This window comes from Coptis chinensis, chromosome 6, assembly GCF_015680905.1.
Source record: "Coptis chinensis isolate HL-2020 chromosome 6, ASM1568090v1, whole genome shotgun sequence".
Classification (NCBI taxonomy): Eukaryota; Viridiplantae; Streptophyta; class Magnoliopsida; order Ranunculales; family Ranunculaceae; genus Coptis; species Coptis chinensis.
In genome coordinates, this window is record NC_141461.1 from 5,327,556 (window position 1) to 5,394,735 (window position 67,180).

General features: G+C 38.5%; 6 protein-coding genes, 1 long non-coding RNA gene and 2 pseudogenes across 9 annotated transcripts; 4 read left to right on the top strand and 5 right to left on the bottom strand.

Annotated features, from left to right (window-relative positions):
- Window positions 1-11,695: 11,695 nt before the first annotated feature.
- On the top strand, window positions 11,696-12,148 carry LOC147490993 (uncharacterized). The gene is made up of 2 exons (XM_086567158.1): window positions 11,696-11,704; window positions 11,789-12,148. Exons 1-2 carry the CDS (start codon window positions 11,696-11,698, stop codon window positions 12,146-12,148), a joined length of 369 nt encoding a protein of 122 aa, XP_086423284.1.
- Window positions 12,149-22,737: 10,589 nt separating this feature from the next.
- LOC147490994 (rRNA-processing protein utp23-like) lies at window positions 22,738-27,476 on the top strand. The gene is made up of 7 exons (XM_086565069.1): window positions 22,738-22,989; window positions 24,349-24,539; window positions 24,624-24,704; window positions 24,838-24,958; window positions 25,575-25,871; window positions 26,292-26,357; window positions 27,092-27,476. Exons 2-7 carry the CDS (start codon window positions 24,349-24,351, stop codon window positions 27,182-27,184), a joined length of 849 nt encoding a protein of 282 aa, XP_086421195.1. The 5' UTR covers window positions 22,738-22,989; the 3' UTR covers window positions 27,185-27,476.
- Window positions 27,477-27,937: 461 nt separating this feature from the next.
- Window positions 27,938-31,478, bottom strand: LOC147490995 (pentatricopeptide repeat-containing protein At5g25630-like; annotated as a pseudogene). The gene is made up of 5 exons (XR_015199747.1): window positions 31,347-31,478; window positions 31,164-31,216; window positions 30,089-30,167; window positions 29,047-29,118; window positions 27,938-28,920 (listed from the first exon to the last, which is right to left on the bottom strand). The product of XR_015199747.1 is annotated as a pentatricopeptide repeat-containing protein At5g25630-like (transcript).
- A 5,054-nt stretch (window positions 31,479-36,532) lies between these two features.
- Window positions 36,533-39,305, top strand: LOC147490996 (Exostosin family protein). The gene is made up of 3 exons (XM_086565068.1): window positions 36,533-37,214; window positions 37,896-38,149; window positions 38,622-39,305. Exons 1-3 carry the CDS (start codon window positions 36,572-36,574, stop codon window positions 39,171-39,173), a joined length of 1,449 nt encoding a protein of 482 aa, XP_086421194.1. The 5' UTR covers window positions 36,533-36,571; the 3' UTR covers window positions 39,174-39,305.
- On the bottom strand, window positions 39,264-40,401 carry LOC147490997 (protein DMP3 pseudogene; annotated as a pseudogene). The gene has a single exon (XR_015198089.1). The product of XR_015198089.1 is annotated as a protein DMP3 pseudogene (transcript).
- Window positions 40,402-40,830: 429 nt separating this feature from the next.
- LOC147490998 (protein DMP3-like) lies at window positions 40,831-41,705 on the bottom strand. The gene has a single exon (XM_086565070.1). The coding sequence runs from the start codon at window positions 41,558-41,560 to the stop codon at window positions 40,895-40,897; it is 666 nt and encodes a 221-aa protein (XP_086421196.1). The 5' UTR covers window positions 41,561-41,705; the 3' UTR covers window positions 40,831-40,894.
- A 7,859-nt stretch (window positions 41,706-49,564) lies between these two features.
- On the bottom strand, window positions 49,565-50,494 carry LOC147490999 (protein DMP2-like). Its single transcript, XM_086568809.1, has one exon. It carries the CDS (start codon window positions 50,334-50,336, stop codon window positions 49,704-49,706), a length of 633 nt encoding a protein of 210 aa, XP_086424935.1. The 5' UTR covers window positions 50,337-50,494; the 3' UTR covers window positions 49,565-49,703.
- A 157-nt stretch (window positions 50,495-50,651) lies between these two features.
- On the bottom strand, window positions 50,652-52,309 carry LOC147491000 (uncharacterized). Its single transcript, XR_015199815.1, has 2 exons — window positions 52,186-52,309; window positions 50,652-51,533 (listed from the first exon to the last, which is right to left on the bottom strand). It is a non-coding gene; the product is annotated as an uncharacterized LOC147491000 (long non-coding RNA).
- Window positions 51,078-53,849, top strand: LOC147491001 (pentatricopeptide repeat-containing protein At2g33680-like). The gene is made up of 2 exons (XM_086568808.1): window positions 51,078-51,216; window positions 51,298-53,849. Exons 1-2 carry the CDS (start codon window positions 51,121-51,123, stop codon window positions 53,815-53,817), a joined length of 2,616 nt encoding a protein of 871 aa, XP_086424934.1. The 5' UTR covers window positions 51,078-51,120; the 3' UTR covers window positions 53,818-53,849.
- Window positions 53,850-67,180: the final 13,331 nt, after the last annotated feature.

Consider the following 67,180-nt stretch of genomic DNA (forward strand, 5'->3'; position numbering starts at 1 on the left):
GATGGAAGGTGAATGATTCTCATTTAAAAGCTCGAGTCCATATCATCGAAATCTTGATATATGCAAGACATTCCTCAATAGGTGGGTCAAAAGGATCAACTTTGGGATAAAGATTGAAAAATTCATCTTCCGTCATAGCATCAAGGGATGAATGGTTGTTGGCAAGGGGACTTCGCGAAGTGGTAAAGAAGTGGTGCAAAAGAGTTGCGGGAATTCTTCTTCGATTTAAATCTACTACCGAGTCATTGTTAAAGTCGAATTTCCGAAGGAAAGGAATTTGTTAAAATTGTTTCTCGGAAACATGTTTTTGAAGTAATCTTGAGCTAAGCTCTCGATCATGCTAACCTCTCCATGTGTAGATGAATCGGGATCTTTGTGTCCTAGTTTTAAAACATTTACCTCAACGAAAAAGATGGCCAAAGGACAAGGACATCGAACCATCGCGGCGGTTTATGAGCGTTGGAAGTAGCCAAAAAGGCGCCCTAAAATGATAGGTGCAGTCGTTAGTGACTTACGTATCGAGGATAACGAAGTCGGTTTTGGGTAGTAAAAATTTTGGACTTTAACCAAAGCGTTCTCCACCACACCCTTAGGATACTTAATAGACCGTCGACTAATTGCAACGTCATTTTAGTAGGTTGCATCTCCTCTAGACCTATTTGTTTATACAAATAAAATGGGAGTAAGTTAACACTAGCCCCCGTCTAATAAGCGTTACCGCGTCGTGTGAGAATCTCTAAGGTGCATTGTATGCGATGGGGCGACCGGGGTCCTTGTACTTAACAATTCCATTATTTTCGGATAAGCGTTGGGAATTGTTACGTTAAAAAGCGTCTTTTGGTATATTGGTCTTCGCCTAGTAGTACCACAACTCCTTAAGAAACTTAGCATGGTGTGGTAGCTTTTAATAGCCGAAAAGGGAAGGTTTATAGTTAGATTTTTGAAAACGTTCCTAATCTCCTCATAATTTGTATCCCTAGTTAACATGGCTAATTTTTTTGGGGAAGCGGTGTTTTCTCTCTAATTAGCATATGAATCAACGGGGATGTTTAACCTTGGCTTTTGTTTCTTAGGTTGTGGTTTAAGCTGGTACCTCTACGGTTGTAGGTTCTTGGGTTTCTATTTCGGTATCTAGTTCGATATCCGTTGTAGAAGTCTTGATGGGGTAACTATAGGCATAGTTACTTTGTTATCAACCACTCTTCGAGCGGAGTGGTGATGGCATTTAGCTTCACCTCGTTTGTAGTTTCCGTTACTAGTATTACCGTTTACCTCAAAGGCTGTGTTTGTTTGTTCTAGGGTTGGGTATCGCGGCACGGAAACACGCCTTTTGGTTGGAAACTTTCTCTTGGGCTAGCTGTTGGTTTAAATTATTAACAGTTGTAGAATGTGTTGGTTAGATTGAGCCATGGTTTGGAAAAGTTGTTGGCTCACTTGTATGAAGGTGTCAAGGCGATCCGGTTGTGTGGGTGTAATAGTCACGGGTGGTGTGGTGGAACTATGTCGCGTTGATTATTTATAGGCCGGTTGTGATAGTTATTATTTACGGAGCGATACCTTTATTAGCATTATAATTATTATAACTATATTGACCTTGTGCTTGACCTTGTCGAGGGTTGTGCTTGGTTGTTATAATTATTATAATTACCACGACCACAATCCTTGTCTGGAGGAGCTTGGTTATAAGCGTGTGTTGGCCTAACATATTGATTATTGTACCACGGAGGTGTGACTTGTTGGTTATTTCTCCAACCGAAGTTGGGATTTTGTCTCCAAGGCGTTAGGTTCACTATTAATAGAACAAGAATGTTCATAGGCTATAGGGCCGATTAAGTCGGGATGCTTTCGGGGACTCAACCGAAACTACATGGATTTGAATTTACATTCATGGCGGGGATAGGCTTTTGTTGTACGAGAAATGGCCTCAACCTTTTTAGTTAGAGATTCGATTAAATTTTTAAGTTCTAGATCGGGTTTAACCTCAAACATACTTGGTAGCCTTAAGCGTGGAAGAAGAACTAGCGGAGCCGGGAGTAATCGTCACTACCCCGGTTGTTATTTAAACTTAGTTTGATCCTCTAAAATTTGTAAGCCTCATTGGCTCCTTTACTTAGAAACTACCCCCATTCATAATGTCAAGGACTTCTTTATGGTGATGTTGAAGTCCTTTGAAAAACCCGCGAACTAACGTGTCTTTTGCTAGGTTATGGTGTGGACACTCTATAAGCGGTCGGTGAAAGCGATTCCAAGCCTCGAAAAATGATTCATGAGGATTTTGTCGAAAAAAATGAATCTTGGAAAGCATCTCATCCGTCTTTAGGGGTGGGTAAAATGTTCCATAAACAAATGAACAAGTTTAGCCCAGTCCACAGAATTAGGTAACTTGGGCGGTTAACCAAGGCGCCGCCTTATCATTAAGGTGAAGGGAAATACCACCGGTTTAATGCATTCCGTACCAGCGGTAGGATGATGGAATGTTGTAAGGACTTGTTCAATCCCTACGTGTGTTGGTAAGGTTTTCATGGTCTAGACCATGGAAAAGCGGATAACAATTAAATATGTTTGGGGAATTGAAAATCCCCGTTAGATTACTAGCTAAACGATGCAAGATTTAGGGCTATCGCTCAAAGCTTTATAAAAGTCGAGAGAGGAGTCTCTCTTTCTTCACCATAATATCGGGGTGTAGTGTGTGAAATTCTAGATAGGCGTGTTGTATTTATTTCTCTCGAAAAACAAGCGATTATACTAGAATTAAAACTCCTCTGACGGGGCGAGGAGGGAAGAAAGGAATACTGAATGCCTCCTTGCTCACAGCGTTTGAATAAGCGTCTTGTTTACTGGCGTGTTCGGTGTAAATAAGAAGATTAGAACACTGAAAAACTTGACAACTTCGAAGTTGAATCAAACACGGGAAATCCGGAAATTTCAGCTTAGCGGGCTGGCTATCTTATCTTAAGCGGCGCTTCGGTAAATTCGAGTTCGAGTAACTTAAGCGGCGGTCGGCTCTCATTGAAGCGTGGACGCTTCGATTATAAAGAAAAAAATTCCAGTAACTTAAGCGGGTCGCTCTCTTTGAAGCGTGGCGGCTCGGTGTATTGTTGAAATTCGGTAACATAAGCGAATTAAATTCTCTCTCCTTGAAGCGCTGGCGTCGCCAGGTATTTTTTTCGAATTTTTCGGCCGAAAACGAATAACCAACCAGTATGAATCAAACAAGGGTGGGTGGGTTTAATGGGACTTAAAAATGACTACTTCTACAAAGAAAACAATGCTAAAGTGCAACTAAGACGGCAGCGGCGCCATTTGATAATCTGAAATGAATAGTTTACCTACGAAATGAACTACGAATCCACAACGTAAGTAAACTAAACTTGAACTTTTACGAGTCTATTATCAAAGCTTCTACTCTCGATGCGAATTGCACTAAATGGAGTACGAAGTTCGTTCCACTCCTAGTTCTCTAGCACGGATTGTTTTCTAAGTCTAAGAAATCAGTCTTAAGTCAATGAGAGCTTTACGAAGGGTGTTATACTACGATGAAACTAAAATGAGTCTACGTTGAATTTAACTACGAATACTATGGAAATATGCTTGTTTTTGAATCTAGATAAAGGATTAGAGGGGAATTGAATCCACCTCGAATCCAACTTAATAACCTAGTATAGATTCTTGTATCTCGATTCTCACGTTCTTACGGCAAGAAATTCGAGTTCTAATCCCTAGTGTTCATGGCATTTCTACCGAGTACTAACTAGCATGTGAAGTCGTCCACCCATTCTCATGGCGAAACACGACTTTCTAGAGTGGAATAGATTCTACAACCAATTCTATACTAACCACTAAGTTTTCATCAAGGCTTCATCAACCCCTCTAATGGAGGATTTAGCCTTGGTTCATCAAACTAACAATTCCCATTAAATCTAAACTAAACATAATGAAAAGATTCTAACTTTATGCGATTTCACTAAACAATAATCGAAATCTAATTAATAACTATGAAATGATAACAAACAATAATGGAAATTAGATCTAGAAATCGAAATTGACAAAAGAACAACTATTTTATTATCTAATCAATCAAGAACAATAATTTGAGAGTTTAATCTAAAACAAGAATTGAAATGAAATTAAACTTAATTAATCTAATGAAAACTAGATCTAGAACTAAGGTTTAATGGAGGCTAACTAATCTAATTTATTTTCTAACCTAACTATCTACCATTAACAAAGACTTAAGCTTTTGTTCTTATACATTCAGATCCAAAATTCGTGCATGGGCTTGGAGCCATGGGTTGGGCCAGAGAATCAGGCCCAAAACCCAATTCTTTCAGTCCAAAAAGGCCTCTTCAGCTGCAGTTGACTTCCACAGACTTTTCGTCCACTTCTGCTCCTCTGATTGGGTCAAAGCTTGGACCATTACAAAGCTCTTTCCGAGCCGGTCGTTTTGACATAAGGTATGCCCAATTCAGTCCGAGTCCAAAGATACGGCTTTGGGAAGTTCTGGCGACTTTTGCTCCTCGTATCTCGCTAAAGTGGTACATTTACGCACATAATGGACTTTGAAGCCCGAAATGCATAAAAACGCCGAATCGGTGTTAACTCTTACTTATTATTCACATAATTGGTCTAACAGTATGATTATTAAGGGGTTAAAACTACAGTTTTGGGCTCTTATCATGTGCCGGTCGGCATCATCCACTTGCTGGGGCGACTTGAACACAACGCCCCCAGTCGAACGACCTGATCTTCTAGGTGGCTTGTTCCCTTTGGCCTCTACAGCAATAGCATTCCTTTTACCCCGATCACCATGCACGTGGGGATGGAATTCCATTTCCTCCATTATCAGAGGAGAGGTCTCCCTCAAACTTCCTTCTCCCCTTGTGTATATATGGCACTTGGCCATAGTGTAATCTACGAGCAGGAATGACAATACGCGAGTTAACAGCCAAAACACCAGTTTTTGTTCAAACGTGGTAGCCACATAAAGAAGACAGACATACCTTAACAAGCAACGAAAAAGATGAAGCAGCACAGGTTGGAGACGAAGAAATGCAGTAATAGGAAAAGCAAATGGGAACAAATGCCTTTGCTCTTATATGAATGGTGTTACTTATTGTGTAATAACGTATCTTCCCTAGGTACATTATAATTACATCGAGACACCAAAGCCACCTAGCAGCCATCATTGCACATAGCTAACCGTTCACTTGCCTACACATGCAGAACTGTTTCACTTCTCCAGAACGGAGATATCGACCTACGTCTTACTATCTCCGCAGTGCCTAACGAATCACCAACTCGCATTACATGTGACCTACAACACTAAAAGACCTAGTAAGGACAGGGCGCTCATTTACTGATCACAGGTTACTTAAAGTTAACTATGGTCACACGGAAGCGTCTACACAGCCACACAGATATAACGAGACCTCCATTCATACATTTAACCATACAAGAGTCTTACAAAGCAAAGAACCAAGTGATAAGCATAGCATATAAGCAACAAGTGATCTGCCAGGGCAAGCCCAAACACAGTTCACAGGTCAGCCGAGCTTCTGAGTCTACTTAGGAAATTCAGCTCGGCTAACCAACATTTATCATCATACGGTCGTCCAGTATTAACAAACATAAATAAGAAAAGCAAACTACCCAGGTTACCCCGGAAAACCAGTTCTATTGTATCACAACTAACAACCATTCAAATCACCAACTTTACATCATAACTCGCTAGTTCCAGGCATGACAACCAAACCTCCGGCCACCAACGAAGTTTTCAACTTCAGCTTCTTTCCCCTCAACTACTATTGACACACCGTCCAGATTTAAACTCATAAGAACATCAGACACAGCAGTTTCAGTGCGAGGCACAACAATCTCCGGAAGCAACGATGGAATAAGTAAGAGCACCACTGGTATCTCCCTATACCGGTACCACTGGAGGACAAAGAGTATATCGTTCATGCTCCTCTTTCAAAGCTTTATAATTAGCTTCTAGATCAACAAAGTCAGTGTCCAGCTCGTCATAAGCTTTAGTAGCGTCTTGAGCAACTCCTTTGCAGTGCAAGGCGTATTCATTTAGCCTACCAATTTCCACAGTTGCTGCATTAACGTTCTCTTCAACACCCTATAGTTTCAGCTTCAGATCTTTCGTCTCAATATCCTTCAGCATCTTTGACAAACTAAGAGCTTGGTGCATTTTCTTCAGGTATTCAAGCTCCTCACGTTCCATCTAAGCAGCGTCCTGAACATTCTTTAACTCCTCGGTCAGCTTTACCACAGTTTTCCTATCTGTCTCAGCGAACTGGGCAATCTCCTTCAACTTCTGAAATCTACTCACAAGCTACAGACGCACACATATACTAATAATCAGTTCGCAACGAGTTTAATAAGCAAGCAAATAAGTTAAAGCAGGACAGCCCCACATACCAGACATTGAGCGACTTCCATCCGCTTTAGGTTATCCTCCAACCCCTCTTATCCAGCTCTTTACGGTTGCCATCCAAAGCTATATGATCAAGCAGACATGTCGCTACCTTACTCGACCTGAAGTTGCAATTAGTATCGCTTCACAGTACGCTGCACCCCATTGTCATCCAAATACACAAGTTGGGTCTCCAAGTCCTCAGCAGTCATAGTTGACTTCCCACTTGCCCTACGGGAACCCTTCGCCTTCGCTGGCGGACTAGGCTCTCGCACCACCGGCGACAAGCTCGGCCTAGCTCCAAAAGTAGCCAGATCCAGAGCCTGTTTCGGTCTCACCCGAGTCTTACGAGTGGCAATACCACCAATTCGACCACCACCAGAACCACCCCCAGTGCTGGAACTCTCCCCCAAAGCATGCCTCGCAGCTTTAGCAACCCTTACAGTGTTTTGCTCAGGCGTCAGCTTTCCTCTTCAATGACCTGCTCCTTACACGAGGGTTGAAGACCACCGTCTCCAACTCTACAAGAGCATCAATCGACCCACCCTCAGGTCGCCAGCTTGACCCACCCGCACCTGAGGCACCAACACCTCCTGAAGGTCGTCTAGAACTAACACGACCCCGGTTTCTATCCTCCCTGGTTACCAAGTCACTTGTGCACTTCTCCATCACTTCCCTCCTAGCTTAACCTCGAGCTCGATCCTTCTAAACCCTTATTTTCTCCCGGATCGCTGGACCCCCCTTTTCGACAAAGAAATGAGCTACTTCAGGCAGCACTTGTTTCTGCGCTCGAGTCAACCACACGAACCTCTCTATCTCCCCACGATCAGTTCGTGTTTTGACAGAAAAATCTACAAATAGAGCAAAAACACAAGTCAGTTAGAATAACAACAACTCACCCATTAAAACGACATGTACAAGATACTCCCACCCACCGGAGATATTGCAAATCCTAGTTTGCAACCTACATCCGCTATCACAGTAGTTGCCAATTAGCAACAACGGCCTCTTTGTCCAAGCCTCGTTGTTTACACCGTCAATCACACCAGAACGCGTTGTCATAGTTTGCAAGCTAAAGTTGAAATTAACAGATTGCCTCACAATGAAGTGCTCAGTAATGTCAGACACCCCTATGTGGTACTCGCCACTCGCATTCAGCAGGTCGAACACCTTGAACAGCCGCCAAATGTTACTAATAAAATGACAAGGGAATTTCCAACAATGAGCTAAAAAGTCACAAACCAGCTTCAAGAATGGTATTTGCATATGCGCTCTCAGCTGGCCCTCACAGATTATTACCCTACCCTTCGGCGGGTTGTATTCTTCACTCCGCACATTCACTCAACCGTGGTTTGTATATCTCCAGGTCCGGTACGTTTATCCCATAAGCTGCCCTCAGTTTGGGGAACGCACTCGCTGCACGACGATCCACCATCCTAGGGGGCAACCCACTTGAAGATGACCCCTCACTACGACCTGACGTGCTAGTCACAGCACCAACAAAGCCAGATCGTACACTACCCTCATCTCCCCTAACTTTCTCACCACGCTCAGATTGATTGTCAAGACTCACTAACTCTTCTTTATCATCCTCATACTCACCACAACTTAAAGAAACCTCTCGAACCTCTCCAGAGCGAGTATCGTCGGAGTCGGACATTTTTTACGTTTTCTCCTTACCAAATACCCCAGCTTAAACAATACCACCTAACACCGACCTATCTACTAAATACACAATGCTTGACTAAGATGAAAGAAAATGGAAAGAGGAAAGAAAGCAGCAGCAGAAACACTCACCTGAGAAACCCTAGCTTGCGGTTTTGCTGAAGACGAAAACAAAAAATAACTTTTCAGTTGCCCCAAATTTGATTTTGTGCAACCGCCCGTTCAGTTACCAAGGAGTTATGATTACAACCTACGGCCTAGCCCACACACGTGGCTCAAGGACCTGTCTTTTCATGATTCTGGAAAACGCGGCAACATTGTTATGATTCCTCTCTACCAACAACTTTTAATTAAGGGCTATAATTTACCCCACAATTAGCTATTTTCAAAAATATTAGCCATACCCCCAATTGCAAGATCCAATTTTTTTTTTTTTCGATGAAGAAATTTCTTACAAATGGGGGTATCATCGAAAATCTATCTAACCCTTTTGTTTTCCAATTCGAATACTTTTAATTCGAACTTTTACAATAAGGCGATTATTCATGCTCAACACGTATTGTTGTTCTCTCTCAGCAGATCGCTTCAATGTACATCACAATCTACTGAGAGGGGGCTGTGTAGGGGAGTAATATTCTCATTAAAGAATATTAAGCATAATAAGTAAAGATCGCAGCGCAACTAGGACATTGTCCTTCCAAGATCGACTTGCAAGCAACTCACTTTATGTAGGTGGTACATTTCCAGCTCGCTCAAGAGCATTCCAAGAAGACTGAACGACCTAGAGCATAACGCTTCGGATAAAGCCGCTTTCCCTAATCCAAGGGTAATCATTACCAAAGCCATACCTGTACTTCCGATTACCGGGAATTATGAACTACTGCACCCACTCCCAATAATCACCGCCACCATACATATGTATATGAGAGTACACGTGTCTCAAAGATCAATACTCTCTTATACCTATAAATACCACCTACATGAACTGCGTGAGACCTGATTCTTCTCTTCCCCCATAATCAAGAGAAGATACGTAGGCAGCTCGCTCCTCAGCGAACTAGGTCTTTCCCAAATCCAAACCCCTTTTTCTTCTTCCCCTGTAAATATAAAGGAAAAACGCTCCTTTACAAAAAGGTAGGTTTTGTTTTAACTTACCCTTTAAAAACTTATCTATCTCGTCTTGGATGTTGGGTTGTAAAGTTTGGTTTGTTGGGTTTTGTTTCAATGTAGTGTTGAGGTTCTATCATTATTTTCAAGTAAATATTATAGCTTTCAATGGTTCTCGGGTTTCCATGTTGATTCTTTCATTGTTGTTATGGTTTTTTTAGAATATTAATGTCATAAAAGTGTAACAATATTAAATGCAATAAATTTTATATTGTATTCAATGTGAGAACTCTTATAGGTGCTTTCCTTCGATGTTCTTATTCATTATGATGGTGAGATGAAAGCAGACAAACATGGGGTGATGAAATATGTCGAAAGTGAGGTGAAATTGAGAGTTTGTGATATCGACATTTCTTATGAAAGATTCATTAGTCTTGTGGAAGCTATAAGTTCGAGTAGGTGGCCGAGTTTCTCTTTGCAGTACCTAATGAACAAGTGCCCATGTCGAATTGACGAACAAACTGACTATGCCAATATGATTACAAGACAGAAGAAGAACCCGACTAAAGTTATGCTAGTTTGGGTTATTAAGGAAGCGTGTGTTATAACACCATCTTCTCAAGGAGCACGAAGAGCTACAACATCTACTCCTGGTGCACCGAGTATGAAAAAGAAAAAAGTAATTATTCAATTGTTTAAAGAACATATCCCTACAAGTGTTTCCTAGAGAGAAGCCATGAATGAAAATATTTCATATGAATGGAAAGAGATTCCTACAGGGCCTTCTCCACAAAAACAAATTTTTTTTTAAAGAAAAGATGTTAGCTCATACGAAAACCTGTGCCAAACCATTATAGCTTGTGGACGAAGCAATGGGTTCATAATTTTATTTGTTTATATTGTATTTAGTGATAGTAAAGGACATGCTTGTTGATTGGTATGAACTGAATGTTCTTTTGACCATGTTATGCTCACTAGATAATCCCCTTGAGCAACAGACAAGTGGTGTTCATCAAAGTGGAACATGATGAGATTCATGAAGTTGCTAAACCTCACAGCTTGTCGACATTCAAAAGATCATGGCAGGTGAGAGTTGGAGCACATGTGTTTAAGGAACATATTGCTGATAATGGTATGTGTACTTACTGCGTGTTGGTTTAAACATAAATTTTTGGCCTGAGGAATCACCAGAAACCTTTCAGATAGAATAAAATCAATTATACTTCCTGATTTGTTTAAAGGTACGTGGTTTCTATGTTGGGTCCCTTCTATGTTTCAAGTATCATATAGTCTTGTTGCTGATATATAGTCTTCACTAATATATCGCAACAAAATCTAATGCGGACTTTGGTGAAACTGGTGTTGAAGATCTTGATCAACTTGATTATGATGACTTTGATAGCCAAAATTCATATGGAGATGCAGTGGTCATTCTTGACGAATATAGAATTGCCACCAATGTAACTATTGATGAAATTGTGGATGATGGAGATGAAGTTGAAATACTACATGATGTTGAAATAGAATAAGAAGATGTGGTAGTATTAGATGGACCTGTTGATGATGAAGGTGTTATAGGGCAAGAAGGAGTCATAGATGATGATGATGATAGTGAAGTCCAGGTATTAGATGGAGATGATGGTGATCGATGGTCTACTCCGAACCATGGTGAAGGGGGGCAAGAAGGAGTCTTGGATAATGATGATGATAGTGAAGTCCAGGTATTGGATGGAGATGATGGTGATCGATGGTCTACTCGGAACAGTGGTGAAGGGGGACAAGGAGTCTTGGATGATGATGATGATGATAGTGAAGTCCAGGTATTTGATGGAGATGGTGGTGATCGATGGTCTACTCCGAACCGTGGTGAATAATTTTTTGGGGGACACCTATGACAATTACTAAGAATGGTGAAGGACGACAAGTCAATTTGATTTTGATTTGGAGGGAATGGTTGATGATGTGGTAGTTTCACCTATTGACCTGAAATCCGAAGACTTACATTAAGGATGTCATAATCTCAACTCTTCCCATAGTCCGAAAACCCCTGAAGGTACTGGTTTAGATGTTACTCCTGCTCATTTGCAGGTGAAGTTTATCCCTCCTAAAGTTGGACAACACTACCCTACTCAAGATGATCTCATCAAAGACATGAAGCCATATGCAATAGCAAACATGTTTGATTTGCGTCGTGCAAGTACTGCTCCTGAAAGGGTGGTGATGAAGTGTAAGGCTGTTGGATGTACATTTCATATGTATGCAAAACCGACCACTGGTTCTGATATATGGGTTATTATAATCTTGACAAAGGCACACACTTGTCCACAGGATGAAGTTGTTGCAACTAATCGACAAGCAAATGCTAAGTGGGTCTCAGAAGTTATTAAGTCGAAACTGAAGGACAACATGGAATTGTGTCCAAGACAGTTGTAGCTGGAGGTGAAGAACTCACACCATACCAAAGTATCTTATAAAATTGCATGGAAAGCCAAATAAATTGCAATGCAGAAGGTATCAGACTTCAAACAATCAGCAAGTACTGAGTGGATATGTAGCAACATATAACTTACATTGGTTTGCCTTGTTTTTGTGTAGATAAAGGGAAACTTCTCTCAGTCGTACCAAATGTTGCCAAATTATTGCAAAGAACTTAAAATGGTTGATCCAAATTGTTACACCGAGCTATTGACGTCGTCATCTCTTGAGCACAGGTTTGAACGCATTTTCTTGTGTTATGGGATAACTGTCCATGTTTACAAAAGATGTCTTCGTAAGTTGATTATGATTGATGGGACATTCATGAAAGGTAGATACAAGTCAGTTATCCTCACCGCTCTAGCTACTGATGGTGACAACCACATTTTCCCAACTGCAGTTGTCATAGTCCCAAAAGAAAATAATGAACACGAGGGATTGGTTTCTCGAGAAGTTGAGAGACCATGTCATTGGGACTGAGGATAAATTTGTGCTTATGTCTGATAGGCATTAAAGCATTCTTCAAGCCGTGCCTAAAATCCTTCCTAATGCTACACATTGCTTCTGTGCACAACATATCTCAAACAATGTCAATGAGGAAGACACAAAAGGGAGGGTGAAGAGAGCGGCTGAAACTTATGATAAAGCTAATTTTGTTAGAATCCCGAGTCACATATCCTGTAGTGATCCGAAGGGGTACGCAAAACTTGTTAAGATTCCGAAAAAGTCATGGTCCTGTGTATTTGCTCCAATGAGAAGGTATGGTATTTGCTATACAAATCACATTGAGAGCTATAACAAGATGATACTGCTGAGCAAGCAATGCCTGTTACATCTCTTCTGAACGGAATTCAGTCGAACATAATCAAACACTTCTATGACTATAGGTTGATGGTTTCAAAGTTTAAGAGCAAATTGACCAAATATGCGGAGGATGTGATTGTCAGTTCAAGATAAGTTAGTTGTCCGTTCATAGCTTCGAGGGCAACTGAGTATGTTTACTCTATTGTAAGTATAGATCATACTGACATTGTAGACCTATTCAACAAGACATGTACTTGTGGTTTCTTCCAACAAGTTGGTCTTCCTTGTAGCCATGCTATAAAGGCAATCAATGACGGTAAATTCTTTGTATATGACTATTGCTTGCATTGGTACACAAAAGAAACTCTGATGGACACTTATCGAGAATAGTGGAAACCAATAAGAGGTAAAGAACAATGGGTTTGGGTTTTTGATGGAATCATGGTCAAACCACCCGTAGATGAGGTCATGCCTGGTATGCCAATGAAGAAAAGAAAGCAATCTAAAGGAGAGGGGGTTCCAATGCAAAAAAGAAGGTGTTCTCGTTGTGGTGGTCTTGGACACGACATGATAACATGCACAAGGGCCACTGATGATGCAGAATGGATTGATTTTTCAGCTGGAGTTCCACTAGATTTTGAATATGAAGAGTTTATATGATTATGGGTTGTAATAGGTAAGTAGAATGCAAGATAATGTCAGCTATTTTGGTTACTTGAAAATTACCAGGTCCAGTTACATACATCTTTTTGTGGGACATGTTATTGTAATATTAATATCAAGAACAAGTATATATATATGAACTTAATCTCTAATAGATAATATATATGAACTTAATCTCACATTTTGAACATTGCCTTTGATATTCATTTTAACTGGACCATCAATGGTGACCGTCAAGTGGTCGTCCTCAACAGGTCCTTTTCCAAGTGCACTTCCAATAGGTTGTTTATCCTTGGTCTCTTTACCTGCTAGATCAATCCATCTAAAACATTTGCACCATTCACCATTCACCATTTGCTTGCATGAGAGATACCGTCTCCCTAGATTGCATTCCTTTTTACTGACTGCAAACCACATATTTGTGGTGAAGCATCTTGGACACTTATTAATATTTGCCCATAGACAATTGATTTTCCAATGGCCAATTGATCCGCACCCAAAACAATTGTCTGTTGATCTTACTGAATCCATATATGCCTTATTACTGCTAGAACCTTCACCTTCTCTTTCTCCCCCACCCATTTTGTTTGACACAAAAAATAGAAATAGAAATGAAATACAAGTTTGAGTGACTACTAATATAGCAACATTTTCCCGCCCAAAAGGTTTCCCACCAATATGGCCATATTGTGCGTTAAATATTTGTTGCAACGGTCATACTACATTAAAGTTACCATCAGCAATTACCTACCAAGGTAAACAAAACAAAATAATATAATAGGTGACATAAGATTCCACACAAAACATAGCCATATATGAAGAAAGATCAATATAGCAAAGTAAGATCCTACATAAACATTAAATTTATCTTCACAGCTAAACACATATAATGTCAAACCATGTGACACATGAACAACCAAACTCCCATGGAGATACTATCAGCAACTTACGGGAGTTACAAAATTGAAGCAAAATAACAAAGTTTGACTGTAAGAGTTTAACAAAAATTCAACATGTTGATAATTTATGGCCTGTGTCACTTGTTTCCATATGCCTAAATTGCCTCAACGCCATGGTGGGTAGCTGCTTCTCTGGCATCCATCAAATGCTTCTCCAATTCCTATTGTCGGCTTTTACAAACACTGTCTAGATTCAATCCATAGTTAATGATATCCATTCCAATCCTCTTGTGCATTCGATGGGTTTGCATATCAATTTTGTTAACTTGGTCAGGCACTCCCCTAATAAGACAATCCAAAAAGCTAGGACAAAATAGCCCACAACTGTTCCCATCAGGTTGTTTGGTCACATGCACAAACTCACGAGTCCAAGAGGTGTTCATATCATGATCTGAAGATGGATCAGCACACTTGATCACATAAGTAAGACATGACTCCAATGCTAGTTGCTCAATACAAACAATCTTACCACTAAGAGAATCATATATGTAGATTTTTCCCTCAGAATAATTGTATACCTCAAGAATCCAGTGACTATGTTGCACTTGAAGTGGAATGATAATACATTTGCCCTTAGTTGGCTTTGCTTGATTTCTAATTCTTCCTTCAAAAGTGTCTAGGTGCTCTATAACAACTTTAGAAGGACGATAAAATAAACTTTCTAGTCTCTGCTCAGGTGATGCTGCTCTAAAACTTGGCTCTTTAAGCTTCTTCTTGAAGGTTTCATATTCTCTTATCATGAATTTCTACATCAACAAAGTCATCAGTCATGAATTAATGAATGCACATTGTCTAGAAATTGTTCAACGAAACATCAACAAATGAGAGATAACTTATAACAAAGTAGACATCATAAATGACATTATATGAATCTTTTTCTAGAATGTCATTATCTTTATAATGTTTGGTGTACCACCTGGACAACAGCTTGTACATATATGCTCATAACCTACAAATCACATAAACCAATTAATTAGGGAATCTAATGTACATGTGATTTGCATACTTACCTCATAGTTAGTGTATGAAGCCATGGTGGTTGTGTACTTACCTCACCATCCACCCATTGTCTTCCATGTAGTGAATGAAAACTATGCACTGAGATAGACTAGTTATATCCAAACACTCTCACATCCAGAGAGCTATGTGCATCTTATTTCCTTTTATATAGCTGCCAATAATATTGGAGTATGTTCAACTCAGTTTTGGTTGTGGTTTTCATGATAAAGGTTGAAAACAAAGCCTCCTTAATCAACTTATCACATTCCTTTCTAATTGTTTCTTGCCATGACCAACCCTTCTTCCCTTCTCTTCGTTTCTTAGTTATTTTGCTTGTCTCTTCAGGTTTTTTTCCATGTGAGCCTCCATTTGAGTCTCAATCTTGACCACATCAAGAACCACCATATCATCCTCCACAACATCATCATCATCCACATCATTCTCATGTTTGGACTACTCAACAACAATTTCATCATCATCATCCACATCATTCTCATGTTTGGACTGCTCAGCAGTAGTTTCATCATCATCCACATCATTCTCATATTTGGACTGCTCAGCAACAGTTTCATGTTGATAGTCCACAATATCTTCATCAGTTGTTCCTCTGGTAGGTGACAAAGTTGGCAACACGGTTATGTTACCAGTGGCACAAAGCAAAGCAGAGAAATGGACCTTATCCATTTCATTGTTAAGGAGTGCCTCAACATTATCTTCATGAAAATCTATGGTTGTAGCCTCAGGAGTAACGACATCTGAGATAGCATTGGGCATTGTTTGTTGCAAAGGAGTAACAACTATGATCAACTGTCCAAAAGGCAATGGAGTAACATCCTCTGCAACAGTCAGTTGATCATCTACAATAGTCTGTTGATTATTCTCCTTGGAAGGCAATGGTGTAAAATCATAATCATCTTGATCATCATTGAAAGGCTCATTGGAAGGCTCCTAAACCACGTCCTCATGTAGATCTTGCTGACTATCAACTTCAAAATCCCTTCCAGTCTTGGGCATCTCTTCACTAATCTCTCTCAAAACATTGGCTGCAAATCTCTCACCTGTTGTTTCTTCTACATCATTTTCATCTTCTGACTCATGTGCACGAATAAGATTGTTTATTCTTTTTGGTTTCTTTGTTTCCTTCTTTAATCTCCAATCCTTTTTTTTTCTCAGTTATTTCACATATGTTGCGAATTTTTTGGGTTTTGGTAGCCTGTACCACTACTTTTTTACTTGATCTTGATGGTTGGACTCTCACTTGCTCCATGGTCAATGATTTCCCCCTCTTCTTTACCATTCTAAACTCCAAACGGATTTTGCCATCTTGGACGACTTCAATGAGAGTTCCATCTTCCAATGGTCTTTTTCTTTTCCCTGTAGTCTCAGCAGAAAGATCAAATGAAACTTTCTTAGAAGATGATGACTTCTTCACAGCTGTTGAATCCATAATATCTTTCTCAACTGATTTAACCTTCTTCTGAGCAGACTTTGTACTAGGTTCTTGGACAACAACATCAGCAATGGGAGACCATGAACTCCTTCCCTTTGTTCTCTTTGATCTTGAATCCATAACTTCTTTCTCAACTGATTTCACCTTCTTCTTAGCATACTTTGTACTAGGTTCTTGGACAATAGCATCAGCAATGGGAGACCTTGAATTCGTTCCCTTTGTTCTCTTTGATCTCTGTCCGTTCATAATCCCCTCAGGATGAACCTTCACCTACACTACCTACTTTCCTCGCAGTCTGAAAAAACTCTTGCATTATTGTCTCCATATCTGCCCTTATTTCACTCCTGATCTCCTTCCTAACCACCATAACCTCCTCACTTACCTACATTGCAAAGGTAATATCCACATTTAAACATTTAAAGATATATATAAATAAATTGTAATTGCTGATATATAAAGTTATACAACATATCATATTAGTACAAAATATGTAATTCAGTAGAGTTTTACACTTATAAAGTCTTTGAGCAATTCAGCATGTCTCTCAAGCATTTCATTACTAGTGTAGGGCTCTTAAATTGATGCAACACTTTAGGTGCCCTGTTGCTGCAAAGCCTCCTTGATTACATCTTCTTTACTTTCATCTTCACCAATATCTAAAGTGTTAAAAGCTACAACCTTACCCTTCAAAGGCTGGAGTTTTTTCTTCCAAGTTTGGAGATGTAAGTTTTTGGAAGGCAACTTTTCCTAGTCAAGTATTCTTGGGAATCTACCTTCCACTGCCATACGAGCCCCAAGAGACGAGATGTGAAGATATACCCAAACATCAAAGCATATCACACAACCATAAATTGCATATGAATCCCTTTGTGCTATAACATTTTCATAAATATCATCTAGACCGTACTCTAACTTCTCAAACAAAGGAGTGCCCCATGGAAACTTATCAAAAGCAACTAAATCCTCTACAAGATCAATAAACCTTCCATCTATAGTCCTAGCAGATCCAGGAATAACAACTTGAAGCAACACATACAACCTATTGAGCCTAAAGATATCAGTTTTATCATCCTTACTACTAGATTTTGCCATTTGTAGAGCTGCTAATATTTCTTTCTCACCAGCTGTAGTTCCTTTAAAAAACCGCGAATGAAAATCAGATGATATCTTTTTCACGTCTGTTGTGTAGAATGAGTTTACTACAAGTTTCACACTGAGACCCATAATCAAAGCAACACCGCTCTTTTTAAACACCAAATCTTTCTTACCAATCTGGTAACAAAGTCTACCAGCTTTGTGCACATAAATGGCACAAATAAGTGTAGTTGTTGCGTGCATATTTCTTTGGACTTGTATAAAACTCCCAAAGCAAGATTTATGAAAATCATTTTTTTCTTCCTCACTAAAAGCATCGAACAATTTGTGCATTTTATTTAGTGACATTCGACAAGTCAAATTTAGCTTCCTCATTTTTCTAACAAGTAAAAGTACACTCAAACTTTCGAATTTGGACAATTTTAATGAAAGGCAATAATAATTAGGCTTTCGAATTTTACTGTTTTTTTCTTAATTTCGTATTTCATCGGAAATAGAGAAATAGCAACTTTCCCCCCTCAATTCATATAATTAATTGGGTTTTGATATATATTGAGATGATTGACATGTGGCACCCAACAACTTTAATAAATTTTCGATAACTTTTGGGGAAACATGTCCTAATTTCTTTCCCGCCAAAATACACTTATCAATGTAACCACTATAAACTTGTGATAGACATACTTTATTTCTTATTATATTAGCAATTAACAGCAATTAAATTTCATTCATTATTCCGGTATTTTTATGTTATTTTATGTGTCAAACTTAATTCACTCACAAAATTAATTGCATTTAGACTATATCACTTCCAATATACATTAGATTTATAGATAAGTATGAACCATTAAATTTTCTACCGACCCATTGATTTTCCATTTTTTTTATTATTTAACACTGTGGAGACTACATTCACCGCATCCAACATACTCTTCTCTATAAAAGGTAACCAAATACCTTCAACAAATACCTTCAACATAACAACATGTCTCTAAATAATTTGTTCCTGTTAATTTTAGTAGTTTTAATGCCACCTCCAGCCATCCCAACCATCCCAAATTATGTCACCCCTCCTACAACCGACTATTCCAACGAAGAGAACTCGGACAAGTGGGATACCTACTCTACTGACGATTACACAGGCGAAGAAGAATAAGAAGACGATTGGCTTTAGGATCCCTACTATGTTGGAGATATTCCTATGAAGAAGAAGAAGGACAATGATGAGGAGTACGATGACGAAGAGGAGGACAATGATGGGGGTGTTGATGACGAGCAGGACGAGGACGATGATGATGAAAAAATTGATTTTGTCTGGTCTTATTTTGTTATTTAGGTTTTATTTTCGTTAGTTTTGTTATCTATTCTTATGTTGTTTTGTTTTACCCTTGTTTTCTTCTGCACTTGTTGATACATTCTGCACTATAATATGTCTATTATCTTTCTCATCATTTGAACTATCAAACTTCACTTTCTAATCTCAACAATCAAACTTCACTTTCAACAATACATTAAAAAATGGCGAAAACAATTTTGCCCTTTGTTGTATCTGGATGAAACTGTAAATTTGATCCAAATTGGCGAAATCCGATCTTGGCCTTTCATTTTCAAGTTTTCATCTCAACATAAGCGTGTGGTTGTTAATTACAACAAATCACATCATGTTGGGAACCGACGGAACTGACGAAACCAAATTTGCTGGTCCACGTGGTTCTTGTCTAGAATTATGCGCAAGAGCAAAACAATCAAAAATACCTTTGAAAAGTCAAAATGTGTTGGCGTGGTCTAATTGAGAAGGAATTGACATTATCATGGTCTATTTGAGAAATTACCCTTAAATTTGATTTGGAATTAGAAGACTAATTTTTTAGGCATATGTAATTAATTTGGATATAGGTACGGTTGTTTGACAACATAATCAGTAATTAGATGAAATGGATTATGGTGTGAATTTCTTTAGTATATTGGTTGTGTAGCGAAGTGGGACAATGCATGGCTACTTCTTTTTGTGGTTTTGATTGATCGAAAAATTACTAGCTTTTGGTTAGTAGAATACTTTATTCCAATAAATATGTTCATATACATGTAAGAATTGATTTCATTTGAGTTTTGAATATTCAAAATACAACTCTTAAAACAAATATTTTTGAGTTTGCAGGTGTCATACAAGTGTTTATACCCTTAAAACAGGATAGTTTTTGTCATTTTTTTTGGGTTCAATATGCTATATTTATTTTAATTTACAAGTGTCATGTATATATCCGTAAAACGAAAAAGGTCATGCCATTTGTTTTTTTAATTTTTTTCCCAAAAGCAATGAGTTTTGGAGAAAAATGATAAGTAATATGGATGAATTATTCATGTTCCTAGTTTTCTTTTTATTTCCACAACTTTTGCATAACAAACATGATTATTTATTTCCTCAGTTTTACTTTCCTTACCACAATTTACCAAATAGACACTATTTTTAAACTATTTCCATTCCATTCCATTCCATAGTGGATCACTTTTTTTATTTTATTTCATTTCCATTAGTAAAATTTTAACAAACACATAAGATATTCAAATTAAGATATATAGATATCTCCACTCCATGGTTAAATAGGCATCCCTTTGTTATCCTCTTTAACTTTGGACCGGATATTATTGTGGCATATGCCTTCACACAGCCCAATTCAACTTAATCCAGTGAACGGTTAGTTTCGCCCAAAAAGGTAGGGTTCCAAAATGTGATTTGTCTTTTATTGTCCGATTTTCTCTCTCACATCTCTTCGTTCAAACACTCACTTCTCTCTCTTCTATCTCTCTTACCAGGTAATTAATCTCATATAAAGTTAACTTTTATTGTAAATATGTATTATTTTTATTTGTTTTACCTTTTTTAAGCTGCCCCTCTACAAGGTAGAGGTTCATATTAGTTTCATTAGTATTAGTCGGGTTAGTAGTTGTTAAACTTGCATTCTCGATATATATATATATATATATATATATATATATATATATATATTTATATATATATATGGACTCACAATTTATGTTGAATAAGTGTTGACATGACAAGTTTGAAGTGGGTTTGGCAATTGTGTCAGAAAAATATGGTTTCAAATTACAAGAAATTGGTCCATAAGACCAATTTTGAGCCAAAATCACGGTAGAGGACAACCAATTTTAGAAACCACTCACAAAACCAAATTTTATGTTTTAATTACTTACGGACCCAGTCTTTTAATTAAAATAACCCTCAAGGACAAAATAAGTTGGCCCGGTTTTTAATTTTTTTATTTTATTTTCCCTTTTACCTTTATGTGAATAAAACAAAACTACGAGAGAGAAAACCCAAAAGGCCAAAACTCCTTCTTCTCCAACCAACCAGACCCTTTTTAGACGACAATAACACCTTCTTGCGAAGAATAACCCTTTTTATACGATAATATCAATGACTAATTATCAAACAAAGCTAGAGATGGTGGCACCAGACTAATTATCAAACAAATTAGTGTTTATAGCTCCAATAGGTATGAACACTCATTGTTCATAGCTAATGTTCATATTTGGGGTATGAACAATCAATGTTCATAGTTAATATAAATAACTTATTCAAATTTGGGTAAAAGTGATATCCAAAGGTGATGGTGGTTCAATTCCACCAAGATCCTCTAAAATTTTAATGTTAATCAAACAATGATTGTTCATTGTTTACTGTTAAGTACGTATTGTTCATACCTATTTTAAGTATGAACACGTATTGTTCATATCTGTTTTGGAAATAAACATTTATTATTTATATCTACTTTGGGTTCATGTTTTTTTGTTGGTATGAACACATATTTTTCATATCTGTTTTGAGTATGAACAATCAATGTTCATATATGTTTTGGATATGAACATTTATTGTTCATATATGTTTTGGGTATGAACAATCAATATTCATATCTGTTTTGGGTTTATGTTTTTTTTAAGTAGGTATGAACAATCAATGTTCATATATGTTTTGGGTACGAACATTTATTGTTCATTTATGTTTTGGGTATGAACAATCAATGTTCATGTCTGTTTAGGTATGAACATTTATTGTTCATATATATGTTTTGGGTATGAACAATCAATGTTCATATTTGTTTTGGGTTAATGTTTTTTTTTTTATGAACACGGATTGTTCATACCTAAAAAGGTAAAGGGTATGAACAATCAATGTTCATATCTGTTTTGAGTGTGAACATTTATTGTTCATATCCTTTTGTTCATACCTATTGTTCATAGCTAATGTTCATAATTTGGGGTATGAGCGGTTATTGTTCATATATGTTTTGGGTTCATGTTTTCATAGCCACAATCAATGTTCATAATCAATGTTCATAGGCGATGTTCAATGTTCATACATGGATAGGTATGACAATGCAATCAATAAGTTCACACTCATTATTCATAGCTAATGTTCATACCTATTGTGGGTATGAATAATCAATGTTCATAGCTATTGTTCATACATGAATAGGTATGAACAATCAATGTTCATAACCGGGTTGTTTCAGTTGGGTCGGGCCGTTTATTTTTTTTCTTCAAGGGTATACTTGATTTTTCATCTACCAAAGCCGTTCTTATTTCGCATCAAGGCCGGTAAACTTGAACTTTCATCCACCCGGTCCTTGTGAGTGATTACAAAAATAACGTGTCCTCTAGAGTTTCTCTTTCGGCCGATTTGTCCTCTAGAGTCGCTCCCTGTTCAAATTAAACTACTTGGATAGAAAAGATAAAGAAAAGGGGCAAAAAAAAGAGTTTTTTTTTTTTTTGGTTACTGCATGTATAGTACTTCTAAATCAACTTGTAAATATTGTCTAGGCTCATTTTAATATTGTGCAGTATAGTAACTATTTTTTAATTTTAATTTTTTTTCAAATTCAACCATGTTTTAATTTTCGTTACACATTATGGAACATATGCAACCAAGTGAAAAAGAAGATGTTTTTATTGAAAAAGATAAAAAGAACTCAATTGAAAAAACACTGCTATGCTCGCGCCCACTGCTATGCAATTATTCCAGTATTCCGGACAAATTATTCTAGCATACAAAGGAAGCTCCGGGCCTCCAGTTGGAAGACAAAGTAATTCGAGCCTATTAGGGCAAGGCACTCCACTCCAAAACTCTTTTTCATCTGTTGTCATAAAATTAGTTCAGCCCATTACGGACGAAAAATCGCTGAGAAAACGGCCAATATTTGAAATAATAAGTACTCGGGCCCGGGTGATTTAGTAGCGGGTTTATTTTGGCCCGCGAAACAGTTAACAAAAAAATTTAGGGCTCGCGAAACAGTTGGTACGCTCTTCTTCAGCCTTCAGTTCGTCTTCTCCAGGTACGCTTCCTCTTCTTCTTCTCTCACTTCTCCTCACTTCTTCAGTTCTTGTCTCCTCCTCCTTCTGTTCTCTCACGAAAGCACGAGTAGGACTAGCAGAGGGCAGCTAAGAACGTTTATTTCGAAGCTTAAACCTTAATTATTTTAGATTTTTTATAACATGGGTGCTCTTTATTTTTAGATTTAGGAATATGGGTTCATTTTAGGTTCTGTACCAATGTAGCATGGAATTTGTAATGTGGGTGTTTGAGATTTTGTGGAGAGGGTTTTGTTTACTTTTTGTACATTGTTATGCTGAAATTTGTATGCATTTCATATGTTTTCTAATATCACTACTCACTGACTTGTTCTTATTGTAAAAGTTGCGTAGTTTTAGCTTTGGGGTGTGTGTAATAGTTATTCTTAGTTTTAAAACCCTGGTTTGGGGGGTGGAATGTGTAAACATTGTTTTCAATTGCAACTAATTTTACAGCATTGAGCTCGATTCCTGCTTGGTCAAAACCCCCAAGCCGAGCTAATGCTTCAACTGAGTTTTGAGTGGCTATTTGAACAACTAGTTGCCATCAACCTTTGAATAAGGAATGTGATTGGGCTTAGGTCCATACCAACATTTATTTTCTAGTTAACTGAGTTTTGAAGTTCCAATGTTGCCCAACCTTGAATAAGGTATAGCAAGACCAGCATTGTTTAAACACCAAGGATGTTTAGTTGAATCAGTACGTTGCCGTTCTGCCTGGTAAACCTTTTGGTGTAGGAGATCCTTAAATGATGTAATAATTCCTGCATAACCAGCTATTGCGATCTCTAGTAATTGCACTTTTGGTACTTCTAGTCTCATTCACATGGCCGCGCACAGAGGATTCGTAAACTAAGTAAATAAAGTATGGAACAACTCTGCTGGAAATCGAACCCAGAATCTCTGGTTTTATAGACCAGTGTCCTATCCATTAGGCCACAGAGTCGTTTATTGGCTTTATTATGTTGGTATATAAATGTTTTTACTTGTTAATTATATTTAAGTAATTTAACAGGTATATGTATGGAAATATAGTGTTCAGAAAAAATCTCCCGAGTAATCACGATTAATCCCCGACCAAGTAGACCTACTCGCTACTCGCTCTTCGACCGAGTAGCCTCCGATTTCCGATTTAACTGCACAGCCGCCCCTTCGAGCCTATTAGGACTAAGACTAAGCCAAGGCACTCCACTCCAAAACCCCAACTCCCAAACTCTTTTTCATCACATTAGGGTACATTTTTTCGATGATTTCATATCTTCTGTTTTCAATTATTTGTAACGTATAGTCAGTGTGGAACTGATAATATGTTTTATATCTTCTAATAATTTTATCATTTGTAGATGAAAGTTAAGAAGCAAAAGCGTCACAGAAAGGCGGTTAGATTTTACACAGCATGTTTTGGCTTCCGTGAGCCGTATAAGATTCTATGTGATGGTACTTTCATCCATCACCTCCTCTCCAATCAAATACCCTTGGATGGTCATGCTCTTTCAAATACACTTGGTGGTTCCACTAAGCTTTTCACTACAAGGTCTTGTATCTACTTGTTTCATTTTTCATAGTTAGTTCATTATCATATAGTTTGATATGCTTTTACTTTTGTTTATCCCTGTAGATGTGTTATGGCAGAGTTGAAAAGCCTTGGAGCTTCTTATTCGGATTCTTTTCGTGCAGCTGGTAGTCTCATCACTGCGAGGTATTTCTTTAATTGTGGATTGAGTTGACAATTCATTAGAGTGGTACCATTTTACATGCTGAAATCTTGTAGAGCACGGTAAATTGACATTTGTATCCTTGGGTTTCAATTGCGATTGAATTTTTGTGTATAGATGTGATCACGAGAAGAGGAAAAGTGCAAAAGAATGTATCGAGGAGGTTATTGGGGAAGATAATTCAGAGCACTTTTTTGTTGCTTCTCAAGATATAGATCTTCGGAAGAAGTTTCAAGAGGTTAGTTGTTCTGTTTTTTTTTTTTTTAATTTAATTTTCTTTTGCAGTTATGTTTAATAGTTTCTCTTACAGGAATATACTTTTGTTGTTTAAAGTTCAAAATCTCAAATTTCTGAGAGAGAAATTCTAATATAAAACTAAATTCAATTATAGCCAAAAATAAGTTGCATATTACATTGAAATATGTTCTTACGAAAATCCAAAAGTTTGATCACATTAGCAATTTAGAAATGGATACTGATAATTTAAGAACTTGTTTCTAGGATGAAAGTATAATCTACAAGCTAAAGATTGAATGTTACGGTTATTCACCTTGGCTCATATCATTGAATGTTCCTCTCTTTATCGCCTTCATAATTAGTGTTGAATTCCTATAGACAAAATAATAGCGAAAATGCTCTGGTGGATAACCCTTATCAGATGTATGGAGCTTCAAAAACTAAACAATATGTCAACAGTATATCGAAGAACTGGTTCAACTGAATACTTATCTATAATAGGGTACTTGACTATTGTGCTAATGTTTGTTCATTTGAGAGAATGATGCTTTAGTCTGTTTGAAAGCCAATTCATCTTACTAAACCCCGAGTATAATTCATGTCAAAATCCATCGCAGGTAGCAGGTGTGCCTGTTATGTACGGTCTGAGAAATGCCTTGTTTCTTGATCCACCATCACAATCTCAGCGAAAACTGGCTAATGAAATGGAAGAGAAACGTTTGCATGTGACTCAATCGGAATACGAGGTTTTAGTAAAGAGCGGAAGAAGTAATCTCGCAACAGAAACAGTAGGAGATGCCCCTGATACACATGAAGATCAAGTTGGGATGGAAGAGTCTCTAAGCAGGAAATATCCTGGAAGAAGGGTATCAAATGTGATGGACAAAGCAAGGTTTAAGAGAAAAAGAGCAAAGGTTTGGATCCTTTATCTTTGTTTTCATTTCCTATTGTGTGTTTGTGTGTCTAATAATAAATTGTGTACATCACAATAATCCCCACCCCCACCCCCCGCGTGGATATGCATTTGAGCCAATAACATTATTTTTTTAACTGATGAAGTTGTTAATTTCCTTGCTGGCTTTCAATCCTATGGCCAGCATATGTATCTAGTGGTATTTCTATATTCAAATGTCTACTAACCCAAGACCTATAAGCTATCCAAGTAAAACAACATTCCTTGAAAAGGAACCATATCTGGGGTAATGACAGGCATATGGATTATTTAAATGGATGACATTCTCTGTCATATATTTTCGAGATGTGCAATGTTACTTATTTTATAATTCCACTGTAATATCAGGTATAATAACATATATTGCCTTTGGGTTTTCCAGGGCCCCAACCCACTCTCCTGCAAGAAGAAACAGAATCGTGGTAATCCCTCGTCGGCTTCAAGTCAGGTAAGTCGCATTTGTACCTTTCGAGAATGCACTTTTGTTTGGCATTTATCTTTTCATTTGGAAGCGAGTAGAATGAGAATTTAAATGTTCTTAATGGCTTCATAACCTTTGGATTGGGGAGAGGAGACTCATCTCAAGTGTTTGCTCTGCCTCAACTCCCAACCAATTTGCATTCTGGAATCATACCCGGAGTTACTAATGTATGTTATAAAAGTGTTGTGTTGTTAACTGTTCATTTTATAACAATTGGGAATTGCATTGTAACTTCAAGTAGGACAAAAGACTACAAATGTATTGCCAGAGTATTTTAATACGTAGAATGTAACAAGTGACACTAATGTATGAGATTCAAATACTAAGCTACTGTATAAATATTATTTAAAATCTATTGGATACAGATTGCTGTACTGATTAAAATACAGATCCTGCGACTAAAGATATAGAATCTAAAGTATCAAACTAAAACATCTGATAGATTGTACAAGAAGCTGCAAATAGTGGAGTTATCTTGGGAAGTGTTGGCAAAACAGGGATCACTTCAAAGACGTTCCCTAGATGTGCTGTAGACAAATTGAAAACTGAATCACGACCAATTATACTTGAAGATGGAATGTATATTGGGCATCCCACTCCCGGTGCCCGCAGCAAGCACTATGTAGTACAAAAACTTAATATCATTCTTATGATCTCATTAATGCATAATGACATTTTTTATGTGCCAATTGTAAATGCAGGAAGGCAAAGATGGTGAGAGTGCAACTAGGAAGAGAATTAGGAAGAGGAAGAGGTCAGGCAACGGCATCAAGCCTGGAGAAACTGATAGTTAGCAGTAGATCAGTACTCCAGCATATCATGAGAGCTCTAAGGGTGTGTTGGGCAGAGCGTTATCAATTTGCTCGCTTGCAAACAAAAGATGACTCCAAGTTGAGGAGGCAATAGAAGCTGTGATATTCAATATACATAGAATACACCGGAGTCTGGAGGATTGCAGTTTTCATCTCTACTCTCTCCCAAATGCAATCCCAACAGAGCAAATTTTGAAACTTGATATACTGTTAGTTGTTATTTATTCTGGATGCTTCATAGTTACATTTTGCAAATGTGATAGTCGTATAGTCATGGTGTTCTTCTGCTGGATGTAGGGGTGTGCATGGGTACCCAATTATCCGAACCAAAACCGGAACCGAACTATTTATAGCGGGTCTGGGTCTTAAAATGTTAGATCCATTTAAAGTGGGTCTTTAAGAACCGACCGATAAAAAACCAAAACCGCTAAAACCGAATAGTAAAAAACTGATGGGTACCCGAACCGATTAGTTTGATTTTGATATATAGAATTTAGTATTATATTACACTAAATAAAAACAAACCCAAACATTATTATTATACTAGCAAAATACACTGCACATGAACAATACACAAAATTTATTGAAGAGAATGTGAACATAGTTATCAAAAGGAAACAGAAATGAATCTAACAGCAACATCTACTGAATTGAACCAGCTTTGTTAAGTAGTTGTAGCCTTTTTTATAACAAATTATATATTTATCTGACAGAATATTTGGTATAGCTGTTGGCCTTTTATCTACCTGGTACATTTCAAATTCATTATAATACATACAAAAAGTATGCCTTTGGCACTCAGGTTGTCAGGTTGATACATAATCTATGCTAATTCCTGAGGGTAGTCAGTAGTGGAAGTGAAAATTGCGCTTATGCCTCTGCAGAAACTTCCTGAGAAGATTCATGCAAGTTATTCACTTGTATGTAGCTACTCATGTTGTATTGTGAGACTTCAGATCCATCAATTTGTGCCTCTTAACCAACCTTGCAAGTGAAAGCAAGATGCATATACTAGAAATCAAGCTACCCCAGTTTCTCTTGAGTCGCTTTTCCCCTTGTTGATCATATCCTCAAGTTCCTTAGCTCGGCTGGTGATACCATTGCTAGCATAAGCTTTGATCACGGTGCTATAGGTAATTCTGTCGGCTTTACAACCTCTCTCTATCATCATTTTCGATGCCTCTTTCATCTCTGCAAGGCAACCCATTAAGCCCATATGCATCAAGCGGATAATTGAAAAATGTAGTATCTAACGTTACATCTGAGTTCTCAATGAACCTTAATACGCTTCCAATCTTCAATTCTCTGCAGATCCTGCTCCCATATGCCTTTACAAGCGAGCTCAACGTGGTGCAGTTGGGTTTGATTTTCTCACTTTGCATCAACTCAACAGTACTCCATCCGCCCGGATCCCCCCTCGAATGCATCTATAACCACATTGTAGGGCACAATTGTCCATGAGAAGTGGTACTTCGCATGTACTCCATCACAAAGACTCATTTTCTCATAGCTCCCCTTCTTCCCATAGGAATACAAAAGTATATTGAATGTCTTAATGTCGATCGGATATCGGAGTTCGAACTTCTCGTAACAACTCTCCATTGTTTCGATCGCCCTAATCGCCACCAAAGGCTCTTAGTGTTGTGTTCATGGTCCATACATCGGACTCACATTCTCGCTCACGCGGAGCATCTCCATGAGTGTTGATTCCATCTCCCCATATATTTTAACAAAATAAACAACAAAATCAATACACCGAATCACTTGAACTTTAAGAAAGCAAAAAGCTCGAGACTACACAGACTAATACAAAAGATAAAAAAAAAAACAAAGAATCCTGCCAGGATACTTGCCTGCTCGTCCATAGGCATCAATGAGAGTGTTATATGTCACATTGCTAGGCTTAATTCCTTGATCTGCCATATCAGACAACAGAGTTTTCCCTCGATATTATGATAACCACATATCACTTTTACAACTTTCATTTGTATTCCAACCAATGGAAAAAAAATATATAAATAAAATATAACTTTGGCGAGTATTAGATTCAAAGAAATTAATTATACGAATAATAAACACAATAGTAAACATACTAAATTCATGAAAAAGCGAAAAGGGTTTATTTTTTTTTGCATACTGGAACTACATTTTTCTCATACTCGTATACTCATTAAGTAAAAACAAAAACAAAAACAAAAATCATAATTTGGAAATGAATAGTGGAGTGGAGGTGTGTCTTGTGAAATTTAAAGAGATTTCATGAGCAGTTGGTTCTTAACTACTTCCACTTTTGACCCAGATTTAACACAAAACCTATTGGTATTACAATGTTCACCATATTTTTTTGACTAACAAATTCATCTCACGATTTACATATCTGGGAAAGTGGAATTCATAACACAATCAATTTCGAACAATTAAGACTAATTCCAATTCACTAAGACCAAGGTTAAGAGCTAATAAAATTAATTATACATTCAAATCCTATAGCTTAGCCGCTTCCCACAACTGCGTTTCACGCCTCTCAAATATATAGCCAGATTTTATAACTTAAAAGCTTGCTTAATCGACGACTTCCTCAGTTATAAAAGTAATTTCGACTAGTGTATTCCCATCCTCATCTAAAACATCACCTCCTTTGATACTAAAAATAATATAAGGTCCGTTAAGGATATGCATATAAGCAAGCACACATAGGCTAATCTAGATTCCTCCGCGACAGGCCATACGTGCTAGGGCAATTCTAGTGAACTGTACTTCTCCACCTTATACTTGACATGATACCAAAGTTGCAACTTAATTACAACAATCCTTTACCTTTTTTGCATACAAACAACATAAGTAAAATCTTAATTGTAAAAGCGCATATAACCGATAGATACTGACCGTTCACGCCTTTGAAATTAATTGGAATGATAATACAATGGTTCATTCTGTCTTAGAAAGGATTTGCAATCGAAGACGCCTGAAACAAAAAAAAAAAAAAAAAAAAAAAAAGTTTATCAAGTATATATGCTACAAAAAACTTTGGATCATAAACTGAAATAAGTATAGTAGCATATGTTCAAGTAAGTACCCCGTTGGTACATGAATCCATGTAAAAGAATGTTGAAATCCAAACTAATCCCCTAGTAAAAAATAGAGAAATGCAAGCTAATCTTGAAATGCAAGCCAATTCACCCATACTAATTAACAACTCTTAGTATGACATGACTGATTGACTACCCATTCCAATTGATTAACTAAAAACACTCTTATTGTGTTAGTAGGTCACATGCATGTTAGTATGGGAATGGAGAAAAAATGACCTTGCATGACTATTGCGGATCCAATCATGTGCAGAAAAGAATTCAACAACCGGTGTACATGAAAAGCGACACCATTTGGTTCTGCTAGTATGCATACCACAAGTTGTTTTACAGGTGATGCTACAGACAATATTGTGTTCATTTGAAATGACATATAAGGAAGTCAGGATGACTGATAATGCTATTTACTCCTTCCATGTAGTGTGACACATGAAACCTTATTAAAATTTTGATAACGGTGTATAAAAATAGATAGAAAGACATATGAGTGCCAAATTCATAGGACAGTACATTATAATACAAAATCCATGGTACTATCCTCAAAATGTAAACCTAATACAACGATTATAGAACAAAAAATATTAAAGTAGAACAAACATAAACATCAAATAAGCATTTAATCAAACAGTTTGTGATTACCAACATAAATTCCAAAAAAACTATATACAAAAGGCTACGCAACAATTTGGTGTGTGGAAATTTATTTTTGCCTAAAGTGAACAGTAAAAGTTAAACTAGTGATTACAAAAAAAAAAAAAAAAAAAAAGCTAACGCATTTAACTAACTGAAATGGTCAGTAGTATCTCAACAACATATGTTGAAAGGCCAAAAATTCAATAAAAAATAGAAATAATTTAGGCAGAAGACCGTACCTTTGCATTTGAAATGAGAAGTTGCAAATTGCACTTGATGAGACAGTAGTAACCTGAAATTGGAACAATCCTTGAAGTGAATATTCGAAGTGTAAACCGTAAAAAATGAAAAATGAAAACATAAATTATATGATTATTTATAACACAATTAAAATTAACCAGAAAAGAGAATAACTTGCGTACCTTATGGATTTATCATACGGTAAGTAGGGTGATCTCGGTCTTTCATTGTGTAGTGATCCCTACTCTTTCTTATCTTTATCTTTATTAAGTTTTAGTGATTGACTGACTATAAACTGTAATAGTACCTCATCAAGTGCATGATTTATTTCAAGATTGAACCTTATTTTGTGTCTAGCGTTTGGCTCTCCCAAAAATCTGAAATCAACTCACCAAGGTGAATAATCAGTTGCATTCACGAAATAAAAACTAAATAATCATATGGAATATTGAAAAGAGGAGAGCAACCCTTCGTTGGTGAGAGCGAAGTTTAAGGTTTTTTCTTTTTTTTACGGCTAATAAATTAAATTGCCTAATTAAATGCCTAATTAAATGCATTTATGGTGGCGTACAATTGAAATAATGGCGTGGTTTTGATTTTTTTTATTCACCAGCACATGAAATGACCAATTACTCCTAATTAAAGTACTAACCAATAGTTTCATTTAAGGACAATATGGGTACCATATATTAACAAAAGCAGAAAAAGACCAAGGCATACCACACATATTCTTAAAGAGAAAGAAGAAAGTATTTGCAATTTGACAGAAACCATAAACACACACCAATCAATGGTATGCAAAGTACTGGGCACAAATAAAAACACCATTCGATTCATTTGTTGAGCACCTAGCTTCTACTAAAGCCCTTTTCCACCTTATACCATTTTGTTTCTAATTTGACTTAAACAAATAAAGTAGCGATTAAGCAAAAATATATTGAACTATCATTTACCATCAGTAACAACTATGCTATGGAAAAGGGAGTAGTAGATACTCTAAACCAAGCCCCAAAGAAAATGAAGACAATGATAGACTATAAGTTTCTCAAAAACCAACTTCATGTTAGGATCATTTTAAGTATATCGCAGTTACAAGATTATTGTAAAGGAAAGTTCGTTCATAAATCAATACAAAAAATATAACTATATCTGGAAATTAACATTATTGCAACACACCATAAAATAGATTTATTGATTTGTAATTGAATAACCCTAGTCTTTTCTAATTGATGCATCATTGAGCTGTGACCGTAGATGCCAAAAGCATAAACAAATTTCACATTACACATTACACATTGATATAACCAAGAGCATAGACAAATTTCACATTGATATGATCAATAACATAGTAAAGGCCAAGTGTTATATATCCTATGTGGTAGGCCAAGAAATGGCTTTGAAAGGGCTTTTAGGTGAATCACTCCAAGTGAATTTATAACCTTCCTTGAACTCAAACCACCATCGTCAATCAAATTTTTTTATTACCAAGCATCAATACTCTATTATCTTAAATACCATGTTGCCATTGACACTCTCAATTATAATGAATGATAACTATATCGATGAAAATCGATAGAAAAAAAATAGAAATAGGCAACTACTGAAATACAACCCAAAGGTGGACCAATAAGACTACTGTGAACACCAACCGTGGAATTACATATTTACTCTTATCTGAAATTCAATTTACTGATTGTATTCCGTTTTGGGTATTGTAATATCAATAAAATGGTGAGGAAAAAATTGGGAAAAAAATGTCAATGTAGTGTAAAAAACACAGTTGGTGGAGGAATTATTTAAATATAAGTAAGATTATAATAAGTTATAATATGTCTTTACAATCAAGATAAAAAGCCCCTTAATATAGTACTTGCAATTTCTTTCGAAATAAATAAAAATTTATGTAATGAGTGATAAAGAAATTTATTGTAATAACGAAAAAAAAATGCATATATAGAAAGACTTCGTTAACCACAATATGATTATATGACATCCTTTATCAATTGCCATTTCAGTCAATAGTCATACCAAGAAAAAAAAAAATAAAAAAATGCCATGTTTTTAACCCATGTAATGAATAAACCTAGAACATGCACATCAGTTTTATCATTGAGTTTCTTAACCGCATTGGGCCCGAAGAACCAAGAAATAAGAAACCCGATTAATAAGTTATAAAACAACAACTTACCACAAGCGGAATAGGAGAACCAACATGACCAGATAACGATCGCCTCGGCCCATTGAGCTATAACACAGCTAGTTTCAGTCATTCCATATCCTTCAAGAATGCTACAACCAAAGCATCTGGGAAGTGATTCATAAAGTTAATTATGAAACAACAAATACTCCAAGTGACCAAAGGTGGAAAAAAATATATTAGATGTATGTATTCTGAGCAAATTTGCATTAACTTACACCCTCAAAAAGTCCATGACGTCAGGAGACAAAGGCGCAGAGCCCGAAATCATACATCGGAGTATCAGACCCTTCCACCTAACTTTGCCCTTATCTTATTGAATACCAATCTGTCCCACATAGGAGATGGTTTCTTACCTGAAATAAAATGTGTAATAACAACTTAATTAGTTTCAATTTCCAAAGACGAGATACCGCACCTGAGAATACATGTCTAAAGCAATAATATCTTAACAATAAAAAATGTGGGGATGAGTTATCGACAGAAAAGTTCATAACCAAATAATTATAACATGTATAAGAGCACGGATGTCAAATTGACTGCATGTTTGAAATTTTATGCTGAATTAGTTTATTTTGCAAGAGAAGGAACAAAAAAGAAAATGATACGTCAACATGACCTTTTTAAGTTTAAATCACAAACAGAGAAACAAATTAAACCATACACAAAGCAGCTGACCTCATTAAACCGCAAGACCTCATTTTATGAAGTGATTAGTCAAACAAATCAAAATTTATATAGGCTAATTGATGAGAATGAGAAGTATATCTCCACATTCACAGAATTGGCATTCAATTATAAACACATACACAAATTTGATGCGACTGAAATCTACAACTTAAAAAATGAATATTTGGTATTATCGATAAATGTACTATCTTTGATTGCGGAAGAAATCCAATCGAGAGAACGAGTCTCAAGGATATCCGGATTTAGATTTACGTAAGGTAATTTTAAAAGTTTTAGCAAGTAACTTACACACAGCTTGAGTGACTCTTCTTTTTATCCGGTGAGACAAATTGACCGGTTTAACAAGCTTTGTTTTTTCACATGTGTATCGGGCCCGGAACCTTCAAATGAAATTCTTTGGTGCCCTAACAGCCTTGTTTGTGGTTCCCGCAGAACTTACACTGATTTGGAACGAGCTTCTTGCATTGTCACGATCCCGGATCCATGAAGTTATCACCCCCCTTTGCAACAATTGGCAACCCGTTGGTTGTAAAGGGTTCTGGCGATAAATCCACGACAAATGGTTTGCGTAAACGGCAATGGGGAACATTTCCTTTGAACCTTGAACAATCCCCCGCTCGTGGCTTGGGCTCCCGTCATGCTCCGGATCACTTCCTTCTTTGACCATTCCCATCCCAGTGTCCATCCCGGTGCTTGAATGTGACGATATTTCGAAGTTAAATATCGTAACAACAACCCGTCGATTCTGATTGAATGTTATCGACCGTATGCATAAATCGACTACTTCAAAATTCTAAATAATGATATATGGATAACTCTCAAAACTCCCAACTCCACAAGAAAGACTTCAAATAGAATTTGAAACAAAGGGAGGGACATAAAACCAACAATTGAGATCTATTTACTCGGCTATATGCCTTTATCAAATTTCAATTTCTGCAAAAGTTAGATGTAACTGGAAACTAAAGCAAAACGAAGATAAGAATTAATAGGATGATAATAAGAAAGAAGAAAAGCAGATGGAAGACTTGATAAATGTACTATCTTTGATTGCCAGAAGAAACCCAATCAGAGGAACAGAGTCTCAAGGATATCCGGATTTAGTGTTTGGAAACAAAAAGCCTACACCTGTCTTGTCTTGGATCAAGGCTTGGTTGAGACGTTCGATTATTTGTGGGAGAACTCAATTGGAAGAGAGAGAACGATGGCTGATATTATTTCATTTTCTGTTTGCAAAAGATGGGAAGTCGTAAAGTGGAAGAGAGACGGTTGGTTTCTCGATTTTAATTTCATAAAAGGTATTTATTTGGAAAATGAATGCTGGGTAAGTCGCGAACAATTGAATAGGGGCGTATAGTTGATTTTCCACCTGAATTTACACATACGTCCTTAAGTTACTATATAATCTTAAGGGTATAGATGGTAGTAAAATTTAAAATGACTAAGTAGTCCTTCTTAAAGGCATTGAATAATTGATTTTAATATTTTATGAAGGGTATTTCATGGTAGAAAAAAGGTTGGTCCATTTTAAATGTCCATGTTAATTATGGTATACTCTACTAATTGAGATATAGTATTATATATAGTCTATATTTGTTAGGTGTAAAATTATACTAAATATATATAACATTTAGCATAATAGTGAATGTGTGTTATTAAATGCATCTTTTATAATATTACATTAAATATGTGTATTATAAATATTAATAATAATGTTTACGTGTCTACGTCTATACGTATAGTCGTATACTATGAATTAACTTATGCACTGTCTATATTAACTAATACATGAACGTGTACGTGCTTGATATATTACATGTATATATATTAGATAACGAATACGTGTAATGCTAACTAACAATTGTGGTACATGTGGTATTTATTCTATATATGACGCATTACGTATAGTATAATATACATATGTTCGATTTAAAATATACACATACATATAATGTATGAGAATGTATTTAAAATTTTTAGATAACTTTCAAATATTATTATTGAATTTAGGACTATTACTTTTTATGAGAGGACAAAAATATCGATGACAAGTGTTATAGTCGCCGTAAACCAACTTTTATATCGGTTATATAACTTAAAAAAATAATTTTAGCAATAAAAATGTATAACCCGATAAGGAACTGAAACCAGAACCGGAACCAACTTAATTAATGGGTATGGGTCCAAATTTTCAAAATATTAAAAAAAAACCCGAAAGCACTGAACCCAATAGGAACCGCTAAAAATAGACCCAAAACCAAAACCGGTAAAAACCGACCCAGAACGGACCCATCAACAGATTCAACACCCCTAGCTGGATGAACTCTTTTCTCACTCAAGAAGTTTGAAACTTTGCTCACTTCACATTTCGCCAAAAAAATAGACGTTAATTTTACCTACGGCAGAGTGCGATAATGTGATATCGGTGTAAATTTCAATCTGCCCCTGGCATCGATATTTCAGAAACACACACCATTAACAGAAACACACACACTCTCTCTCTCTCTGTTACAGAGAGCCATGGCTTCAAAAAACAGCTTCCTCCTCAAACTCCCCTGCAAAACTCCATCACTTTTCCTCTCCCTTTCTCTCTTCTTCCTCTTCACACTCTCTCTCTTCATTCTCTTCTACACCCCCATCCTCAAAACTTCTTCCCCACCACCTTATTTCCCCATCTCTCCCCCCACAACCATCAAAGTTTACTTAGCAGATCTTCCCAACTCATTCAACTATGACTTACTAACACATTACTGGTCTTTAAATACTGATACAAGACTTGGGTCTCAAGTAGATAATGATATAAGAAAAAAATTAACAAAAAGATCCAATCTTTCTCATTTTCTTCTACCTTATCCTGAAAACCCATTGATAAAACAGTATAGTACTGAGTATTGGATCTTGGGTGACTTATTAACACCTCAGGAATTGAGGGGGGCTTCTTTTGCGAAAAGGGTGTTTGATTTTAGTGAAGCTGATGTTGTTTTTGTGCCTTTTTTTGCTACTTTGAGTGCTGAAATGCAGTTGGGTGTTGGGAAAGGAGTGTTTAGGAAGAAGGTGGATGAGAATGAGGATTATGTTAGGCAGAAGAAGGTTGTGGATTTGGTTAAGAGTTCTGATGCTTGGAAACGGTCTGGCGGTCGAGATCATGTTTTCGTGCTCACTGGTATGTTTTACAGGATTTATTAAAGAGTAATTTGTTTAGTGCACTTGAAATTCATAAATGTATGCTTCATTTGATAGAGATTAGTAACTGTTTCCAAGTATTCAGTGTTTTTGTATGCACAGACTAATGTAGGATGAAATCTGGATGTAGCGAGGAGTGGTAGTGTACTAGTATACTATTATATAAGTGGGAAGGGAGAGTAATGTTTTGTTGGAGCTTCATAACAAGGTCTTTTCAATGAAAGAATATTGTAGCCTTCTAGGTGTTTGTTGGACTTAGAATAGGAAATCATACTAGGAGTATTTCTCCCTTCTGCATCTAGTGGTGCTTATATGAAGACTAGGACAACAAATTTTTCCAAACATGTGATATTATCATCTCCTTGCAGATGTACTTTAAAGAAGTACACAGTGTATGTAAATGAATCAAGTATGTGTTACACGGATTTAGTTTTTAGTTTCACTCTGTCCATCTTTCTCAGCTTTGATTTATTGCCCTTCAATGTGGAATCAATGGAGTTCTTTAGGATCAACTAATTATCTTCATTCAAATTTTGCATTACATTATCCAATTTCTTTTGGCAAAGTTTAGCTTTCTAGAAAGTTTTTGGAGCCATCTTTAGCATCTTATAAAATTTCTGGATTGTCAGGTTATGTTAAAACTTGAAGCATTCTTTGACAGACCCTGTTGCAATGTGGCATGTCAGAGCTGAAATTGCACCCGCTGTTCTCCTTGTGGTTGATTTTGGTGGGTGGTATAGGCTTGACTCCAAGGCATCCAGCGGTAACTCTTCTGATATGATACAGCACACCCAAGTTTCGTTGCTTAAAGATGTGATTGTTCCCTACACTCATCTACTTCCTCGGTTGCAACTGTCAGAAGATCAGAATCGCCAAACTCTTCTCTACTTCAAAGGGGCGAAGCATAGGCACCGGGTTAGTATCTTTTTGAATCTAGAAAATTTGTGTTTCAAGTAGTAAGACTTCATTATTCTTATCATAAAGTTGATATTGTACTACTGTATCCGTTCAAATTCTTATGATTGTAACCTATGATTAGCAAAAGAAAATTACTTAGAAAAACACACACCAAATGTTGGCATAAAATAACTAGTGTATTAATTTTAAGCATGTAAGTCTCAATTATCAAAATAACATCAGGTTTTGAACCTTTAATGATAAAGGTCTAGGCGTCTAGCCAATGTGATAAATTGATGAAGAAGAGTTTGTGTACCTTTGCCATTTTGGCTAATGCCAGTTTTAGTTGAATTTGCTTTTCCAGAAAATGGGAAATATAAGTTTGGTGCCTTCATGGTAATGCAAGAGGCAAGATGTAAAGAGAAATAGTGGAGAAAAGTTTGTTTAGTTTGTTTCCGTTGATCTTGATCAAAATACTGTTGTCTTCCAGGGTGGTTTGGTGCGGGAGAAATTGTGGGACTTATTGGTTAATGAGCCAGATGTGGTCATGGAGGAAGGCTTTCCTAATGCCACTGGTAAGGAGCAATCGATTAAGGGAATGAGGGGCTCAGAGTTCTGCTTGCACCCAGCTGGAGACACACCTACTTCGTGCCGGCTTTTTGATGCTATTCTAAGTCTATGTATACCAGTTATTGTTAGTGATGACATTGAGCTCCCATTTGAAGGTATGGTTGACTATTCCAATTTTTCCATATTTGTGCCAGTAAGTGATGCCTTGCAACCCAATTGGCTACTTGGTCATCTTAGAAGCTTCTCTAAGAATCAGAAGGATACACTAAGATTGAATATGGCTCATATTCAGCACATCTTCGAATTTGATAATGGCCATCCAGGAGGTATAGGGCCTGTTCTACCAGAGGGCGCTGTCAATTATATATGGAAAAAGGTTTACCAAAAAGTGCCCATGATTAAGGAAACAATCATTCGAGAAAAGAGAAAGCCAAAAGGTGTATCTGTTCCTTTACGTTGCCATTGTACATGATTCTTTTAGTCGGCTAAGGCTTTTTTCTTTCCATTTTTCTTATTTCATATTTTGTAGTGCAGAAATTGGACATGATTTACAAGCGTGTTGTGATATATTTAAATGTAATTGTGTTTATTACTGATTTTTCCACCCTGGTATTATTCTTGTGCTACTAAACTTGTTACACACAGAAGCGCAAATTGTGATAAACTTATAGTGCAATTGCAGCTACGAAAACCAAGGTCAATTCTCTGAACTAACAGGATAGCCTATACCATGTCTCCTAGTTGGAAAAACCACAAACAACAAGCTACAGATAAGGCCAATCCCCACTGGGGCAACGTTTAAGATTTGTGTAGTTTCTTGTTCTGGCTGAGGGCAGAAGCACTTTAGGACATTTGCATCTCTCAAGGCAATAGCCACGAATACAAAGACAGATAGAACTGCATGAACACCATCAATGACTCTGAGCCGATACTTGCTAAGATCAGGGACACTAGTGCTCATCATCGGGTAGTCGAAGAGCCACATGCCTTTGAAGGTTAAGAGACCATGATAGACTTGCCCATCTTGTGCTTTGAAGCTGTCAGTTAATGAAGCAAGAAAACAAGAGGAAGCAAGGAGCAGAAGTAACATCTGTGTCATGAAACGAGCCGCGGAGTCACAGGAGCCATTGTTAGTGAATGTTGGTATAAGAAGTTGAAATGCTAATACAGTACCTGTTGGGAGTAGGTTGGCTAAGTTGGCAGTGCTTGTTAAAGTTTGGGCGATGGCTTGTTGTGGAAGTGAAGGAGATCGAATGACAGAATTTTGTATTTGAAGATTCTGATCACCAGAATTGAATGTACTGGTTGTGTCTGTTGTAGCTGTTGATTTGAAGATTGTGTCCGTATAAGACATAGCTTTTCGTGATGAAAGTGACATTTTCACGGAAGAAGAAATTGTCTAGAGTTTGATTAAAATGATGGATTACACAGGATTAACAGAGAGATGCAATGAAAGAATGAAAGAACGAACTGAATTGGAGAGGTTTGGGATGCACACATGATACATGAGTAGGCCTTACTTGTCTTATACGGGTGAACACCTGAAGGTCTGTTCTGCCCGATTTCAAGCTGTTTGAGTCGTGAAAGTAAACTATTTGTGGTGAATACACAACATTCTTTATTCTCAAATTGTGGTGGAGACCCAACATTCTTTATTTATATATTTATAAGTTCGGTATATGGCCGTTTAAGTGGCAAATTATTGATAATTCATCCATTTTGACCTTCCAAATTTTTATAACTTTACCAACTATATTGAGATTTCAATTTTGGTGGTTGAAAATTTGATGATACTTGAACCGACAAAATATCCTGCATAATGCTTGTAGTCTTGTAGAAGCAAGAAAAGTTGCTTGGAGTGGAGAAACTTTATGGATATCAATGTTTAAGAAAATCAAAGAAAGCGCAAAAACACTATGGAACACAAGGGCTTGATGAGTGGGTCTGGGGTTCTTTATTTTTCATTCTGTGTCTTGATTGATCTTAAGAATACAGTTGCCAAGGAATAACATCCTATATTGGAGATGGTATTGGGATACAGCAAATGGTATTCTAATTTGATTACCTGATGATGCCGAATGGTTTGCATTCTGGTACTATTCTTTAGCTACTATTAGACAAGAACCAGAGAGAATCACGAGGTGTGAATAGTTTTTAATGGAATTGCAGCTACAAGAAACAAGAAATTCCAGGTTAATTCCCTGAACTACAAGGATAGCCTATGCCATGCCTTCTTGTTGGGAAAACGACAAATAACAAACCACAAATGACGCTGATCCCTACTGGAGCAATGCTCAGGATATCTTGAGTTTCTTGTTCGGGGTTCGGGTAGAAGCACCTCAGAACATTTGCATCTCTCAATGCAATTGCCACGAATATGAATACCGAGAGAACTGCATGGACACCGTCAATTAACCGAATGCGATACTTGCTGAGATCAGGAAGACTCGAGACTGTCCCTGGGTAGTCAAAAAGCCACATGCCTTTGAAGGTGACCAAACCATAATAGACTTGTCCTTCTTGTGTTTTGAAGCTGTCAGTAAATGAAGCCAGAAAGCAAGAGGATGCTAGGAGCATAAGTAAGAGTTCAGTCATGAGACGGGCCCCAGATGTGCAAGAACCATTATTGGTGAATGTTGGAAGGAGAAGTTGAAAAGCCAAGACTGTGCCTGTAGGAAGGAGGTTGGCTAAGTTGGCAGTGCTCGTTAAAGTTTGGGTGATGGCTCGTTGTGGAAACGAAGGGGATGGGATAGTAGTAGTTTGTATTTGAACATTTTGATCATCAGAATCGGATTCACTACTGACTCCTGTTGTAGTCGTTGTTGGCGTAATGGAGTTGGGCCTTGTTCTGAGAGACATGTTTAGTTGGTTAAGGACTTGAGATTTCAGAAAAAAAAGCTTGTGCCTACGGTCGATGAAGATTATGATTTATGAACTGTACAAAGCGATTGATGTAATGGAAGCAAGAAACAAGGAATATGGAATGGATTGAAATGGAACAGATGGTGTTGCCTTTCTTATACGGGTGAATTTTTTCCTTTCCTCACGTTTTGTTCTCAGTTGACATTTCTCCAGTTGTCTGAGTCATTCAGAAATCAGACTTAGTCATGAAGGTGATTATTATGTATTAAAAGAACCCAATATGTAGTATTTTTATCTTGCATATTAGTTCTCTCTCAAACCCGTTGGACTCTTTGTTAAAAATTGTAAACTAAAGAGGAGAAAGTCACACCTTGAGTAACACATAATCAGTACCGTCAAATCATAGAAATAGTATGTACTTGTTTCGTTGATCGTCTTGCGTCTGACCACAATTCCGGTCAGAAATGATAGGCATGTATGTGCCATTGCCCCGTTTAAATCATACAAATTCACAAGTGGATATTTTGGTAGTTGATTTTGATAAAACAATCATGATTAAAAAAATGTACTAAGCACGTTTTAAGTGAACAAGTTGTTAAGGAATTAATATTTCCTGGGTGTTTTTGGTCTTCGAGTTATCTGTTATTATCCATGCTATTATATATCAAGAATCCAGCTGGTGTAAAGGAAATTGAGACGTAATGTCCATGCTAACTCTACCAAACACGGCATATAGTTAAGGAGAAGATGAAAGCATCTCGAACAGCTCCTATAATCTCCATCTTAATGAAGAAATTAAATAGAGATTGTATCTACATACGCAGCAACCGTTTCATACCCTCCAATACCACATTTGAGATGCTTAGCTATATTCGAATGAATGCGTTTTTGAGAGGATAACTAATGATTTGTTGACTTCTTGTACTACAAGAATGGTGTAAAGGTGTGATTTAGTTCAACCTAACAAATGTAATTAGGGGGAGAATGGGTTTGGAGATGGGAAAGACCGAGTTCTTTGTTGACTACCTACTTACGTATCTATCTCTCACTATGGGGAGAGTAGAATCAAGTCTGACGTAGTTCATGTAGGAGGTATTTATAGTTGCTGATTATGATGATCCACACTACACGTGTTGACAAATACACAGATGTAGGGTTGAGATTGAGAAGGAGTGTATGAATGGTGTTGGTAGGAATCCCGTAATGATGGGGAGTGGTTGCGTGGTTCGTATTTTGCGGTAATGGGCTATGTAAGTATGGCCCTGGTAATGATTGCATCTAGACAAGAGATGATGTCATGAGATGAAGCGTTCTGCAAGAGTTCGTTCGTTCGACCTGTGTCACCCTGGGGCGAGCTCATAGGACATCTTAGATTGGACGATGGTGTTGTTGCTTATAGTACGAGCCTAGATCACCTACATGAGGCGAGTCGCTTATAAAGCAAGCTCGGAGGACGAGGACATGAGGTCGGTAGGATATTTCTGTTTATGCTGGACAAGCGCCTGATATTCATTAGATGTGAATATTACTCCTTCACATAGCCCCTTCTCATTAGGTCGTGTTGTACATAGAAGCGATCTGATGAGAGAGAACCTTAACAGTGGTGCGTGTTTAGCATATGTGAGGAGGAGATTTGATGAGAGAGATTGGTGGCGCGTGTCAATGAGGTGGACGACCTAAAGAGCTGCAAGAGGAGCATGATCGTGGGGCTTTGGGTGGTCGAGGTTATGTCTCGCTTGAAGCTGTGAGTAATGCTCTCAAAGTAGTGCCTGCCACTATTGTTGCTGCCTCTGCTGATCTGCCTCACGTAGAGAGCGTTCTGTACTGAGTTGATCCTAGAAATGTAGGTCTTCAACTAGAGAGAAATATTGTGGCGATGTAGCCTTGGAGCTTGAGAGAGCGTTGTGTGCTTGATAACGTAAGAACTCATGAGAGTGTTGTCGTTCAAGTAAATGGCTGGCTTGTAGAGAGCGTTCTGCACTGAGGTGATCCTAGAAATGTAGGTCCTTAACTAGTGAGAAGTATTGCGGCTAAGTAGCCTATGAGCTCGAGAGAGCATTTTGTGCATGAGAACGTTTGAACTCATGAGAGTGTTTTAGTTCGATTGCGCGTTTGGCTCGTTGAGAGCGTTCTGCACTGAGGTGATCCTAGAAATGTAGGTCCTCAACTAGTGAGAAGTATTGCTGCTAAGTAGCCTATAAGCTCGAGAGAGCGTTTTGTGCTTGAGAACGTTTGAACTCATGAGAGTGTTTTAGTTCGATTAGGAGCATTTCGCCTTCGAGTTGATCCTAGAAATGCAGGTCCTTAACTAGTGAGAAATATTGCAGCTAAGTAGCCTATGAGCTCGAGAGAGCGTTTTGTGCTTGAGAACGTTTGAACTCATGAGAGTGCTTTTGTTCAATTGCGCGTTCAACTCGTTGAGAGCGTTTTGCACTAGTGAGTGTAGGTCATGGGACCATTTAGCGCTTATGTAAGCGTTCTGCTCCAGTAGGTCAATAGACCTTTTAGTGCTTATGTAAGCGTTCTGCTCCAATTGGTCAAGAGACCTTTTCGCGCTTATGGAAGCGTTCTGCTCGAGTAGGTCAATGGACCTTGTAGCGCTTATGGAAGCGTTCTGCTCGAGTAGGTCAAGGGACCTTTTAGCGCTTATGGAAGCGTTTTTCTCCAGTAGGTCAAGGGACCTTGTAGTGCTTATGGAAGTGTTCTGCTCGAGTAGGTCAAGGGACCTTTTAGCGCTTATGGAAGCGTTCTGCTCGAGTAGGTTAAGGGACCTTTTAGCTTTATGGCGTTTACGCTCCGATGAAGCGTATGTCATACCCCTAATTTCGGCTGATCTGGAAAAACATTATTTGTTCCGACTCTTCGATCTCCGAGTTGTGACGCACTCTCAACTCCCAAAACCCATAAACAGTTTAAATATTAAATAAAACCAATAAAAATTTTAACTTAAACAAAAGTCATCTTCATTACAAAAATTTACAAATGAAAATGCAAATAACCTTATCTCAACTGAAAATCTATATCACCTCAAAGGAAAACAAGGCCTATCTTGAAATGCGACGCTTTTGCTTGAAACCACAAGCAAAGAACCAATCCTCTTCAACACTAAACTGTCAAGACTTATCAACTATGTTCATTTAATGAACACACCCGATAAGCAAACATGCAAATCCGTCAGATTGACATTATAAAAATCTTTGGTGTGAGTAAAAATACAACATATATTTATACATAAACATACACTCCATAAGGCGGTTAATTCCTCCACGTTTAACTCCCAACAACTAATCGACATTCTTAACTACAATAAGTAAAGGCGGTCCTTCCTCCAATCGAGCGCCTTTAACTTCCCACCCACCACACAACAAACCATACTCATAATAAAAGGCATTTAGTTCCTCCACGAGGTATTATATCCGTACGCATTTCATGCTCAATTACGAGTGGGTCGTCTCTCGCCCAAGTAATTAGTTTGACCCACACTTCGCAAAGCCATATACAATTATATATTTAAAGATATATAGTTAACCAACATATTACCATAATTATATTATTTACGGCTTTCTTTGTGTGTCCCTTCACGTCAGATCTATGTCTTACCTAGTTTTCCAGCTACCACAATTGCTACCCAACGCCTTCTACATCCACATGCCTCCCTTACATAATGTATCACTCCGCTAATGAACTAGGGATGCCTGCCTCACACCAAAACCCTCACACGGAAGCCATTATGCAAGCATCGCCACTATTCGCATAAAATATCGCGCGTCGCTCTATTTTGCGAGCGAGAATAATCAAGCCACTATTAAATTTCACGATTGCCCAACACATGGGTCAATCAACATCTCATATATATATACCCCTATACAAGGGCCAATCATATCACATACATACCACACACAAAATCACATGAGTTGTGGTAGTTCGAGGGTTTTCGTTATTTAATTTATTCAGGATACATTTATTACTCATAATCATTCTACTATATCACGTGCAGGTCAATTACCTTATTGCACTAAGCCACAATATTTAGAAATATCTCAAAATATCTCATAACCATTTTCATTCTTTCACGTGCCAATATATTATTGCACTAAGCCACAATCTCGTAGAAAATATCCACAAATACTCTACTAGCATCTCACAAATAAAATAATAGAGTGTCTATACATTTATTTCTTCACAACTATTGCATTTAATGTATATATATCCCAACATATATTATATAATGTCACAATATCAACGTCAAATCTTAATTAGATAATGACCACCAAATTTATACAATCTTCCACAGCATTTTAGCATTTGATTTGTCCATACAATTTACAACATAAAATGTAACACAATTAAACAGTCCACAGTCCACAATCAAAGCCTAATATATATATGCTTTACACACTACTTACGTCAAATCTTAATTAGATAATGACAAACAACGTTATATAATCTTCGACAATATTTTATTATTATATTTGTCCATATTCTCAAATATGTGAAAAACTGGAAAAACAACATTCTACAGTCAACGGTCAAAGTCAATGGTCAACGGTCAAAGTCAAAATCAAAGTCAACACGTCATGGTCGAAGTCAAACTGTCGTTTCTATGTTCAACAGGTTCAGGATCATAGCCATGGTTCATGGCTAAGGTCAAAGTGCATGGCTCATGAGCTCATGACTAAGGTAATGGTTCTAACCCACCCCAAAAGTCTACATCTTGAAAGACCCATTTGGATATCTAATAAGTCCTATGGACTGAACAATATTAGAAACCGCCCCAAAACAAGTTAAGTGGTTCGGTCCAAAAATTGAACTCAAACCGCCCAAAAAACTAAAACAAAATCCCCACAACTTAATCAAAACTAGCCCAACAAAACCAAAATAGAATCGGGCACAACAATAAATGAACTGCCCATAGACTAAGCCAAATTGGTCCGCCCAAACAAAACAAGCTAAGGCCCAAGAACTCGAAACCGACCCCAGCCCAAGCCATCTTCTCAATCCCACCACCGGATCGACCACGCGTCGACCTCCACTCGGTTTTGAACCCCGCGACAACCCTACCACTTTACTAAAAGCTAAAACCCCAACTCTTAAACCCCATATATTCTCCAAAACTAGATCCGAAATAAATTTGGGCCCATTAATGGTTCTTCAAGCTCCACTCCCAAACCAAACAATACAAAGTCATAGCACAAGAGTTCAACCACCAAAATGACCAAACATAGTTCAAACTATATTATAGGTTTGGGCAAGCCGCCATTAATGGACAGTGCAAGCTTTACCGCCACCCCCCCATATCCATCCCGACATTCTAACCACCGATATCAAACAACCCATCCCCATCACAGTTTAACAGTAACGCATACGGACAGAGGAGCCGCCATTGACGCTCTCTTGATGAGCTTCATCAGCCCAATAAGCACAACAGTCCAATAACTTAAACAAAATATACCCTAACATTATCTAGTTTAATCAATTCGACAATATCGCGAATAACTACAAAATAAACAAACCGAAAATGAATAGAAACAATTGACGGGAGAATTTTGTCCTCGTATACCAAGAAAATTCTGGATTCCGCTATCTACTCACCTTAATGAACAACTTAACGAATCCTCCTAGTCCGAAGTCGTCACGTCATCCCAACGCCGAGCAAACAAGCCCCCATTTTTTTTTTTTTATTCTCCAAGAACCCTATTCTCTAGAACAATGTGATTATATGTCCGTCCAAACCCAAGCCAAACACGACTTCGGGCCCATAAATCAGGCCCGCGTATCCCAAATCCAATCCAACTGATTTTTAAATAAATAATTTAATTAATTAATAAATAGAAAAAAATACGTATTTTAAATACGGGCATTACAGCGTAGGTCAAGGGACCATTGGTGCTTAAGTAAGCATTCTGGTCGAGTAGGTCAGTAGGTCAAGGGACCTTTTAGCGCTTATGGAAGTGTTCTGCTCGAGGTCAAGGGACCTTGTAATGCTTATGGAAGCGTTTTGCCCAAGTAGGTCAAGGGACCTTTTAGCGTTTATGGAAGCGTTCTGCTTCAGTAGGTCAAGGGACCTTTTAGTGCTTATGGCAGCGTTCTGCTCCAGTGAGCGTAGGTCAAGGGACCATTGGTGCTTAAGTAAGCATTCTGCACTGAGTTGATCCTAGAAGTATAAGTCCTTAACTAGTGAGTAGTATTAGGGCTATGTAGCCTTTGAGCTTGAGAGATCATTTTGCTGTAGAGAACATTTTAGCTCTAGAGAGTGTTTGAGTTCGAGTGAGTGTTTCTGATTTGGAAGTCGCAGCTGATAGCTAGCCTTGAATTGGCGTGATTGTAGCTAACCCCAGTTTTGGAGCTTGATTGACCTGTACAAAATGCGAGCTAGCACCAAAGAGTTAGTACGAACTAACAGTAGTAATTCTGGAGATGCATAGAGCATAATAACAAAATTGAACATGTTTAGATGGCAATAATAAGCCCGGTCTGGAGATGGTTGTGGCTAGTCCCCAGCCCCTAGTTTGGAGCTTGATCAACCTGTAAAAAATGTGAGATAACACCATAGGTGTGGTAGTAATTCTGGAGGTGTATAGAGTATAATAACTAAATTGAGCCTATTTAGATGGCAATGACTAGCCCCAGTTAGGAGATGGTTGTGGCTAGCCCCTAGTTTAAAACTTGATTGACTTGCACTAGATCGAACTGCGCATATGGCTGTTGCGAGCTCCCATTCAGAATGCAATCGACTTATGATAGATCGAGCTCCGTTCAGAGTCCATGACCTGTTATAGTTGTATCATCCCGCGATAAATCGAACTACCATCGAGTCTGGCTCGAGTGAAAAGAACTAATCAAGAGCGCCATCTTTAAGGCTGGCAGAAAACAAACGGTAGTGGAGATGGTCAAACTCCTAGGCACTATAGAGTGCGAGGCTCTGAATGTAGCGAGCCACGTGTTGACCAGGACAGGTGCTCCCATCATACATTGCAAAGCGTGGTTGGATGAAATCTGGAGGAGAAGGTTTACTGAGTACCTCAGCAGTGAAGGGGGAAGCACGATACGTCTTGAGCATCTTTTGAACAATCTGAGTGGCGTCCTTCTTGACTGCACTTTGATCTATTCTTTGTGAGAGCTCGTTAATCTGTTGATTAACTTCGTTGATATTGTCATATGCTATAGCACCAGCGGATTTTGCGCGTCCACTTGTGCTCGTAATGCAACATTCTCCTGCCTGAAAGGGGTGATGTGCTCATTCATTGTACCTAACTGACTTGCTAAGCTATGGATTTGAGCTTCGAGGCTTGCCATGCTTCGTGGGCTTGAGGGTTTTTGTTTTTGTTTTTGTAAAGTGGTTTCTCAAGAAATCGTCCCCACAGACGATGCCAATTAATGTAAAGGTGTGATTTAGTTCAACCTAACAAATATAATTATGGGGAGAATGGGTTTGGAGATGGGAAAGACCAAGTTCGTTGTTGAGCGAATTGCCTACGTATCTATCTCTCATTTATGGGGGGAGAGTAGAATAAGGTCTGACGTAGTTCATGTAGGGGGTATTTATAGTTGTTGATCATGAGGATCCACACTACACGTGTGCTGACAAACACATATGTAGGGTTGAGATTGAGAAGGAGTGTATGAATGGTGTTGGTAGGAATCCCGTAATGATGGGGAGTGGTGGTTGCAGTGGTTCGTATTTTGCGGTAATGGGCTGTGTAAGTATGTCCCTGGTAATGATTGCATCTGGACAAGGGATGATGTCATGAGATGAAGCGTTCTGCAGGAGTTCGTCCGTTCGACTTGTGTCATCCTGGGGCGAGCTCATAGGACAAACATCTTAGATCGGGCGATGGTGTCGTTGCTTATAGTACGAGCCGAAGTAGATCACCTACATGAGGCGAGTCGCTTATGAAGCAAGCTCGGAGGACGAGGACATGAGGTACACGCGCCTGATATTCATTAGATGTGAATATTACTCCCACACAAATGGCATGAACAAATGAGAGAAGAATTTCATAATAAAATGCAGATATCATAATTCACTTTATTTGTCTATGTTGAATTAGACTCCATTTTGATAAGTTTTGGACTCAGATTTTTCAGTTTTACAATGCATTTAAAGATAATTGAACCATAAAACATGATTTGAGGTTACTTAGCTTCTAACGTACAAAGCATCCCTTTGCAGTAAGAAAGGATACCCAATACCCCTTCTCCTAGAAGGGAACACAACAAACAAGACACTAATCACAAAACCAACCACAAGAGGTACAATGTTTGTAACCTTCCTTGGCATTGGTTTGTAATAACACTCAATGATATCAATGTTTGATGCCGCAAATGCAAGAAATGCAACTAAAGAAAGACATGCATGAAACAGATCTGACCATCTTAGCTTATAATCAGATGGCACACATGGTTTTTTTCTACCTCCATTGAATGTCCATATACCACTAAAGGTTGCTATTCCATAGTACAACCTCCCAGTAGCCGTCCGAAAACTATCAGTAAAGATGAAGAAAACACATGATATGGATGATATTACTAGAAAAATACCCATTAGATATCGATTTAGAGTGTCACATTTGCCATCGTTTGTTAGAATTGGAGTGAAGATGGAGAAGGAGAGGATGGTAGCAGTTGGTAGCAGGACGTTGAGACGAGCTGTGCCACTAAGGATTGCATTGACAATGAGTATGAAATTGGATTCGTTTGTGTCATCGGTTATTATGAAGCCGTCGTCTTCATAGTCACTTTCGATCAACATCTTGTGAGTCATGTCACCCATCGTCGAGAAAATGTTACAAGAAAATCAATGTTCCTATGGAATAATCCGATGATCAGCTTATATGATGATAAGCACTAGGATATAACTGGCAAGGGTCTAAGAATAATGCAGGACGTATCAGGTGATTGCGAGAGAATTTTATAAGGTTGCATAACTTGCATTGCATAGCATTAAAGATTCTTTGGTTAACCCTTAAGGACAAGAAATCTAATTCTATGCCTACTTACTTTTCTAGTTCTCACTTTAATTTGTGGGCTGTTGTGTTACTTTTGGAATTTGCTTTGATGCTTTCGGCCAGGATAAAGGACAGCATGATTTTATAATTTCACATAACAACCCTTTTTTTTTTTTTTTTGATTTTCAGTATTAATTTCACAAAAATAACCATTCGTACATCATAATTTACATTTTACAATCAGTTGTTCAACAATCCGGGTCAGGAATTGGTCACTCCAGAAGAGTATTAGCAGTCTTGGTGAATTGGTAAATGTGGGTGGACCTCTGACCCATGTACAGAATTTCCTCAGCAGACTGATACAAAGGCACTGATTAAACAGTTTGGTACTAGAATTAGCAATGGATACATTTTTCATGTCTACCATCTCATTATCTCTTTCAACAAATATAGACCACTCAATTTCCCCCCAGATGAAACAAGTTCGTTATAACCATATATATCTGCAACAGCTCAAATCGGTCTATACTAGGCTATGTGCTTCTGACAACCAACGGTCTTCCTCACCAAGTTTCCCGCCAGAGTGGGAATTTGCATGGAGAGTGAACCATGACCACTTCAGTACCCTTAACAACTCAACTGCAAGGAAGGAGTAATAGGCAAGCAACTGTAAATTCTCTGCACACTACATGTCATTTTCCCCAGGTTAGCAAGCTTAACTTCTCCCTTGTGAGCTTCTTATATACTTCGTAAATTTTGATTCCATGCTAAATCATTTACCTGCAGATAGCCAACTTGCCAAATCGAACAGTTAAGAACATACAACCCCATCCTAGTATTTCATTTAATGGGACTCCAAAAAAAGAGATCAGTTTGGAAAAAGCAATACAATCTCTGGAGTCTTCGACTTTTGATTCTGACTTCTACAATTCGCTTATTTCTCAATGTATATCGGAGAAAGCTCTGCATGAAGGAATTCGACTGTGTTCCCACCTAGAAAGTATTGGTTATGAGCCAAGCACCTACATGGAAAATCAGTTCATTAACCTGTACGCAAAATGTGGGGAGATGGGGACAGCGAAAGAGATTTTTAAAGGAATGAGTCAGAGGAACTCTGTCTCTTGGAATGCAATGATTTCTGGTTACTGCCTGAATGAGCAGTTTCTCGAAGCGTTTCTTCTATTTCAAGAAATGACTGGGTCAGGGGTTACACATAACCAGTGGACATACCCGAGTGCATTACGAGCTTCTATTGGCTTGGGGAATTTAAAATATGGTGAACAAATTCATGGCCATTTGATGAAAACGGGATTCTTTCAGTATGTTCAAGTGGGAAATGCTCTTATTAATATGTACACCAAATTAGGGACTCTTGAAGACGCTGAGATTGTTTATGAGAACATGGAAGAGCTGGATGTGATTTCATGGAATTCCATTATCACTGCAAATGCTCAAAATGGATATAGGGATCGAGTGCTGATACTTTTCGTTGAAATGCAGCAAAAAGGTTTTAAGCCGGACAAATATGTTTATGGGAGTGTTCTCGGATCATGTGGACATAACAGCAAGGCGCTTCATGCTCAAATATATAAAAGTGGATGTAGTATGAATGTTTATGTCATGACTGCTCTTTTAGACGCATATGCAAGTACTGGGAATCTCAACGGTGCATACCTTGTTTTCAGTAGGATGTCTGAGAGGAACATTGTTGCTTGGAACACCATGATATCTGCATATATAGAGAACCAATGCATAAAAGAGGGACTGCAGCTCTTTATGCAAATGGGTGAGAATGGAATTTCACCAGATGAGTACACCATAGCCATCATGATCAAAGCAATGACAGTTCAATCAGAAATAGCAGAGTGCAAACAGTTTCATGTCATTGCTGTTAAATCCGGATACTACACAGATGCGTCAATTGGAAATGCCCTGATCACCATGTACTCTAAACATGGAAAAGTTAGCTACTCTTTGCAGGCTCTCAAAAATATTTCAAAACCTGATCTTATCTCGTGGAATGCCATGATTCAATCCCATGCCCAGAATAGAAGATATGACGAAGCTTTGGCTTTGTTTCTAGATATGAAACTTTCAGGAATCGAGCCTGATGTCTTCACCTTCATTGGAATCTTAACCACTTGCACAAATATTGGTTGCCTGGGAACTGGGAAAATAGTACATGGAAATCTGATTAAATCAGGCCTTGTTGTAGATGCTTTTGTAGGAAGCTCCCTTGTTGACATGTATGCTAAGTCTGGGGTAGTATCAGATGCAAAACGTGCTTTTGATGAAATTGAGCAAAAGGACCCAACTACATGGAACTCTATGATTCTGGGTTTGGCCCAAAATGGTCATGGTCACAAGGGTCTGGAACTTGTGTGTCTGATGATGCAAGAAAACCTGGAGCCAGATAATTTTACTTTTGCCAGCCTTCTATCAGGATGTGCTGATACAATGGCTGTACAACAAGGCAGACAGGTTCACTCATTGATCTTGAAGTCGAGATTAACCACAGATGTTCCTTTGGCAAATGCTCTCATAACAATGTATGCTAGCTTTGGGAGCATAAATGAAGCAGAACAAGTTTTCTATGGGCTCACAACGACGACAAAAACTATAGTCACTTGGAATGCGATGATTGGTGGTTATGCACAAAACGGATGCACAAGGAAGGCTCTTGGCCTATTTGATCAAATAGGGAATAACAAAATCACACCAAATGGGATAACATTTGTTGCTTTGTTGACTGCATGCAGTCACTCTGGGTTGATTGATCAAGCTGAGACGTACTTCTATTCAATGACAGCAAAATACGGGATTAAACCAGGCTATGAGCATAGTGCCTGCATGGTTGATATCTTGTGCAGAGCAGGGAGATTGGAGGAAGCGGAAAATTTCATTAACAGAATGCCTTACGATCCAAATGCTTTGGTTTGGCGTATGCTCCTCAGTGCTTGCAGAAGTCTTGGTGATCTAGACAGAGGGAAGAGGTCAATGGAAAAAATAACGGCTCTAGAGCCCGGTGATTCGGCAGCATATGTGCTGCTTTCTAACATATATGCATCTCAAGGAAAATGGAATGATGTCAACGAGTTGAGGAAGCTGATGAGAGAGAATGGAGTGAAGAAAAAGCCTGGGAAGAGTTGGATTGAGCTCCATAATACCGTCCATGAGTTTGTTGCAGGCGATCACTCACATCCACAAGCCGATGACATATACTCTAAGTTGGAACATTTGATGACAGAGATGAAACTCGAAGGATATGTATCTGACACCAGTGTTTCAAGCATACAAATTGGTTAATTATAATGGACTAAATATAGTTGAGTTATTAATCATGATGACAGACAATTGATTTAGAACATAGTTAGAAGGGATTAGAATTTTTTTATTAACATGAATCACGACGTTCCTTTCCTTCAGAGGAATCCATCAGCATCAGTAGCCCAACAAAGAGAAACAAGAAATTGGCCATTTTAAAGTTATCTTGTACAAAATGAAAAATGAAAAATATGTACTATAGTCCTTGAATTTCCTAGTTTTACCACTGTCTTTTTTCCTCTTCCATACGCGAGTATTCATGCCCATGGGATAACGAATTTGATACCACTGTCTTTTTTCCTCTTCCATACGCGAGTATTCATGCCCACCATACGCGAGTATTCATGCCCATGGGATAACGAATTTGATAGGGCCTGCTAGACAGCATGAACTCGGTCCTTCATGCCCATGGGATAACTTAGTATCGATATTGTCCCCCACTTAACCACCCATTGGGCTTGGGCCACATCTTGGCCATGGGTGTGGGGTTTTATCCGAAAAGGCCTCGGTACTAGTTAGGGGCTTCCCACTTTATCAACCCATGATGAACTCATTTCTTCTCCCATGTGGGACTATAAGATTTCAGGTTCACAATACCCAACAATCTCCACCTTGAACCGAAACCGAAATCCAAGGATCTTCATTTCTTTATCACCATTGCACGATATCATGTCAGGCTTTGTAGGTGTCGAGAGGACAAGCTCCACCTCAAAGATCACTCCATGTCATTGGATTCCACTCGGAGTACACTCTCTTAAGCATCCACGACTTCCAAGAGCGCCATAGTGTACAGGGAAGCAACTCCATCTGAGTTGCGCCATCGTTTGGCACCTCCACCTTGAATGACTTCGTCTTCAAATTCTATGTGATCTGTGTCGTTTGTCCCAGCCGAACCATCGGCTCTGATACCATTTGATAGGGCCTAGCACACAGCCTGACCTCGGGCCTTCATGCCCATGGGATAACTTAGTACCAATATTGTCCCCCACTTAACCACCCATTGGGCTTGGGCCACATCTTGGCCATGGGTGTGGGGTTTTATCCGAAAAGGCCTCGGTACTAGTTAGTGAGCTTCCCACTTTATCAACCCATGATGAACTCATTTCTTCTCCCATATGAGACTATAAGATTTCAAGTTCACAATACCCAAGGGCGCGCCCGCGCCTTCTCTTACTTCTCTCACACTCCCCCTCAAGTTGGTGTGAAGATATCCAATAAACCCAACTTGGAGAGAATATCATGGAACTTGAAAGCTGGAAGTCCCTTGGTAAAAATGTTTGCAAACTGTTGGTCACTTCGAACAAAGGAGGTAGTGACAATGTTAGACTGTACTTTTTCTCGCACAAAATGACAGTCAACTTTAATATGCTTAGTTCTCTCATGAAACACCGGATTTGCAGCAATGTGCATAGCAGCTTGATTATCATAGTAAAGTGTAGTTGGCAGATGCAACCCAAAACACAAATCCTTCAGTAGAGCGCGAAGCCATATGATTTCACTGGTGGTGGAAGCCATAGCCCTCAGACTTTCAAATTTCGACTAGAACGAGCTACTACATTCTGTTTCTTGCTCTTCCAAGTGACTAAATTACCTCCCACAAAGGTACAATAACCGAAAGTAGACCTCCAATCAACTGGACATCCTGCCCAATCAGCATCTGTATAAGCAGTAATAAATGTATGCCCATTTTTCCGCATCCAAGTACCTCTGCCTAGTGATCCTTTCAGATACTGCAATATTCTAGAAACTGCATTCATATGTGGAGTCTTTGGAGCATGCATAAAACGACTAACCAAGCTTACTGCATAAGAAATATCTGGTCGGGTAATAGTTAAATATATTAGTTTACCAACTAATCGCGATCTTGACCAATGTCGGTAAGAAGATCACCGGTGTTGTCCAACTTGGCTCCACTGTCAGTTAGAGAATCAGATGGTTTTACCCCCAGCTTTCCTGCTTCACTCAAAAGATCCAACACATTCTTTTTTTTTATTAAGAAATATGCCTCTTTTGGAATAAGCAATTTCGATCCCAAGGAAGTACTTCATAATTCCCAGATCCTTGATGGCAAATTTCTTGTGCAATAACTCCTTGAGCTTAGAAATTTCTATATGGTCATCACCTGTGATAACTATGTCAGCAACATAAATAAAGACAATAACCAAGCCTGACCTGTTAGATTTAACAAATAAGGAAGGATCAGCATCACTTCGCTTACGGCCGGTCATAGCTAGAACAGAACTGAGTTTGGCATACCACGCTCGTAGAGATTGTTTAAGTCCATAGATAGCCTTTTTTAACTTGCATACTAATCCAACCTTAGTCTCCTTCGGATGTCTAGGTGGGATGCTCATATACACTTCTTTTTTAAGATCTCCGTGTAAGAATGCATTTTTCACATCCATCTGAAATAATTTACAGTCTTGATTTACAGCTAGAGATACAAGAACTCTAAACGTGTTCATCTTTGCAACTGGTGTAAAAGTCTCCTTGTAGTCCTGACCATAAGTTTGGGTGAATCCCCTCGCAACAAGTCGAGCTTTAGACCTCTCTAAGGAACCATCACTGTTGAACTTGTTTATGAACACCCACCGACAATCAACCGTTTTCTTTTCATACGGTAGCATACCAATATCCCAAGTTTTATTCTCGTCTAGAGCACGAAGTTCTTCTTGCATCGCCTTTCTCCATACTGGACGAGAGTTAGCTTCTCTAAAGTTCTTAGGTTCTTGCACGTCATCGACTGTACTTAAGAAAGCATGATGAGATGAAGTGATATTGGCATACGTTATATACTCCTGTAGAGGATATGAAACATCATGCAAAGAATAAAAATTCATGTGAGTCACTGGAGGATGCAGTTCTCTATCATATTTATAGTAATCCTTGAGAGTTACTGGAGGTCGCCTCTTTCGTTCAGATTGTCTAGAAACTGGAGGAGCAGGAGGAGCACTAGAAGCGCCCGCCTCGGTTGCTTTCCGATCTGGGGGCAGCGGCCTCATCTATTGGAGGTCGTGGAGCACCGAGCCCCCGCCTCGCTTTGCTCGCCTCACCGAGGCCTGCGCCTTTGCTTCTTCGATAGAGCCCAATTCTTCAATGCAGAACTATACCTTCACCAATCGTTGGGACAGGAACAATGCCTTCACCAACTGCTAGGAGTGGTGCTAAATCAGCCGTAACAGCTGGGAGAGGTGCCAAATCTGCCAAGCACTCCCCCTGGGATCGATTCCCAGGTGCAGTTGAATCATGAAAGAAAGCTTCAGATTCTACAAATCGGACATCACGAGAGACAACCAGTTTTCTTGTCGCCGGATTGTAACATATGTAGCCTTTCTGTGTGGTAGAATAACCAACAAATACACATCAAGTGGCCCGAGCATCAAGTTTATCTCGATGAATAGTTTGCTAATGCACATAACAAACACACCCAAACACTCGCAGATGAGAGAGATCCAGCGGCCTAGATTTGATCACTTCCAATGGGGATTTAAAACCAAGAACCCGACTGGGAAGACGATTAATCAAATAGGCAGCAGTTAAGACGCCATGAGACCAGAATTGCTTAGGAACATTCATGTCCAACATAAAAGCATGAGTGGTCTCCAAAAGGTGCATGTTCTTTCTTTTAGCCACGCCATTTTGCTTAGGTGTGCCAACATAGCTAGTTTGATGAATTATCCCCTGGCTACAAAGGTACTCAGATAACAGACCTTTACAAAACTCAGTGCCATTGTCAGATCTAAACATCTTGATTTTTTCACCAAACTGATTAGTAATCATAGTATGAAAATCTTTGAATACAGTCACAACATCAGTTTTCGATTTCAACAAATATAACCACGTAGCACAAGATTTATCATCAATAAACAACACAAAATACTTATAGCCATTATAAGAATTAACGGGAGCATGTCCCCATAAATCAGAGTGAATTAACTCAAACAACTTATTTGACATAGAATTCGAGTTTGGAAAAGATAAACATGTTTGTTTAGAAAATTGACAAACATCACAAACATCATCAGAGTTTAAAGAAACATGCGGAAACAAATTTGATAGGACATGACTAGATGGATGCCCAAGTCTTTTATGCAAAATTCGACTCTCAAGTAAATCACTAGCTTGACACGCCTTCTTATGCAACTTCAACAAATAGAGTCCATTGGAATAAATTTCTTCACCAATCGTCCTATTCGACTTTCGATCCTGAAAGACGACAGAGTTAGGAGAAAAAATGACATCACAATTTAAAGAATGGTAAGTTTTCCAACAGATAGAAATTGAACAGGGAATGAAGGAACAACTAAAGCATCACTCTTGAAACTTTGATTAAAAAAATCCACTTGACCACTACCTAGAATGGGAATGGTGGAGCCATTGGCTATGGAAATATTATGTTTTTCCATTTTGGACACAAAATTATGGACGGAGGCAGGGCAATTAGCCATATGATCCGTAGCCCCCGAATCAATTATCCACAAGTTACTATTTTCTGGCATAGTAAAATAGGCATGTAAATTACCTGACACATGAGTTGAGACAAATTGACCTTTGCTAGATGACATGAACTTAGTGAGTTGTTAGAGAATTTGACTCAACTGATGACTAATATCTGAGTTGGACAATGATGTCTCGGCAACTGCGGCATGCTCTTTCTTGGACAGTTCCTTTTCCTTTTTCAAATGCGGATATAATTCCCAACAACGGTCCTTGGTGTGCCAGTTCTTTCCACAATGATCACAGTGAGACGGTTCCTTTTTTCCCTTTCCTTTTTCAAATCCCTGTGACTTCCTTCAAAAATCGTTTTCTGCAAGTAATACAGTAGATTCAGAGATTGAGGACTTTACCTCGGAGTTCATGGTTTTCTTCCTTGTTTCCTCTCTCTAATAGTTGCACAAACAGCAGCAAGTGATGGAAGAGTGCTTTCCATTAGAATATTGTTTTCCAGATTTTTATATTCTAGTTTAAGACTACGAAAAACTGTGAAGATTTATCTTCTTCAGCCTGTTTCAAAAGAGTCTTAGCATCTGTGGTGTGTGGACGATATATGTTTAACTCATCCCACAATTTCTTCAAATTCCCAAGGTGTTCTGTAAAAGTTTTCTTACCTTGTTGCAAAGCACTGATTGTGAGTTGAAGTTCAAACACACGGGCAGAATTGTTCTGGTTTCCGTATAAATCTTCAATTGAATCCCACATCTCCTTTGCAGAATCAGAGAAAGTAAAAATTCCAGCAATAGTTGACTCCATCGAATTGAGCAACCAGGATCGAACAAGCTGATCATTGGAAACCCAATTATCATATTCGGCATCATTAATGGCAGGACACACCTTTGTACCATTAACAAATCCCAATTTCCTCTTGCCACCCAGAGATAGCGAAACAACCCTAGACCAAGGTACATAGTTTGTTCCATTCAATAGAATTGATGACAGCTTCCAACCGGGATTAAAATCAGTCTCTGTTGTAACAGCAAACTATGGATCTGGTTTTGGATATGTTATAGTGTTTTGTTTATTTCGGTTGGTTTAAAGGAGAGATTAAACGATCCGCTATGATACCATGTAGAATTTAACACCTAATTAAATAGACAAAACACAAGGATTTATAGTGGTTCGGTGCCAATGCGGCAACCTACGTCCACAGGAGAAAAAGAGTTTATTGCTTGATTAATTTTGGTTTGTGTTACAGAGGTGTTTATATAGCACAACATGAGTGCATATTCGTGTCTCTTGTTTCTAAAAGGATTGGAGACTTTCCTTTATAGAGAACATACGAATTTGTTGAACCTCTGTCAAAACCGACTAGGGCGCGCCCGCGCTCATATTAGCCTTGCTCAAGGCGAGACTCGCACTCTTGCCTTGACGAACCTCCAGGTGATTGAGTGATCCCCGCCCTTGACTTTGCCTGGCCAAGGGCGTGCCCGCGCCTTCTCTTACTTCTCCCACAGATTTATATAAGGGGAAAACTAACAGCAAAATTTCTTCTTACAGAGTCGCACAATGTTTAAATTTCAGGATGTTAATGTCATATCAGCTTATGTAAGTAATGACTATATAATCTCCATCAATGAAACAACAAGCTACTTTCGAAGGTCCATGGAACTGTTCGATAACACATAACGAAATAATTATGAGAAAAATACAACATTATGTTAAAACTACTGGGGTAGTACTAATCAGATGACAATAGCACACAAAGTAATTTTAATGTCTACAGGTTCCCACCACCCACCAATATCTTGTAATTTACATTAACAAAAAGGTCAACAATACCGTCTATAGAAGTCCTTGACATAGTAAATTAGCAGGAGTTTATCTGTAATGCATATATTTATTAGAGCACACAAAGTAGTACTTACAAGAAAGGAATTTTTTTTAATGAAGATCGATGACTCTAGCATAATGGTAATTACAACTTGCTTACTGTAAGTACCCTCCGTTCTCAAACATATCAATACAGCACACGTGTCCACACTCCAAGTCGTATCTTCACAGCTCGTACTACGTCACCAGGACGTAACCACGACCTAAACTCAGGTCGTCCCAAATATCAAATACAGCCATATATGGAAACAAATAATCTACCGCGATCCTGAAGCTCAATCAACTCACCAATGAAGAAGACATTTACTTTATAACAGCAGGAGTAATGACGAATCATCAAGAGAGCACAAAGTATGGATCTACACTTGACAACGGCCTGGAGCAAATAAGGAAAGTTAACTCAAATATCTATAAGTAGAGAGAGATGAACTACGTAAGGCTTGATTCAAGTTCACCCAAGAAACTTGATACGTAGGCAACTCTTATCCCAAGCAAGAGTGCAGCCATTCCCTATCAACCTCAACATCAGGTCGTAGATACAAATCCACACCTCTACATTGGCGCCGTCTGCCGGTTCATTTTCTTAAGAAAAACACCCACACTATTTTCTCAAGCCCACGAAATTGGTTAAAAAACCAACATGGAAGAATAACTAAAAGCTCTAGTAGATCAAGTAAAGTTTCTCCAGGAATCATTCACCACGTTCTAGCAAAAGAACCAAGCTATGCGCGAACAAACCACCTCCAACACCAACAACCTGCCTCCAGACGCAATTGAAAACAACGCAATCACAGCCCTCACCACAACCACCAATCAACGTCTTGAGGACTTCGCCCAGCGGTTGGAGAAGATGCTCCAGTCATACAAGGTGTCACCATTCACCACTAAAGTCAAGGACAAACAACCTCCCACTGATTTTATCTAGCCAAAGTTCCCATTGTACGACAATAGCTCGTGCCCAGGCCAGCACATAGCTCGTTTCAGCCAAATCCTGGCACTCTACAGTGCTCCAGACTATGACTACCTAAAATGCAAACTCTTTCCAGCCAGCTTGAAGGATGGAGCATTAGACTGGTTCTACATGCTAACTCCTGATTCAATCCACAACTTTGACAAGCTGGCCGAGACATTCGCAGCAGAGTTTGTCCACAACAGGAAGAAGCAAGCCGACCTAGACTCATTGTTCCAGCTGAAGCAAGCACACGGCAAGACTATTTGCGCTTTCCTAGGACGTTTCAAAAAGGAACTACTATCAATGGAGCCAGGCCTCAAGGACAGCTTTGCAACCTCGGCATTCACCAATGCCCTCCTAAACGACTTCGAACTAGCAGGGTCTCTCATCCACAATAAGCCAGAACGCCTAGACGACCTGTACCACAGAGTCGACAAGTACATGAAGTACGAAGAATGGATGGCTCAACGTAAAGGCAAAGAAGTCCTCGCAGTAAGTGACAAACGGGGACCCAAAGAAAGTAATTAGTACTCAGGCAACAACAAGGGCACCAACTCCCAGAAGCCACCGTACACCAAAAGATAATTCTTCAACTTTTTTCAGAATGCCAAGCCATATCCTGAAGAAGATATATACAACACCCTACTTCAAACCAAACATCAACAAAGTAATATCAATACCAGGACGTCCCTACTATTAGTTCCACAAACTCCACCACCATGAAACCGATGAATATTGGAGCCTCAAGCACTACCTCCAAGACTTAGTCGAAGAGGGAAAGCTGAAAGAGTTCCTACCAGAAAGCGACCTCAGGCATAAACTGAATGCCAACCACAACAGAAGCATGAGTCGTAGTCATGAACGACCTGCTCGCAGAATGAGTAGAAGCAGAACAGCCTGACGATTTAAATCTCAAGGTCGGTCGAGGCACAACAGAAGACAGCACTCCTCCGATCACAATGAGGAAAAGGTAATCCACATGATTATAGATACCTCCAACAACGAGACCTCCGGTCTTGAAAAGCGCAGGCGCGTAAGAGCACTACAAATAATCTACCACCTATCCTACAAAGCTGAAGTGATCACTCCTGCCAACTCTCAAACAACAACCGCAATTTCATTCACTGAGGAAGATCTCGACAAGGTGTGCCTACCCCCACAATGATACCCTGGTAGTGCACGTCAAGATCAACGGATGGACAGTCAAACGGGTCCTAATCGACCCAGGCAGCTCCTGTGACATCCTTTTCTACCAAACATATAAGGATATGCACCTGCCAGACTCGGTGATGAGAGAGTCAAATGCGCTACTCTACGGGTTCAATGGAGACCGCACAGATGCCATTGGAGACGTCATCCTACCAGTCTCTATTGGAGAAAAAGAGGATATGGTGAAGACCTTAACACGCTTAAGTGTGATAGATGTCAAGTCATCATACACTGCCATCTTAGGACGCAGGTGGATTCATAAGATCTAAGCAGTTCTATCAACCTTACACCAAGTCCCGGTTCCCCGGACCCCGAGGCATTATGGAGCTCAGAAGTAACCAACTAGAAACTTATCGATGCAATCAAGTAAGCACAACAATAAAGGCCAAAACTCAGGTTGTCCAGACAAACAACATCCCAAAGATGCAACATCTTCAAGTTGCTGACCCTCCAGCACCAGCAATAGACAAGCTCAAAGAAAAACAAGCACAAGTTGAACCAGGCTCAAGGAGCAACTTGTCAATTTTCTATCCCTCAATAAAGATATTTTTGCTTGGTCGTATATCGATATGCCAGGAATCGACCCTCAGGTCGCTTGCCACAAATTAAATGTAGACCCAACTATAAAGCCTATCAAACAACGACTTAGGAAACTAGCACTCAAATTTCAAAAAGCCATCAATGAAGAGATAGAAAAACTCAAAAAGGTGGGATTCATCAGAGAGGTCAAGTACCCGACCTGGTTAGCTAACATTGTAGCCGTTCCTAAGAAAAGTGGCCAGGTATGACTCTACATAGACTTCACCAACATCAACAAGCATTGCCCAAAGGACAGCTTCCCCCTACCCAAGATTGACATACTGGTAGATCAAACTTGCAGTCATGAACTTTTATCATTTATGGATGCATATAGCGGATACAATCAGATACCACTTGCAGAAGAAGACCAGAAAAAAAATGTTCTTCATAACCGAACAAAGAACGTTCTGCTACAACATCCTACCATTCGGCTTGAAGAACGCTGGTGCGACCCACCAAAGACTTGTCACAAAAATGTTCAAAGACTTGCTAGGCGACACTATGGAAGTCTACATAGATGACATGGTACTCAAAAGCGCAAAGGCTAGCGACCACATTTCTCACCTGCAAGAAGCCTTTGATTGTGCCAAAACAAGATGAAGCTCTACCTAGCAAAGTGTGTATTTGGGGTAGCCTTAGGAAAAAATTTAGGATACCTCATTTCACAAAGATGCATTGAAGCAAACCCAGAACAAATACGAGCTCTCCTTGAAATGCCAGAATCAACTTCCAAACAACAAATTCACAAGCTATCTGGCATGGTTTTAGCCCTCAACAGATTCATCTCACATGTATTTGACAAATGCATACCGTTCCTGCAAATACTAAAGAAGGGCGCAACATTCACATGGATAAACGAATGCCACAAATCTTTCAACGACATGAAGGCTTACCTATCAACTCCGCCTGTTCTGTCTAAACCAAGGCCCAAAATATCACCGAAACATCTGAGATATTGTCGATATATCTCATTTTTTAGGTACACCGAGATGGAAATATCTGATATATCTCAAACGAATACTGAATATGTTTTTTCCCAATATATTTCGTAATTTCTAATATAACGATATATATCGACTAATATATACAATATATCCGATATAAATTGTTGACTTTGACCAATAATGTTGACTTTGATTGAATATTATTGACTTTGATCGATATATTAACGATATTTCCAATATAATCGACGATATTTCTAATATATCGACATACAAACCAAAATTTTGACTGGTCAACAAAAAAATAGATATCTCTAATATTTCTGATATATCTCGGTTTTTGGATACATCAAAATATTCACCGAATTCAATATTTTGGGCCTTGGTCTAAACTAAATGAAGGAGAAACACTGGGGCTTTACCTTGCGACTACTGACTTTGCCATCAACTCGGTCCTCTTTCGCGAAAGCGAGGGAATAAAAAAACCAGTCTATTTTACCAGCAAGACATTGGCAGATTCAGAAAAGCATTACTCTCCAATTAAGAAAATAATATTATTTTTGTTATACTCTACTCGCAAGTTTCGACCATACTTCCAGGCTTACGACATCAAGGTCTTAACAGATGTACCCATCAAGCAGGTCTTGAGCTCCACCAACAAAACAGCCCGCATGGCCAAATGAGCTGAAGAACTCAGAGAATATCACATCGAATTTTTTCCCAGAATGTCTCGCAAAGGTCAGGTCATTGTTGATCGACTTCCTTGCTGATTTCCCTGTCGAAGATATCAACTGGGAACCCGAGCCCATTACTTCACTCCATCAACCAACCACCCCAGACACATGACACCTCTATGTAGATAGAGCTTGCAACAACAACGGTAGTGGACTGGGGGCTGTGTTAACTTCACCAGAAGGAACCCAACTGCAAAAGTCAATAAAGATCGATTTCACAACATCCAATAACGAAGCGAAATATGAAGCGTTAATAACAGGCATCTGCATGGCACAACAATTACAAGTCCGAAAGCTCAAAGCGTACAGTGACTCACAACTAATCATCAAATAGATCACCAAAGAGTATGTAACAAATGGAGCAAACTTAGTCAAGTATGCTCAGGTTTTGATGGGACAACATCTTCATCGGTTGGAAAAATTACCTTACCAATCAAATTAATGAACAAAGAAGTTGAGCTCGATTTCTTATTGATGGATTGTCGTTCCCACTATAACGCAATTTTGGGCATAGATTGGATACATTCCATGGGTGCTGTAGTATCCACATTCATCAGTGTGTCAAGTTCCCATTCTCTAGACATATTTACAAGGTTCATAGTGACCAGGTATCTGCCCATGTCTGTCATGACAAAGCAATGGATGACTATAAAAAATCTGAAGTTCGTGGTAATACAATCCTTGCAAGTGCCCCGCCCAAGTTGCAGTTATCAAGCGGCGTGCCCTCCATCTAAAATATTGAGGCTCATGTGAAAGGGTCGCCTGCAGTGGATCCACTTTTGGAAATACAAGTAGGAGATTCAGCAGAAGAAACCACTTTTATTTCTGCCAAACTTTCGAGCGTAGAGCAAAAAGAGTTGGTTTCCCTTTTACAGCAAAATAAGTGTATCTTCGCTTGGAAAATTGAGGAAATGTCTGGAATAGACCCTTCTGTTGCCTGTCATAAACTTGACATTGATCCAAATTTCAGGCCAGTTCGCCAAAAACCAAGAAAAATGGCACCTGATCGGAAGCTCAAAGTTAAAGAGGATATTGATAAGCTACTTGCGGTTAACTTTATCTGAAGAGTTACTTACCCAAAATGGCTTGCTAATGTCGTCACAGTGCCAAAAAAGAACAGACAAATCATAATTTGTATTGACTTTACAAACCTTAACGAAGCTTGTCCGATTCAGCCGTATCCATTGCCACGAATTTCTGAACGGGTGGACGCCACTTCAGGCTTCCAACGCCTATTTTTCATGGATGCTTCTTCAGGGTACTACCAGATCTCTTTGAATGTGGATGACCAAGAGTTCACTGCCTTCATCACCGACCAAGGCATTTTCTGCTATACTATTATGCATTTTGGTCTGAAAAATGCCTGTGCAACCTACCAAAAGCTTGTCAATACAATTTTTTCCGATCTACTGGGAAAAATAATGGAGGATTATATCGATAATATAGTCATTAAATCGAAGCTTACTGGTGATCATCTTTCCGATCTTCAACTTGTTTTTGATAGGCTTAACAAGTATAACATGAGACTCAATCTCGCCAAATGTTTTTTGGCCTCTCTTCTGGAATTTTTTTGGGATACCTCATGACTCATAGAGGTATTGAGGCTAATCCTGATCAGATACGCGCCATTATTGATATGTCATCACCAAAAAATAAGATGGAAATTCAACCGCTCTTCATAGATTTATTTCTAAATATTCTGATCGTTGTCATCCCTTCTTCTAAACTTTAAAGGGGGGGGGGCAACTTGGAACATTGATTGTGAGATGGCATTGCAACAATTGAAGAAATACTTGGTCAGTCCTCCTATATTGACAAGTCCTTCAACGGGTCAACCTATTGGCATATACCTAGCAACTATAACTCAAGCTGTTAGTGTTGTTCTTTTTCATTGATGATGGTAGACCTGTCTTGTTTATCAGTAAGACTTTAACCGGAGCTGAGTTTCGTTATTCAAAGATGGAAAAAATTGCACTTGCATTGGTTCATGACGCTCGCCGTTTGAAACCATACTTCCAGAGGAGGTTGGTCAGAGTTTATACTGAGTATCCCTTATACAAGATCTTTCGTAACACACGGGAATCAAGCAGATTAGCCAAATGGGAAAGTTATCTTAGTGCATATAGCATTATCTTTGAAAGTCGTACTGCTGAAAAAGAACATGCTCTGGCTTCTTTAATAGTTGATTTCCGATTGATGATTCTCCTATTGACGATTTCTTACGCCAGGAAGAATCTATGGAAGACATTCTGCCTCCAATAACTGGGGGCAACGAAGACCAACTTGAAAACACAATTCCTAATACCATTAACCTATGGATTGTTTACTCAGATGGCTCCCATAATAAATCTGGGTCTGGAATTGGATGCGTTTTTGTTAAACCCAACAGAGAGAAGATTGAGAAATCTGTGCGACTTGGCTTCGCCGCTTCAAATAACGAAGCCAAATATGAGGCTGCCATTTGTGCCTTGAGAATAGCTTTGAAACTGGGGGCGCGAAAGCTCCAATTATACACGGATTCTCGTCTTGTTGTCAATCAGTTTGGCGGTCTTTTGAAGCAAGAGATGAGCGTATAGCGGCTTATCTTAATTTGATACATAGCC

What these genes read in the sequence shown, in the direction of transcription:
- LOC147490994 (XM_086565069.1), top strand. Translation starts at nt 24,349, where the DNA reads ATGAAAGTTAAGAAGCAAAAGCGTCACAGAAAGGCGGTTAGATTTTAC. An exon ending in GGTAGTCTCATCACTGCGAG is followed by an intron (nt 24,705 to 24,837) that starts GTATTTCTTTAA and finishes TTTTGTGTATAG; the next exon opens with ATGTGATCACGAGAAGAGGA. An exon ending in TTCGGAAGAAGTTTCAAGAG is followed by an intron (nt 24,959 to 25,574) that starts GTTAGTTGTTCT and finishes AATCCATCGCAG; the next exon opens with GTAGCAGGTGTGCCTGTTAT.
- LOC147490996 (XM_086565068.1), top strand. Translation starts at nt 36,572, where the DNA reads ATGGCTTCAAAAAACAGCTTCCTCCTCAAACTCCCCTGCAAAACTCCA. An exon ending in TCATGTTTTCGTGCTCACTG is followed by an intron (nt 37,215 to 37,895) that starts GTATGTTTTACA and finishes ATTCTTTGACAG; the next exon opens with ACCCTGTTGCAATGTGGCAT. An exon ending in GGGCGAAGCATAGGCACCGG is followed by an intron (nt 38,150 to 38,621) that starts GTTAGTATCTTT and finishes GTTGTCTTCCAG; the next exon opens with GGTGGTTTGGTGCGGGAGAA.
- LOC147490998 (XM_086565070.1), bottom strand. Translation starts at nt 41,560, where the DNA reads ATGTCTCTCAGAACAAGGCCCAACTCCATTACGCCAACAACGACTACA.
- LOC147490999 (XM_086568809.1), bottom strand. Translation starts at nt 50,336, where the DNA reads ATGGGTGACATGACTCACAAGATGTTGATCGAAAGTGACTATGAAGAC.
- LOC147491001 (XM_086568808.1), top strand. Translation starts at nt 51,121, where the DNA reads ATGACCACTTCAGTACCCTTAACAACTCAACTGCAAGGAAGGAGTAAT. An exon ending in CTACATGTCATTTTCCCCAG is followed by an intron (nt 51,217 to 51,297) that starts GTTAGCAAGCTT and finishes ATTTACCTGCAG; the next exon opens with ATAGCCAACTTGCCAAATCG.